The sequence below is a fragment of the Prionailurus viverrinus genome, chromosome D1 (genome assembly GCF_022837055.1).
Source record: "Prionailurus viverrinus isolate Anna chromosome D1, UM_Priviv_1.0, whole genome shotgun sequence".
NCBI classification, from domain to species: Eukaryota; Metazoa; Chordata; class Mammalia; order Carnivora; family Felidae; genus Prionailurus; species Prionailurus viverrinus.
The window spans coordinates 75,933,314-76,005,122 of record NC_062570.1 but is presented as its reverse complement, the minus strand read 5'-3'; the positions used below and the strand labels follow the sequence as shown (position 1 = coordinate 76,005,122).

Here is a 71,809-nt window from a genome sequence, read left to right as displayed (position 1 = left end):
CAAGCCAAAAAACAAGAGTCTTAACTATAGAGAGAACAAACTGATGGTCACCAGAGGGGAGCTGGGTGACAGCATGAGTGAAATATGTAATGGGGATTAAGAGTACACTCATCATGCTGAGCACTGAGTATAGAATTGTTTTATCAGTATATTGTACACCTGGACTAATAGAACAGTGTATGCTAACTAACTGGAATGAAAACAAATCTTAAAAAAAATTTTTTTAATGTTTATTCTTGAGACAGAAAGAAAGACAGAGACAGAGTATGAGCAGGGGAGGGGCAAAGAGAAGGAGACCTAGAATCTGAAGCAGGCTCCAGGCTCCGAGCTGTCAGCACAGAGCTCGAAGTGGGGCTTGAACCCATGAACTGTGAGACCATGACCTGAGCCAAAGTCAGACGCTTAACCAACTGAACCACCCAGGTGCCCCTGGAATTAAAATAAATCTTAAAAAAAAAAAAAAAAAAAGATTGTCCCATGGTGTTCTCTCAACGTTTAAAGGTCAGGGAAAGGGAAAGGGAAAGCAACCTGTAAGGGAGAGTGAGAAGCAGCGGCCAGTGGCACAGGGGGAAAAGCCAGGAGATTTGGGGGCCTTGGAAGTTCTCTGGGAAGCTTGTTAGAAATATACATTTTTTCAGAAATATCCATTGGTGTTTACAGTATGAAGACAGGCACCAAAATTGTGTGTGTGTGTATGTGTGTTTTAAGCAAGTACTCCTAGTCTTGTTACCATCAGAGAAGCCTAGGAAACATTACCCTAGAGCTCAGCCCTCTCAGAAGAATCACCTGCCTGGGGCCCTTTTCAAGCATATACTTTCCAGGGACCTCACCCCCAAATACACTTAATCTGAATCTCCAAGGGACTTCGAATTTGGAAGTTCATCGTCCAAACTTATTATTTCTTCCTGGGACTTGTTTTAAAACAACTCACACTTTTGCTCTTGAACCAATGAATCAGCAGTCCTCTCTTCATTTACAAAGACTGATACACCGTTTCCACCTAAATCTCTAAAACTAGAGATGCATTCAGGAAAACAACATGGAATTTATTTTAGCATATGCGTGGTATGTCCAGGTCCTGGCCAAGAGTCAGAGGTTTGAACTAGAATTAAAACCAACTTACAGGGAATCCCCAAGTCCAGACCTAAGAGTAAACCACAGGTTAGAGCTCTCCACTCAAATTTCCAAGCTGGTTTAGCTCTGAAAAGCAAACGGTGTTATTTTCTGAGTCTCAGGAACCACATTTACCTTTCCCCGATGTTCTGATGCTGGCCATGTCAAGATGATACTTACACAACTCCTGTTACTGGCGTCCTCGAGCTGTGGCTCCCAACCCCACATGCTCCAACTGGCTTTTCAAATTCTGTGAGCAGAGACCCTTCCTAAATTTCCTTACTCTGAACGTTAAAAACTGTCCCCATCCGTTTGATCAAAATGGGAAACTTTTTGCCCTCTCTGACAGAAATCATTCCATGTTGGCCACCTGATGGGTACTTGGGGTTAATTAGAAAATCCCCATCAAGAGTTCAGAGGCCAATATCAGCTGTCAAAATCCCACATTCCCCTCTCTCCCCTCTTTCAAGTGCAAAACAACCTGTGTCTGAAGATGTGCCCGAGATAAAAGGGCACACAGCAGCGCTGGGGGCTTTGACTCAGTCCTATTCACCGCCCCACCACCATGAATACGGCAAAACCTCAAATGAAAGTTTTAATCTCCTCACTGCATTCAGCCTAAAGAGAAAAGGGCTTCCTTTTAACATTTTCCCCCCTTAAACCTTTTGTGTTACAATGCTCCTGAAAAAAGCGGAGATTTCACTCTGACCCGGCGAGGGCTTTACGCCAAAGAAAGCAATGCACCTCAAACTCTTTGTGCTGAAGTAAGAAGGGCCCGCCGGCCGGAGGAGGCAACGCGCGCGAAAGCAGCAACCCATGGTGGCCCGCGCCTCTGCACACGCCCGGCTCTGGGCTCTCCACCGACCGGACTACCGGGACAAGTGTGATCGCGCCGTGGGCTCCACTGGTCTCAAAACCGAGGAGTCTGGGATGGGAGCGCAAGTGTGGATGATTTACCAGCCAAGAACACCCGCAGACCAGGAGGCCTAATCAGGCCCTTTGTTTTCACACTCAAAAGGAGAAAGAACAACTCCACTCCAGGATCAGTGCTCTCCCAGCCAGCCTTGGGGAGGACCTCGGGCCCGGTGTCCACAGGACCCTTGATGATTGTAGGAAGCAGATCTGGCAGCCTCTACATGCCTACCTTCGGGCGCAGCCCCCACCCCCTCCCCGGGTTAGCGCGGGGCTCCCGCCCTGTGCACAGCCCCTTTGCGTGCAAATCGTGCCTCCCCGGCGGGCCCTCAGTTCCCAGCAGGACCTGGAGAAAGGCAGAGCGATGGTTTTTCCTGCCTTCACAGTCACTCCCTTTGCATGTAATTAATGCTACTGGGGTGTTGGTGACAAGAAATGCAACCCTCCCCCCAGCTCTTCTAGCATTAAAAAAAAAAAAAAGTTTAAAAAGTATGACGTTTCCTTATTTCCTCCAAAGAGCTGCCCCAGATGTTTGAAATTCGCACCTGATAGGAATCCAAAACGTCGAGAATCAAACCAAACTCACAGTTCGAAGCCCGACACGTTTATGTTAGAGCCTTAATTTGGTGCCGCTTGATTCTGAAAGCTCAGTGGACGCCACTTTTTCAAAAGGGTGTTTTTGTCGAGCGGCCAGAGTTCAAAAGGTCCTAAGGGCGCGCCCAGCCCTCCGCCCGAGCTGCGTGCAGGGGCAGCCGGAGCCCGTTCCAAAGCAGCCCCTGCGGGTCGCTCCATTAAGTCTACAAAACGGTGGACGCACCCCTTTCCTCCGCGTTTCTGCCTCTTCTTGGTTCGCGATCTGCCTCGCCTGACCTTTCCGCCATTTCTGAACATGATTTTTACTGACGGTCATAGACGGCCTGGCAGGTCCAGAGACTGTCACTGTCCCTGGCAAAACCGCACCAACTGCATTTGGTAGTTTTCTTTAAAAAAATCTGTGTGCATAAATCCTCCTGCTTCCCTCTCTGACCTGTTCTTTTTGGTGTGAGTGACTCAGAGTGTGTGTCATCTTCAGTCTACAGGACTGGGTGGGGGGGTAGTTTCAAAAGATACCTCAAATTGGCAAGTTTGAAAAAAGCATTGAGAAGGGGTGGGGTGGAGGTGAACAAAGGCCAAATAGCAGTTAACATTATTACATATATCTGTGCTGAATGGCATGTATTAAGATGAAAAGCACATACAGTGACTTTAAGATTCCTTCCATTTCCTTGGCCACTTGCCAAATAAAAGGTTGTAGAAAATGTGCCTTTCATCATTTTCCGGCTGTTAAATTTTAGCCAGTTTTTTACACCAAACACAAGCACACATACAAACACTACCAAACTGAGAGCAGGTTTAAGTTGAAAATGCCTATCCTCTTTTCTCCCAACTACAGCAAGGTCAACATTAAAGAACTAAATGGATACATGCCTCATTAAATGTTTCTAAATTCCCTTCCAGTTCTAATCTATAAATAACATGATTTCACTTTGAGTAATTCAAGTGAAAGTGTATCTTTTTTTTTTTTTTTAAGCCGTAACTATCTGGATAATCAGACCAATGCAATAAAACGTAAGTACTAGTTTGAACACCAATAAGCACATACTTCTGAAAAATTCTGTGTATACAAGATCATACTACAAATGTACAAAACTGCATTTAAAGGAACATGGGTGCAAATTATTCTGTGAAGTGAAGAAGACTTTTCTAATGTGACTAAACACCCCTCTCTTGATCTGTTTTGTATATCTGATATTTCTTAAACCAGCATAGCTGTTTTATACACACATAATGTACTCAAATTAAGAGTTCTCCAGAACCAAATACAAACTAAATAGGTTGGGTGGCATTTCTTTTTTGTCAGCAAGAAAAAAGGGGGCCTAAATGTCACTTTTATAATTATGTCATAGATTTAAAATCATATGATTTTAAGGACACTTGATGTTTTCTCTCATTAGGGAAAATGATAAGAGATATAGAAAACCTAGGGATACCTCTCCAGGGGTATATCTTGAGCAGTCAAAAAAAAAAAGTCACTTAGAGAAGATGAAGCTATTTTTAACTCCTTCACTAACTAATAGTGTCAAATTTACATCTTTATGAAGAGGACATAAGATCATCAAATTTAAGTATCCTATGTTGTAGTTGAATTATGAGCAATGTACCTTTCACATTAGTCAATTTAATGTGGCTCTTTGAGGAAAAGTTTTCATTTGATTTTGATACTTTCTCCAGAAGTTTTAGAAAGGGAGAAAAGGAAAAATAATGACTGTAATTGCTTATAAATTTCAGTTAAGGCAAGACAGAAGAAGAGTAAAGTGGTAGGGAATGGTGATATCCAAGCTTTATGAGAACTCAGCAATTTGGAAATTAATTTGTGAACCTTGTTACAAATCGGAATAATATTTCTCATCTAAACATGTTCTGCTTGCCTTAAATGAAAAGCCAAGCTGGTATAAGTCACCTGTTATGCTACCTAGCTAGTCCAATTAGACAAGTCTTTTGCCTTTGTGGGAATAATTACCCACATGAGTCATTACTTTCAGACTAACTGAATCTGAAAACCCCAGAGTGGCCTTTTCATGCTCACAAAGTCAGCAGGCATCTTGCCTCTCATAAAGCCTGAAATCTAGCAAGCACATGCAGAATAATTCACATCATTGCCCCTGAAACCCTTTGAAGCAAATAAACAGAAAAGAAAAGAAAAAGAAAAAGATTAAGATTTGATCTCAATCTAAACATGTTAACAGTAACCCTATATTATTCCAGATTTTACCCAGCTGTTTTGGATCTTTAGTGAATTTGAACAAGAGAGCAAACCTGTTTTAAGGATTAGAGAATATAAAGGTTCAAAAGAAGTTGAACCCTTTTCTGAACTACATATCTCCTACCCTGGCTTCTTGCTTGGCAGACTTTTAGGATTCAGTGCCATTGATTTCTTTCTCACTTTCTTTTGCTGCAATGATCTGGCTCTTATAATTACTTCCCAACCCAGATCTCCCATATTCTTAAAAACTATAAAGATCTTGGGTCACACAGGGTGGGCTCAAAATCATTTGTCTCGTGGGCCATTGGGATTTACTTCTGAAGGCACTCATAATCATCTGTCAAGTTCAATGAAAGAGGGCTTCGTTTTACTCCCTTTCTTAGGAAGACATGAGAAAGAAAAAAAAAAAAACTAAATATGACCACATTTAGGGTAAAGGGGCAACCACTTATCAAATAATCACTCCCCTAAAAAGAATGAATTTGCCTAGTTTTCCCAAAACTATATAGAAAAAGACATTCTCGTGAACAAGAAAGCTTAACGATTGATAGAAGCTGATTCTGTAGATTAAGTTCACATGGGAAATATTTAAGCATAAAAGCAGGTAAAGAACTTTGAAAGTGAATGACTAGAAGGGAACTATTTGTATATAGGAGCAATCAGAAGGGGGTTTGCCACTACAATTGAGTTAATCAAGCTCCGTAGAAGGTACTTCAGAAGCTACAGTGAACAGTCATTCTTGAGTGTCCTTAATTTTTGGGTTAGAGATCAAGTGCCTGGAAAGGTATACTTCATTTGTTTGGGAAAGAGAGAAAAGGGTTTGGGGATAGAGGTGTACAGTAATATTTATTGAAGAGTCCTACTAGATGGGTATTCGTCACAAGATTTCTCTCTGATCCCCATTTTTACAGATGAGTAAAATGAGTTTGGAAAGTTCAAGTTTCTTGCACAAGAAGGACAGCAACTACTTGGTGAGGCTGAAATTCTGATTCAAGGCTCTCCTAAAATAACATGCTGCCACTCTACTCAAGACTCAGAAGGCACATGTTAAATGTTCATAGGAAGTGGTACACAGAGATGTAGGTATTGAGGCCCCTGTCTTTTTCTATTATCTGTTCTTGCATCATTCATTTCAACAAGTTCAAATATTCATTAAGCATCTTTTACTTTCCACCACTCCCCAAAGATTTTTGGTGAAGGTTATATGCCTTGCGTAAGGCTTCACAGAACCCAGGCAGTCTAGAGTCTGTGCCCTTGAGTAAGCATCATTCCTGACGGCTACTACTGTAGTCCTGCAAAACAAGTGATCTGGCCAAAGAAGGAGAGGACATTGTATAAAGTTAATCTGGCAAGAGGATGTGTGCTTCCTAACTCAATGGGAAATATGGCGTGGAAACAAGATTCTAGAGTAGCAAGAATAAACCATTGACCCAATGTGAAAAAAGCAACAAGGATGGAGACTTCCAAAAAACTGGGACTGATTTCCTACAAAGCAAAACAATAGCATTAGTACTTCCCTCTTAAATTAAGAATAAGTGGAAAGTCACAACACATACAAAGGAACAAATAACACTTGGAAAAGTTAGAAAACATTCAAAAATTATAAATTGAAAACAAAAGTAATCCAGTCCCAATACTCAGAGATAGTCACTATTTTCTTTTCTTTCTTTCTTTTTTGTTTTGTAAACATACATATATAGCTACATATATAGTATACGTGTATAGGTATACTTCAAATAGTATATCTTATATGTAATTAAAATTTTTTTAAATGTGTATTTGTGTGTGTGTGTGTGTGTGTGTGTGGGAGAGAGAGAGAGAGAGAGAGAGAGAGAGAGAGAGAGAGAGAGAGAGCGCTAGCTAGCAGGGAGGGGCAGAGAGAGAGGGAGACACAAAATCCAAAACAGGCTCCAGGCTCTGAGTTGTCAGCACAGAGCCCAATACAGGGATTGAACTCACCAACCATGAGATCATGACCTGAGCCAAAGTCAGATGCTTAACCCACTTGAGCCACCCAGGTGCTCCTCTTATAGGTAATTTTCTTTTTCATCACTAATTTTATGTCAGATGCATTCTCCCATGCCATTAAGAAGTCAGTCTTTGGAAACATTCTTATTAATATTGTATATCATAATTTATTAAACCAATTCCCTATAGTTGAGAACCTAGTAACTCTAGTTTTTGCTACTATAAGTTGCTTCATGTTGTACAAGTATTTTGTATTTTGTGGATATCTCTGATGATTTCATCAACACTTCCAAAATGATTGTGTTCATTTGCCCTCCATGAACAAAATACAAAAAGAATCTTTTTACGACTAAAAAAAAAAAAAGTCTACCAACTGAATGTAAAGGAGAGAATATATTATTACTTGAAGTTCCTTCATTATTAGGCTGAATATTTTAACATGTTTCTTGGTATTTTTGTCTTTTATGCATAATCTCTAAGTCCTTTGCCTTTTCTGTTATTGGTTTGTTTGACTTGTTGATTTAAAGAGCTCTTTGCATATTGAGAATATTAAATAATTCCAAAAAAAAAAAAAGAATAAGTAGTTGCATAAAACTACACTTTGACCTATTTTTCAAGGCCCAGATCAAATTATGCATCTTTCATTGTGCCTTTCCTGACTCTAACCCTAACTCCAGTCTCCTGCTGCTAAAATCCTGATACAATATTTAATATGGAATTACACACTTTTAACAAGCCTTTGGAGCTCTTTCTTTTGTCCTCCATAATAACTTTCCAGAAGAGAGTTTATGTCTTTTAACAACTACAAAGATGACCAACTTGACATCTCTGAGTTCTCAGTGTCATTAGCTATGACAGTGTTGTAATTTAACACATGATGGGACTGGGAGTTCAGCCCATACCATCAGCTACTACATGTTCACCCTAAGGACTTGACCAGCTTTCTGACTCTTCCCACAGTGCACCTCCCAATTCTCACATTAGGATGTTTAAATTGAGATAAAATCCTAACCTTATTTTCACATTTTCTCTTATATATGAGAGAACATTTTAAATATATGGGACACAATTCAAAGAGCTCACAAAGGAGACTTAGTTGATAAGAAACAGAACAAAGTCTTTTGGATTTTTTGTAAAGAATACTGAATTCTCTTTGTTTTTTTCCTGATCATAATTACTTTATGATACTTTCTTGGTCTTTAAAGAATATAAAATTTCCCCAGAACCTGATTTTATGGGCTGTTTATATATAAAGGACTTACATGAGTCACCCAATGGCTTTCAACATTTGGTTCCTCCCAAATCTTGCTCCAGAAGTCTTTACAAATCATTTAGATGTTCTGAATGAATGGCTTTATCTTTCTTTTTATTAGAATGGGAACCTACCCAGTACTCACTCAGAAAACACTTGCATTTAAAAATCACTCTCTGTATTTACAATAGCCAAATTATGGAAGAAGCTCAAGTGTCCATCGACAGATGAATGGATAAAGAAGTCACACACACACACACACACACACACACACACACACACAATGGAATACTACTCAGTCATAAAAAGGAATGAGATCTTGCCATTTGCAACAACACGACTGGAGCTAGAGAGTATAATGCTAAGCGAAGTAAGTCAGTTAGAGAAAGACAAATACCATGCGATTTCATTTAAATGTGGGATTTAAAAAACAAAACAAACAAAGGAAAAAAGAGACAAACCAAAAACAGGCTCTTAACTATACAGAACAAACTGATGGTCACCAGAGGGGAGGTGGGTGAGGGGATGAGTGAGATAGGTATAGGGGATTAAGAGTACACTTATCATGCTGAGCGCTGAGTAATGCATGGAATTGTTGAATCACTATATTTTGTACCTGCAACTAATAAAACACTGCATACTAACTACACTGGAATTTAAATTTTAAAAGAATAAAAATTAAAAAACAAAATAAAAATCACTCTTTCTGAAGTGAAGAAGATTCTAGGGATGGCTTAGAATCTGGAAAGGAATCTGAAAAATGACTTTTTATTGGGGATGGAGAAGAAATAGAGAAAGAAAGAAAGGATCATATTTGATTTACACACAATGCATTATTTTTGTACAATCCAATACAACTTAGCTGGAGCGAGGATGAGTAAGGAGAAAAAAAAAAGGCCGTTTGAAAAGGTGAAATTCATGCCTCCTGTCTGGAATTGGGCAGGTATGTGTTTTAAAAAGGCCTTCAACCTTCTTCTAGAGAAAAGGCCTGATTTGAATGTCATTAACATGGCTGGACTTCCAGGCTTTCTAAAATGGTCTTTCATTTCCATGTGAGGATTGGAAAATGCCCTTCGTAGGGGTGGGGAGTGTGGGCAGGGGGACCAGACCTCTTTGCCTACATCTTGGCTAATTTACATGCTCTCCAATGGAGGTCATATCAATATGAGACCCAACCTCTGTCAGTTTTGCGGGTCCCTTAACCTGAGAACCTTGAAGCCCATTGAGAGCCATTCATACTTGGCAGATTGATTTCTTCAGTCATTTTGTCATAGTAACTGACAATTCACTGCCATCCAAGTGTATCTGGGAGCACAATGCCCACATAAATATTGTTGGCAATTCTCAGCATATCCTTTTGTGGAAATTGTAGGCTAATTTACTTCTGCCACTCGGCTTTCTATAGCTATGTGACAGAAGATCATTTCCTCTGCAACCATACAGCTGACAGACCCAGTAGGGCTTATTTCACAGAAGCACAGAGTTCAGAATCCCCCATCAATACAGAATAAAATGAATCAAAACTTCAAACACAGGTTAATCTGGAAGTGGAGACAGGGGGTCAACAAGAACATAAAAACTTCAGAATCAGGTGCAGCCCAAGTCCTAAAGCTATTCTGGAGAGTTTGGAGCATAGGCATAATAAACAGGGAAATAGCTCTACTTAAAAAAAAAAAAATCACAAGAATGACAAAGGGCAGAGAATCCTCCTTAATCACACCAGCTAATTTGAAAGGTGCATTCTAAGCTGTGCTGACTCACAGAGCAGGTGGGAAAGTTCCTGAGAGCAGTGCAGACAGCTCCAGGGTGGCCTTGGTCTACAGAGGATTTTCTTGTTGCTTCCCCAGCTGTGAAACCAACGATCTCTGGATGGAGAGATGGCTGCAGGTGAGACATGGCAGAAAGAGCAAGGGTTTTGGCAGTAGACATTCCTGGATTTGATACCTGCCCCCACTGCTTAGCCATGGAAACCTAAGCCCCTTAACCTTTCTGAGCACAGTTTCACCACCTACAAAACGGTAAGATTATAAAGGTACCCACTTTATGGGGTGGTCGTAAGGATTAAATGAGATCATTTCATTTTCCATAAACTTTGCTAAGTTCCTTCTCAGTATTAGGCACAGGATTTAGGGCTGGGAAATGAAAATATTTGAGAGGGGATGTCTCTATCTTTGATTTTAGTGCATGGAAAATAAAATTGCTTTGACATAAGATGCGACTCTCTGAGTTGGCTTGGAAGAATGAGAGAGAGCTCAGAGAAGATAGTTCTTGAGATTTGAAAGAAGAGGGGTGCCTGGGTGACAGCCGGTTAAGCATCCAATGCTTGGTTTCCACTCAGGTCATGATCTCACAGCTCATGAGTTTGAGCCCTGCATCAGGCTCTGTGCTGACAATGAGGGCCCTGCTTGGGATTCTCTCTCTCTTCCTCTCTCTCTGCCCATCCCCTGCTCGTATGCTCTCTCTCCCTCAAAATAAGTAAACCAACTTAAAAAAAAAAAAAAAAAGAAAGAAGAGAAGTTTGTCAAGAAGATTGGCAGAAAGGAGACAACCCAGGCAGACACGAAGGCAAGAGGGGTAGGTAATAACACTCTTCTTGTTGCTGGAGTATGATGTACAAGAAGCATGTGGCAGAATTCTGACAAGGCTGGGCAGGGAGAGGACCAAGTCGTAAAGAGTTTTGTGCGTGCCCAGTGCAGGAGTTCAGTTTTTATCCTGTAATTGCAAGGGGCCTTGGACACACGCCTGCTCTTGTTGAGCATTACAATGTACCATGTGCTGTGCTCAATCACTGTGGTACCCTTTGTCTAGTCAGCGGAAATCAAAGCTGATGTCTCCGTGGGAGTTTATTTTCCACTTAGTTCCTTGTGATGAAAACAGTGAATCAAGTTTGTGTCCGGGTGTGGGGGGAGGGGGTTTCAGATAAACCTTTTGAAAAATTCTATCGATGTCTGGGGTCAAGAGGCATGGACCCACCTCCAATTGGTTTCTTTATCTCTCTGAACCTTTCGCTGTCTCTCTGCTCTGTGTGTCAGTGACATCTGCCAAGCTTCAATATAGAACTTTTATGGCATCAGAGATTGCTAGCACCTTGAAAAACTCTGTGCTATCTAAGGCTACCATCTGCTCCAATTTCTCCTTCCTGTCTCCCGAGTGTGTGACCAGGACACTTGCATATCTAAAGGAGCCCATGCCCCAAGAGAAGGGGGCTCTAAGCCTCTCAGGCCCAATTAAACAGATAAATTTTCTCAGAGGGTTAATACCACCCCTTAGCTCCAAGAACCATGTAAGGAAAGTCAAGACTTTTTGGGTACTGGGAAAACAAATCCTAGAAATCCAGATGCTTGGGTTTTATCTATCACTCACCAGCTATGTGACCTTGGGGATGTCACTTAACTTCTGTGAGCTTCAGCTCCCTGATCTAAAAAATGGAAATACATGGCGATACTCACACTCTGCTGACTGAATAGTGCAGCAAGGTCTCTGTTCAGGTTATATATCGCTGCATAACAATTACTCCAAAATATAGTGTCCTTTTTTCTAATTTCTGAGAGAGAGACAGACAGACAGACAGACAGCGTGAGCGGAGGAGGGGCAGAGAGAGAGGGAGACACAGAATCCGAAGCAGGCTCCAAGCTGGCAGCACAGAGTCCAATGGCCCTATGTGGGGCTAGAACTCATGACCCGTGAGACCATGACCCGAGCTGAAATTGGACATTCAACTGACTGAGCCACCCAGGCACCCCCAAAATATAGTGTCTTAAAACCACAACATTGCCCTTGACCTTGCTAATGAATCTGCCATCTGGACAGGGCTTGGTAGAGATAGCTTGTCTCTGCTCCACTTGGTTCTATCAGTTAGGGCATTCCATGGCTGGGGCTGGAACTCAGAAGGCTCATGCACTCACATGCCTGGCAATCAGTGCTGACTGTTGACTATCTCAGTGCTTACTCATGACATGGCAGCAGGTTAAAGGGAAAGTGCCCGAGATAGGCAGAGCACCAGGCCAAAGCCATATTGTTCTGTGACCTAGCCTTGGAAGTCACATAGCATCGCATCCGCCATCTTCCCATTAGTTACAACAGCTGCAACTCCTACTATGATTCCAAAAGAGGGAACATAAACCCCACCTCTCCAGAGGTAGAGTGTCAGTGAACTTGTAAGAAGGTGATGTGAGATGGGATATTCATAGGGCCATCTTTGGAAAATACAATCTGCCACTTTGTATAGAGGAAACAGCTTTGTTAAGTATAAAGCAGCAGATGAACGGTGTTGCTGATACTCAGGCCTTCCCCTTAAGTGCTGTTCCACATATTTAAGAAGTACTATTATTATTAAGCTCGTTATTTGTCTAAGATCTATCAATGTCTACTAGACGCAGACACTGTCCAAGATGCTCTCAAGTGCAGGACCTCATTTCACCCATATAACGAGCATGAGAAGTAGGATATATGAGCCTGAGGCTCAGGGCATTTAAGTGACAGCTTTTATTCACTTAGTAAATATATACTAAACTTCTACTTTCTGTCAGGCAATATGCTCAAAGGGAAACAACAATAAACAAAACAGGCATGATCCCTGTCCCATCTACTGGAGGAGAAAAAAAAAAAACAAACCAAATAATCATAAAATAAGTTAATTATCATTGTGATCAACACTGTGGTGGTAAGACCCCATGTAGACTGGCAATGAGGGAAGGCTTCCCGAAAAAATAACACTTTATTTTTTAAAAAAATGTTTAGTTATTTTTGAGAGAGAGAATGTGAGCAGGGAAAGGGCAGAAAGAGAGAGGATCCAAGCGGGCTCTCTGTTTCAGCACAGAGCCCGATGTGGGGCTCAAAGCCACAAACCGCAAGATCATTTAACCACCTGAGCCACCCAGGTGCCCCCAAAATAACATTTTAAATGACACCTGAAGAATGAGTGGCAATGAGATAGGGGTGGGAGTGCAGGAGAGCATTGCAGGCAGGGGGGACAGCCTGTGCAAAGGCCCTGTGGTGGAGGGAAAGGGTTATAGCTGGAGTAAAGTGAGTAAGGATGAGCTTGCTTTGACATGCAGCCAGAGGGGTAAACAGGAAAAACACCAAACCAAACCGAACCAACCCACAAACAAAAAACCACAACAACATGCCAAGCCTTGACCAGTCATGAGCCAAAATCTGCAGAGTCAGGTCCTGAACTTAGAGCTTCTGGGCACCCACACAGCCCTGTATAGGGCTCTCTCTATACAGGACAACTGCCTGCATTGCATTAGGCAGACAGCCACTTTCCTGCCATCTCCAACAGATTATTACACAGGTTAGGGTAGGCCACATGTTTTCCCACTCAGATGACAGGTTTTGAAGGGCTACACGATCTCCCTCTATGATTAATCTCTGTACAGGATTGAAGTGCAGGGCCTCAACAGGCACTAAGAGCTTGTTACTTAGCTCACTATTCTCAGCATGACAATGAACAGTGCAAACTTCCTCATATCAAACCCCCAAAATGCAGATACCCAGACACTGCTCTAAGAACAAGGAAGCTCCCTGGAATCTGGATGGCACTTTACTGTGTGGAAATGAGAAAGCAGGATGGTTTCAAGCCTCAATTGGCCCTTTTATGAAATGGGGGAAATTCTACTCAATTACTCCCTGTCCAATTTATTAAAAATTAATTGCACTAAATCTAAAATTATCAACTCAGTTATGCCCCCCCCCCCCAACACACACACACAGGGACACTATTCCTTGCTGTTTCTGCAGAAGAATCAGTAAGGTGAGGAGGGTAGCATGGCAGGACTCCAAGGAGAGAGAATCTCAGTGCTGAGTTGGATAGTCAGAAAAGAATGTTTGCAGATAGAAAAATGTTTTCACAGAGCAGGCTTCACAGCAGCCCTCTGGATCTCTTGCCCAGAGGCTGGAACTCTTTCCAGGGTTCGGTTTAGGCTTTTGAAAGAAAACAGCCTGGTTTCTCTCCTGGAAACTGTTTAGGGTACTGGAGGCTTGGAATTTAAAAATTTTTTCTCTCTCTCTGTAGTAAAAGATTCATTACTGGGCACTCAGACACTGGGACAAAATGGGGGTAATTTTGGAGATGGGCACTAGGTACAAAATATTCTGTTTCACACTGTCATTCACAATGATCAGGTCTGTTTTATTGTGATATCAAGTAATATAATGATTAGATCATGATCCTCTACATAAATCTCTTACCACATGTTTATTCATAATTCTAAAAAACCTCAAAAGACAAGTTTAGAATTACTCACCAAAGCCTGATAAAGCATCACAGAGGTAAAAAGAAAGGCCACCTCTTCCCAGATCCATTTCTGCAAGTGACAGTTTCATAGTAACTCAGTCATTCTTCTGGGAACAAGACCATAACTGTTTTCATCTTAAGCAGCTATTATTGGATGAGCTACACCTGGAACTGCCATGCACTCATAAGGATTATTATAACCTCACTACAAGTTTTAAAAAAAAATTTTTTTTTAATGTTTATTTATTTCTGAGAGAGAGAGAGAGAGAGAGAGAGACAGAGTATGAGGTGGGGAGGGGCAGAGAGAGAGGGAAACACAGAATCTGAAGCAGGCTCCAGGCTCCGAGCTGTCAGCACAGAGCCTAACGCAGGACCTGAATTCATGAACCTGAATTCAAGATCATGATCTGAGCTGCAGTTGGATGCTTAACGACTGAGCCACCGAGGCACCCCTAACCGCACTACAAATTTCTCAACAGAGATCAAATTTGGTGAAATGATTCTTAGCTCAGAAACCGTCCAAATAGCCCCTGAGATGAGAATAGGCTAGAAATAAGGCGGCGCTCAGGAAAAGAGATACTCTTTGGGGAAAATATCCCCACTGTAGTTTTCTTCTTTATTTACATAGCTCTCTACATAGCTATCATTATGTTCTTCCAAAACTCTCCCTCAGAATTATAGCACAGCTCTACATACTGTCCTCTTTTCCACGTTGTCAAATGAATCAGATGATCATTAGCTCTCTGGCTTCTCCTGGGCCATTCCATCCACCTGCTTTTCTCTGGAGCCTCTAGTCCTGCTGCCCCAGGCTTCCCTTTGCTTCTCTCCTGGCTTGGATCCCTTATTTCTAGGACCCCAAGTGTTCTTCCTTGGATTAATCCCCTCTTGTGGTAAAGCGTCTCCTTCTGAAGCTTCTTGAGAAAAGGTGGAAGGAAGGTCTTCTCACTGCTAAGAATCCCACTCCTGGGGCGCCTGGGTGGCTCAGTCGGTTGAGTGTCCGACTTCAGCTCAGGTCATGATCTCGCGGTTCGTGAGTTCGAGCCCCGCATTGGGGTCTGTGCTGATAGCTCAGAGCCTGGAGCCTGCTTCGGATTCTGTGTCTTCCTCTCTCTCTACCCCTCCCCCACTCATGCTCTGTCCCTGTCTCAGAAATAAATAAACATTTAAAAAAAAATCTTTTTAAAAATAAAATAAAATAAAATAAAATAAAATAAAATAAAATAAAATAAAATAAAAAAAGAATCCCACTCCTCATTTCTGAGAATCCTGCTCCATTGCAATCTCCTTTAAGGCAGGGGTCATGGGCTATTTTCCTTTTAATCTCCCAGGCCATCCAGCACCTTTCCCCCATTAGTCATTACTCACCACAGAACCCTGACTTATCTTGGTCATTTATCTGTTCATTAATCGCTCATCTTTCTGCCTTGCATGCCTTATTCAATCAATGTATCCTTAGTGCATGGTAGCTGCCCACCCACCCAAACCGCTGAATGAATAAATACATAAATGAATAAAAATGTGCAGAAGGAGCATGAGTTTGAGAGCTAGACAGACTTGTACTCAACTACTGGCTTTGTACTTTAGTTCTGAGACTAAGAAATGTACCTAACGTTGCTGAGATTCCATTTTCCCATTTGTCAGATAAAAGTAACTACTTTTCATTTGTCAAATCAATAAGGATGCTGATGTATTTAGGGTTGAAATATGATATCTATAACTTACTTTCAAATGGTTCAGCTTCCTCCTCCCCAAATATATATATATATATACACACACACACACACACACACACACACACACACAGAATAGATTTGGCAAAATGGTAACACAGGTAAAGGATATACAGGTGTTCACTGTACTTTTCTTTCAGCTTTTCTCTGCATTTTACATTTTTCAAAATACAAAGTTGAGAGGGGGGAAAACAGCATAGCTATCTCAGAGGATCTTTGTTAGAATTAAAGAAATCTGATAATGAAGCACTTAGCAGTGTGCCTGTCAGTACCAGATGCTCAATAAATGTTAATGTCCTTCATTGCCTGGAACTAATCCCAACCACCTGCAGTGGGCCCCCTCTGACTTCACAGCCCAGCTCCAGAAACTTCTCACTCAACTTGACTCCCCACGGTAAGCTGAAAAATGCATCTGCCCCCACACCAAACATCCATGTCAAACGCTTGGAATCAGTGAATGTTACTTTACTTGGTAAAAGGGTCTCCAGGGATGTAATTAAGTTATGAACCTTGAAATGAGGTCATTTTGAGTTATCTGAGTGAGCCCTAAGTCCAATGACAAGTTTCCTCATAGGAAACACACTGAGGAAAAAGTCAAGAAGGGAAGGAGGCAGTATGAAGAAAGAGGCAGAGATTGGAGGCATGTGGCCACAAGCCATGAGGCCAAGGAATGCTGACAGCTGCTGGAAGTTGGAAGAAGCAAAGAATGTGTCTTCCCCTTTGAGCTTCTAGAGAGAGTGTAGCTGTCCAGTACCTTGGGTTTGGACTTCTGGGCTCCAGAACTGTGAAGGAAGACATTCTGTCATTTTAAGCCACCACATTTGTGGTTAATTTGTTGTGGCAGCCCTAGGAAATGCATACACTCCCCCTGACCAAGCTCTCAACATGTCTTCCTTCCTGTCTGCCAGTAGCCTTCATTCAGCAACTTGACCCACATTTCTACCTCCAGGGCCCTGCTCCCTGCCATTGGCACTTCTTTGTTTCTCTCCTTACAGCATCTCTGTCATCTTACAGCATCTCTGTCAGCTCTTGGCTGCAAGATCTCTCTGATGCCTGCTACCTGCTTGTTTCTCTTTGCATGGGACTTGTGCTTCCTATCTCTCAAGCCTCACTCTTGTGGTCTAGCTCTCTGGCCCCTGGGGTGTAATCATCTCTGATCTAACTATCAACTACCATGCCCCAGATTTGACATCTTAAAAGTTGTTTTTAACGTTGACTTATTTTTGAGAGAGAGAGAGAGAGAGAGAGAGCAAGCGCATGAGTGGGGGAGGGGAAAGAGGGAGACACAGAGTCCAAAGCAGGCTCCAGGTTCTGGGCTGTGATCACAAAGGAAAAGAAAATTGGTTGCCAGGGATGTGGGCATGATCTGATATTTCTCCGCTTTTCAGTTCTGGTTGTAAAAAGAAAAAGAAGTAGAAAGACACCAATAGAATAAGAATATCCAAAATGGTAGTATAGTACCAGTTATTTTAATAGTCATTGTAGGGGTGGTGATATCACACCAATGATGACTGTCGTTTATGTATAGTATATATTTTAGGTCCTTTAAAAATTCACTGATTTCCCCCCAACGATATCCCTTTGAGGAAGTTACATATTCATTTCTCTACTTTATGACAAGAAATTTCATATTTAAAAAAAAAAAAGTAAAAAGTAAAAAAAAAAATTTTCTCTACTTTATAAAGAAATCAGGAGACAGTAAAACCAACACTACCCTATATGTTAACCAACTTGAATGTAAATAAAAAAATAAAAATAAAAATAAAAAAATCAGGAGGCCAGGGTTAAGTGATTGCCCAAGGTCACAGTGAGTTAAAAGAACAGCTGGAGCCATGACCTAACCCCCTGGTCTCCTGGAGGCAGGATACAAATCAGAGAAAACTGTATGTCTGGAAGGAAATCGGTAATCAACCTGGCTCTGCAGACCCAAATTCACCTACGCTAATAATGCATAGTAAGAACTAACAATTTTACTTTCGAAACTACAGTCATTGAAGATTTTCTTCTTTAACATGGTGTGCAGGAGCACACTCTGGGAGGATGTACGTGCAGTTACAGTGACGGCAGTTCCCAGCACAAAGGGAAACTCAGAAACTCCAGGAGAATGTTTCCCTGAAATGTAAAGCCCCGTTGTCAGGCCAAGATGCCCCACTTGTCAGAGGCCTGGCTGTGTTGTAATCTCTGTAAAGGCAGAGGCCTCATTGTCTCTTTCTTTATATGCCCCAAGTGTAGTTTTTATGTAATATATGCACAACCTGCTTGTAGTGAATTAAACAGATTTCAGCGATGTAGAATATCTGAAAGTGCTTTTCAGAGGATCCTGCACTTAGCTCCGGTGTTCATCAATAACATCCCATTTGCCTGCTAAATTCCCCACCAACTTACCAACTTGCCTGAAACAATGGCTTCACCAAGACTTTTTCTACTTAAAAGTTCCCAAGGGTTCTTCACTTCCTACCAGAGTATTTGGTCTGGCTTTGAATACGTCTCACAACTTGACAGTAGTCAATTTATCCAAAGTGATTATCTACTCCCCACAATCTCATTCCTAGGCTCCAGCCATACGAAAACCACCATAAGCCCCTGAATGAGTCAAGCTCTTTCCAAGCCTCTACTTTTGGGACTGTAAGGGGTGGGGATGTTCTCCTTAAAACAGGGGTTCAGGAAGAGACTCACTAGCTAAATTAAGGTGAGACTGGAGGAAGGAGGTGAGGGATGAGCCATGTGAGTAGCTGGAAGGTGAGCATTCAGAGGGAACATCCAGGCAAAGGCCTTAAATTGAGAATACACCTGTCAAGTTCAAAGAGCCACCAGGATGGCTACTCTATCCCAGGATGGATAGGAATCAGCCAGGACTGAGAATAACCTCCACACAGGCCCTAAAAGCACCGAAGAGCATGGCTACTTCCAGGGACCTAAAGCCAAAGGAGCTGGAACTTAGTGAACACAGAGGGAACATAGTAAGAGGAGGCTAGTGACATGGGCAGGGGCCATTGAGGCAGAGCACAGGAGTCCATGGGGAGGGGTCTGGACAATGGGAAGTCTTGAATGGGATCTGAGCAGGGGCATAACTTGATGCAATTTATTATTATTTTTTTTGTTATGGGTTTTTTTTTTTAAATCTCTGAACTATTTATTGAGGCATATCATATATACAGAAAAATGAATGTGCAAGTGTACAGCTCATTAAATACTCACAAATTAATCCCAATTATGTAAGTGCCTCCCAAATTAAAAAGCAGAACATTTACCAAGCACGTTGGAGCATTCCTCAATATTATCTTCCAAGCAATTTAGAAGGTTGCTGTCACTGCTAGGTTGAGACTAAATGGATTGGAGAGGGAACTATTAAAATAAAGTCTTATTTATATTCAGCCAAATATGGGTGCCTCCACTAGTCCCAGTTCTATTTGCTTGGGGCCATATGGAATGGGCCTGATTTCCTTCTCCGAGACTTGCTGCAGTCCTCAGAACCCCTCCGCTTTCTTCAGCGCCTCCCACATGCAGTTACCCAGGACTGAGTGTAGTATCAGAGCTGAGACCCACCCGGGACAAAACCAGATTCCGTGCCTGGAACCTGAGATCCATTGCTTACCATTAGTAGCAGCCAGGACGAGCCTCCACACGCTGCTCACGAGGCTACATGCCCTGACTGGCCTCAGTGACTTCTACATATCTGTGATGGGTTGCACAAAGCGAGCACCACGATCATTTTGGCCTTCAGTCCTAATGGCTTCTCACAAATGCTCAACTGGTCAGAATCCATGTATGTAGGAGGGAATGTGTTTGTTTTGTGTCCCTGAAATATAAGAGGATGTTGAGGGGAATGAGAATTGGTTAACTTCTCCCTCTCTCTTAGTAGCCAGCCTAATTTTATGTATATAAACCGCTAATTCTCTTTAGGCATAAGTATACTCTTTGATTTGTAACAGGAAAATGCAAATTAACAACATTGAGGGGCACCTGGGTGGCTCAGTCAGTTGAGCATCCCCCTCGTGATTTTGGCCTGGGTCATGATTCCAAGCGTTGTGGGATCCAGCCCTGCGTCGGGCTCCGTGCAGAGTGTGTGGATCCTGCTTAAGATTCATTTCTCTCTCTCTCTCTCTCTCTCTCTCTTTCTCTCTCTTTCCCCCCCTTTTTCTCCCCCTCCACCCCTCTCCCTCACTCGCACTCTCTAAAATAAAAATTAAAACAACAACGAGATACCACCACATACCCATTAGAATGAGCAAAATCTGAAACACTGATAGCACTGAACACTGGCAAGAATCTGGCCCAATAGGAGCTCTCATACATCGCTGGTGGGAATGCCAAATGACACAAGTGCCTAGGAAGGCAATTTGGAGGTTTCTTACAAACTAACCTACCCTTACTACAAAATCCAGCAATTGTATTCCTTATAATTTACCCCCAAAGGACTGACTTGAAAACTTATGTCCACAAAAACCGGCACACAGATGTGTATAGCAGCTCTATTCAAAATTGCATGGACGTGGAAACAACTAAGATGTCCTTCAGTAGGTAAATGGGTAAAGAAATTGTGGCACATCCAAACGATGGAATATTATTCAGTACCCAAAAAAGATGAGCCACCAAAGCCATGAAAAGACATGGGGGAAATTTAAATGCCTATTACTAAGTGAAAGAAGCCAATCTGTATGAATCCAACTACATGACATTCTTGAAAAGGCAAAACTATGGAGACAATAAGAAGATCAGTGGTAGCCAAGGATGTGTGGGGGAGAGAAATAAGTAGGGAGAGGATTTTTAGGGCAGTGAAAATCCTCTGGATGACATTACAATGATGGATTGATGTCATCATACACTTGTCCAGGCCTATAGACTGCAACACCAGCAGTGAACCCTAAGGTAAACTGTGGACTTGGGGTAAATATAACATGTCAATGTGGGTTCATCCCTGGTAAAAAGCGTACAGTTCTGGAGGTTGATAATGGGGGAGGCTACGCACATGTGAAGCAGGGGTATGTGGAAATCTCTGTACTTTCTTCTCAATTCTGTTGTAAATCTAGAATTGCTCTAATAAAAAAACAAGTGTCTTTTTTAAAAAGCCGTTAGAGGCTTACCCGTGTTCATAGGAGATGGGGGAGTACAGATTCCAAAGAAAGGGGGGTACTAGGCTGAGTGGAATTGTGTAGAACAGCCTTTCCCTCTAGTTTATTAGGCTCTTGTTCCTTGATATTCCTAAGTAACGAAGGCATTTGCTAATTGTCATCCTGGATGCATTTAAGCAAAGAGAAAGTGAAAGTAACATTAATGGAGCATCTACCATAGGCATTTCTTTGATAGTAGGAAGTTCTCATGATAAAATTTGGAATTAATCATGCAATCAATTAGAAAATAGGATTTGCCCTGCTATTGTTTTTAAAGTATCTCCATCTGGAACTTGTAGAAATAGAACTTGAGCCAACATGGCAGCTTCATTTGAATGGCTTTGGTGCTTTATTTGCCACAACAATGGATGATGAGGGAATAAAAGTAATAAGAATGAGTAAGAAATACTAAAGATAGTATCTGTAGTCCTGTGAAAAGAGAGCTCTTTATTCTTGAGCAAAGGCTGGAAGTAATCAAAGCTGGATTTGCTAAGCAATGTTTATAGCAATATTTAAAGTTTCTTTTCTATTTTTGAAATGTATGTAGGAAAAATCACTTTGATATTGAAAATCTGAAACTCATGAATCTTCAGCCCCCTTTCTTCCATTCTGTTTTTGTAATGTAAGTTTCTTTAAAAAAATAACACTGATCCCACTGGCACACCCACCATCACATACTGAACCAGGCTGTGCTAGGCAAGTACTTATTAAATAAACATGCTGAGTCAAAACAGGTCATGAATGGCATGAAGTTTTGTAAACCAAATTACTTTGTTTCTCTCTGGGATGGCAAACAGACCTGAAAAGCTTTTCAGAAATACCAGTGAAGCTGAGTAAGTCAAAACTGAACCTATCTGTTTTCTCAAACTATGGATGTCCTTGGACCAGAACCTGAACCCACGGGATATTTCGCTTGGGCCAGACAGCCTGTCCCTTCTCTGAAGCTGACACTACCATCTGAGCCAAGAGCTAAGTCCCCCAGAGCAAGTACTGAGAAAGGGCCTCAGAAGGAGTTGCTTCATCCCAGGAAGAGTTAAACTTCTTGCACAGAGCAGGCCTTCCTTCAGCTCCAACCGTGCTCACTCCAGAAAACAGCTCTGGGAGCCCCAGAGGGGGCTTTAGCTGCTCTGACTTCTCACACACTCTTCTTTCAAATGAATTTAAACCTTTTCTTGTCCAAATCCCTACAGAAGGAAAAAAAAAAAAAAGTAACCACTCTGTAGTTTTTCTACTATTATGCAAATAAATTAATCAGGCAATGCTCCTGTGAGAATTAATTTATATTTGAATCCAATGAGGCCTGGATGCTTGCTAACTGAACCCCCAGGCCAAAGCCTCAGCTAGGTAGCACCTCATATTATTCCTTTGACGAAATGTGAACTGACATAAATACTATGGCCCCCTTTCAATCCGATTACCCCGTAACTTCACATCAATGCTACCCTAGCCATCAGATTCTGGCGTCTTTCCTTTCACCGGCTCCAGGAACAACAGACAACTCCTCCTTGATAAACAAGTGCCCACGCTGCCACCTCGTACCCCCACTCTTAACCCATCATCCTCACTCAATGGGCTCCATTCGACAAGGTATTTTATTTTGTTTGTAGGAATCAAGGACTGAAAAACAGTTCGAAATCAGGCCTGGCTGGGGCTGTTCATTCAAAGCTGCCCTTTTCACACAATCAGTCACTAAGAGCCTCTGGAAATAACACCCCTGAAGTATCCACCCTTTAATGGACGTCATTCCCCTGGGACGCTCCCTACCCCTCCCCTCCCGCCCAAACCCATTTCATCTCCCTCCATTACGTCTTAAGGACTCTTTTTAAAACACACAAAAAACAAACAGCAGTACAGGTCTCCCTTGGCTTGCGTGACCTGAAGCTCAGTCAAAATGAACCTACATTTTAAACCATACCTTTGTACTAAACTCATGTTGACAACCACTAAATTCTTTCCGTTGCTCTGCATAGAAACTTAAAAAAAAAAAAAAAAAGATTCATTTCGATCCCCACCCCCCAAACTCTGCCCATTTAAAAAGCTTGGCTAAATAATCCACCAGGTGGGGGGAAAGCTTTTCTATGTGGGCAGCTCAGTTTCTGGAGCCCCTACCTTGGTAATTAGATTAACAGGCAAACGTGAACAGCGGCAACCAAAACAGTCCCCACTCTCTTCATTCTTTATGCCATTTAAGCACAAAACTCATCGCAAAATATCTTGAACGGTGGCAGAAAAAAATATGGATTTGTGAAGTGCTCTATGCTGAACGTGGAAATGAGAGAGGAAGAAAACAAAGCAAGCTTTGTGTTAAAAAAAAAAAAACCTGCAAGTAATCGTAATACTTGTTTTTTTGAGAAAAGGGCAGAAGTTATATATGCTCATCAACAACTATGTTTGTTAGCTTTGTAGTTAATTAGTTTAAACATTTCGGTGCCTCCTTTTAGCAGTCTAAAATAGAGGACAGTGACCCTAGAGGCAATGCTTTTCTTTCTGAATCAATGAAGGCCAAATACCTTCTGTAACCACAGTCCCACAATAGGCTTTGAATTTTGAGAAACCCTTTGAAACATGTTCTAACTAAATATGTACATATTTTTTAATATCTTTTTTTTTAAACATTTTATTTTATTCTTGAGAGACAGAGAGAGAACGTGAGCAGGGGAGGGACAGGAAAGAGGGAGAGACACAGGATCTGAAGCAGGCCTTAGGCTCTGAGCTATCAGCACAGAGCCTGACCTGGGGCTCCAACCACGAACCGCAAGATCATGACCTGAGCTCGAAGTCAGATGCCCAACTGACTGAGCCACCCAGGCACCCCCCTACATATGTATATTAAGAAGCTATTCACTTTTTAGAAATAAGAGAAAGAAAAATAAGTATAGGAATTGAAACACATGAACACTCACTCAGCTACCTACAAGGAAAGTTACGGTTTTACCAAATACCTTTCATATTTTTCCAAAGCAACTTGATTTCTGCTATGCCACAGGAGAACATCTCTGTTTTCATATAAAGTAAACTTGTGTTTAAAAGAAAAAGAGGCCCTTAGTGAATTTATTAGATTTTGGTGATAAATGATCACTAAAAGTGACACTCTCTTTCCTTTCATCCTAGTACTGGTACCTTTGCCCAAACATTTAAAATTTCTTGCCTGGGATCTGCCAGATGCAGGTTTAGTGGCTGTTCAAGAACATTGTTACATACCATATTTTTAGTCAAAAATCGGTACAACTGCTTTATTCCCTTCCCTTGGCCTGGTTGTTCACTATTCATTCAACAATGAATGGTTCCTAGATGTGCCACAGCAGCAGGCTCTCTTGTACTTAGGATGAACAGTGTGGTTAAAATCCTCACTCCACATCCTTCCTTTACCTTCAATTTGAGGCCACAGGAATCTTCTGCGGCAAGCTCAGCCCTACTCAGTCCTGCCCCCTAATAAGAAACATCGAGGAGACGTAGTTCATGAACTTCGGGGACTGAGCAGTCAGTCACCTTCCATGTTGTTGCCCTCATCAGGTGACAAAGGCTCCTAGGCTACCCAGATTGACCCCTTGGCCCTTAAGTTCCCGCACTGACCCTTTGTCTTCTTGTTCTTCAGTCTCTTCCCAGATCACCTGCCTGCCCAGAACGAGAATTGCTTCAAATATAGAGCTGGCCTTCCTCTAACCCAGTGGTCCTCAACCAGGGGCAATTTGGGCTCCCTCCTATGACTAGGGGGGTACCCCTGGCATCTAATGGGCAGAAGTCAGCAATGCTGCTAAACATCCTACAGTGTACCACATAGCACCCCAAACAAAAACTGAAGTTAAGAAAACTGGCTATAATTAGTCCCCTCCCCAATCTCACAGGCTGCGTAGGCTACCGAGTAGGAACACGGACATTGAGTCAAATCTACCTCTGCCACTGAATTAAGTACAGGATGCCCTGTAAGCTACTTTATGCTTTCTGAATCTCAGTTTCTTTGTCTATAAAATGGACTTGTTGTGAGACAAGGAAATAATATATCTATGAAGCACCAGTACAGCACTCACTAAATGAAGCCATAATTCTCATTGCAACTATATATTATCATCCCTAGAAATGTACCCCAAGATCCAACCCCCCTGAGTTCTGTTACTTCTTATAAGCTTTCTCCCCACTGCTGATAGTTTTCAGAGCACAGAAGCTATATGGAGGCGTGGGTCTACCATTCCTGCCTCCAGAGTCCTGGAGGCATTGTTAATTACCCAGAGTTGGTCTTAGAATCCTTCTCTACATAGTACTTTAGATGCCACTTCCAATCAGTGAGATTCAGCACAGGAACGAAAGTCTATTTGCCATCTATAATCCATGTTATCTCTTATTAACTAGAGGTTATTTCTTCTTAGAAATACTGTGTTCCCTATCGCTGCAAGTGTTTAAGTAAGGCTAACATGAAAGGGATTTTATTTTTAATATGCATAGGACTTCATGCATATTAGGATAACCATCTTGGTGGTACAAGACACGCACACCACACGTGCAACCCATATGCTCACTGGGCATGAGGAAGATGATTTGGGTGGGTCCATTAGTCAAAACAGGATAAATTCTCTGATAACTCCAAAATCTTATAATAGAAGCTTTTTTTCTTGTCTATGTCACAGACCAATACAAGATGGGTCGCTCACCTCCAAGCCATGACTCAGGGATCTGCGCTCTCATTACATGCTGTACCTCTTCCACTCCATCATGGGGCCTCCTTGCCCTAATGGAAGGAAAGAGAAAAAGGATTGTGTATAAGAGATTTTATATGCCAAGCCTGGAAATGATGCACATTACTTCTGCCCACATTCTGTTGCCCAGAGCTGAGTGTATGGCTCCATCTAACTGTGAGGAAAGCTAGGAAATGCTGTCTGTGTGTCCATAAGGAGGAGAAAAATGACTACTGGTGGGCATTAGCAATGAATATCTGTGATAATCATTAAATTTTTTTATAAAACAGGAGTCAGATAGTAGTAAAGAACAGCTACTAGGACTCAGCCGTGAGTCTAACTTTGGGTAAGGCACACTTCATGCACTGTGTTTCAAGATGTCATAATAGACCCTGTTTGTTGCATATATAAAACTAGACCCCTTTACCTTTCTTAATAGGGATCCTCTGTTCAGAAATCTAATACCTATGTATCTCTAGGAAAGTGACCCTTGATCTATTTAATTAAAAACACTAGATGGGCACTGAGGAGGGCGCTTGTTGGGATGAGCACTGGGTGTGTATGCAAGCAATGAACCATGGGAATCTACCCCCCAAACCAAGAGCACACTGTATACGCTGTATGTTAACCAATTTGACAATAAATTGTATTTTTAAAAAATAACAAATAAATACCCCCAAAATGCTAATTCCAGGGATCCTGGGTGGCTCGGTCATTTAAGCATCCAACTCTTGATTTCTGCTCAAGTCATGGTCTCACAGATTCATAGTATGGAGCCCTGAGCTGTCAGCCCAGAGATTGGGATTCTCTCTCTCCCTCGCTGCCCCTCCCCTGCTTGCATGTGTGTGCGCGCTCTCTCTCTCTCTTTCTCAAAATAAATAAACATTTGTTTTAAAAACGTTAATTCCATTTTCCTTACCAATGACTGGCTTAGATGTGAGCAACTGACACTACTCTGGCCAATGAGACAGGAGGAGGCATCTTCCAGGTGGGCTTTTTTCCTGCTGATAAAAGGAAAGAGAAGACAAACTGACTCTGCTGCTGAATGTTGTCACTTGCATGTGATGCTAGAGCTGGGGCAGCGGTCAGAGACCATGAGGGAGCTGGCCAGAGGACAAGCCAACATGTGAAGGACAGCAGAGAAGACAGACAGAATGAATCTTGATTTTTAATGTTATCAATGAGACAATGAGTTAATGAACTCTGAACCTGTTGTGCTTCTGGAACTCTTGCTTGATGACATAATAACTTTTCTTTACCATTTCTGCTATTTTTGAATAGGTGTTTTCCAATGCAGCCAGAAGTACCACAGCTGACAGACAGATATGCACTAAGCACTTTAGATAAATGCTCTCCAAAATGGAGTCAACGGAGACCTGTGGTTCATATATATCTACCTCCCTTTATCAGAGCAGGGAACTAAGGGCTCTCCTAACTCTGGGTCCCTTGCCCACACAAAGTTCACTGTTTATAAATCTAATGCTTACTTTTATGAATAAAACAAGTGTTTGAAATACTGCTTCTATTTCTTAAGAAGTTTGTGAAGATTGACTTGATACAGAAGCACTTAGAACAGTACCTGAAATTCAGTAAATGCTAAATACTTATGTCATTACTACTAGTAGAAGTAGAATTTTCGATTTTTATAAACTAAGGTAAATTTTATCAGTTGCGAAATGTCCTCTGATTGTTTGGCCTATGAGTATAAGGACTTCTTAATCCCACTGTACTTAAAAGCAGAAGGAAAGGGCTCCGGACCAAGCCACAAATTAGTTTAAATCCCAAAACTTTCTTCAGAGGTTGGTTCTGAGTCAGTACAGAATAATGGCTATGAACATAGGTCCCCGCGTGAGACCGAGCTCCAAACCTCAGCTCTGGGATTAACTGCGTGTCAGGATTCAATCAGAGAGGCAGAACCAATAGGCAATATACCATCTATATCCTATATGTATCACGAGCAGGCTGAAATCCACAAACATAGGCTGGAACTCTACAAGAACGGACTGGAATCTAGGTCAGTCCCTGCTGCATCTGACCTTGTGGGTGTGGTTGCCCTGCGAAATCCAGAGCCCTTCTCCAGGGAGGTACACACACACACACACACACACACACACACACACACACACACACACACCTGGCTCAGGAATCAAACAAGCTGGGGAAGGTGGGACACGTGCTGCCTCGAGGCTGCCTCCTATCAGTGAGGTGAGCCAGCTGATCGCCTACAAGGTGGCTACTGCTCTTTCCACCCTCCCAGTCGCTCAAGACTGTTTTGTGGCCCATCCTAACTAGGATTCCATGGGAAAGACAACTCTGAAAAATGGACTTTAGCCTAGCCAGGCTGACACAGTGCAAAGCCAACATAGTTATGTTTTTAAATCTAAGTTTTTGTGTCTTCTTCTGTAGATCAGTGAGGATAATAATAGGATCTACCTCACGAGGCTGTTTTGAAGATTATTTTAAATAATATATGGAAAATACTTAATACCTATCATTATCTTTATCATTATGTTGTTGTCAATGTTATTTGGTTAAATGTCCTTCACTGACATTTAAAAGAAAATCAGGCATTAGGATGTTTAGTCTCCTGAGAAGAAAGGGAACTAAGTTTCTTACTGGCCAGTCACTGTTCTAAACAATAAACATTTGTCACAGTCTTTTAAGGTATTATTACACCCATCTTAGATGAAACACTTGAAAAAACTAAGGAAAAGAAAGGTTAAGTAACTGGACCCACGCTAGTAAAGTAGCAATGGATGCTCTCTCTCTCTCTCTCTCTCTGTCCACAGAAGGCCAAGAAGAAAAAATTACAGGGTGATCAAAACTGAGTGATGAAAAAGTAGCATTTAAACTGCAGTTTGGGGACGCCTGGGTGGCTTAGTGGGTTGAGCATCCTACTCTTGAGTTGGGATCAGGTCATGATCTCATGGTTTGTCAGATCAAGGCCCAAGTCAGGCTCTGTGATGACAGTGGGAAGCATGCTTGGGATTCTCTCTCTCCCTCTCTCTCTCTGCCCCAGCCCTGCTCACGTGTGCACACATGCTCGCTCACTCCATCTCCCTTTCTCTCAAAATAAATACACATTTATTGATGTAAAGAATTTTAAAAATTAAAAATTAAAAAAGAAACTGTAATTTGAAGGATGAGCATGAGCTAACCAAATGAATCAAGCAGAGAGAATAATATAGGCAAAGGTATACTGATTAGAAAGAGCCTGGCACCTTAGAGGAGGGAAGAGAATGAGGAGGCAGAACTGTGGTAGAGGATGGGCGGGGACAGCAACTGTGTGGGGCTTGTTCCTTCTACGTGGTCCTAAGTGGAATGGGAAGATCCAGGATGGCACAAGCTGTGTCTGGCTTGTTCACTCCAGTATTCCCAGACCTTGAATAGTGCCTGCTGGTACACTGTAGAATCTCAATAAATGTTTGTTGGTTGAAGGAAAGGATGGGGTGATAAGATATAATTTATATATCAAAATCTCTAGTTGCTGTAAAGTATACCTCCTCCCTCTCTTTGGTTCCTCCTACTAACACAGAACTGGCTACTCATTTTCTTTCTCTCGGCAACCCTTCAAATACTTGAATATGGCAGTCATGTCCCCCCAGTCTCCACGTCCCTAGACCGACAGCCTCAGCTTCTTGGCATCAGTTTCCCATATTCAGGAACTCTAGTCAATACTGTCCAAGAAACTTCTGCAATGATGGAAATGTTTTATATCTGTCCCATCCAATATGGTGGCCTTATGTGGCTGTTGAGTCATGTGTGGCTATTGAGTATTTGAATTGTGGCTAATGTGACTGGGGAACTATATTTTAAATTTTATCTACAGTTAAATTATTTACATTTTATTCATTTAGTTTGAATTTGAATAGTCCCATGTGTCTATTGGCTACTGAATTGGACAGTATGGCACTAGCTCTCCACTCTCTTTCAGATAATAAGATGGACATCTCTGAATTTTCCCATTTACCCATTTTATTTATTAGCCACCTCTGGCTTCCCATTTTATTTACCTTCCTTTCCACCAGAATTAACCAATTTTGCTACTCTGTACCCTATGCTGGACTTCTGACTCATGTCAGCTAATTTAGCACCCAGCGCACAAAGATTAGCTGGAACCCCTTTCTTTGGCAAATGCCAGTTATTAGAATAGCAGCTTTTGGCTTTCTGGGTCACATAATTTCTCTCAGAGATGAGTTCATTCAGACACATATTTATACACATAGTTTCTGTCTAAGAACCTAAATGAGGGCTGGTTAAGGATCTGCCAGTACATCCATTAATTACACTATAAAAATTAAGCATTTATTCCATTTAATGCTGTGAGTTAGTACACATGTGTTACCCTGAGTGTGGTTCCTGTGCTATGGGATGTGACTCTTTATTAAACATGTTTTGTCAACTAAGCATATTCACTGATAATGTCCGCTAATGGCCAACAGTATTAACTAAAGTCATCACCTAATCATTCAATCAGCAAAGAGGACTCGCCTAGGGCATACAGATGAAAATTAGACAGCCTTTTGACAAAATCTGAAGCTTCCCAATCTGACTATCATCTAGAGAACCAAACTGTATAAATGAAGAACTGTGAACAACAAGACTTTATAAGAGGCTAGAAGAGAGATCAGTGAATGAAATACACTGAACTTTAAGGCAGGAAAGGTCCTTTTAGATGAGACAAGAGAGTGCTCCCAAAACTTAAAGAACTTGTCACTCTGCACACATTTCTCTTAATGCATGCCACATGCCAGGCACCAGGACACAGAGACAAAGGATACGGTGCCTGCCCTCAATGAGTCTATGGTCTACAAGAGAAACAAACATGTAAATTATTCTAACATAATAGGTACAGCTGCCAGATTTAGCAAATAAAAATACAGACCATCCCGTTAAATTTAATTTTCTGATAAATAATAAATAACTTTTTTTAGTATAGGTATATCCCACATAATATTTGGGACATACTTATACAAAAAATAATATTTGTTTGAAATTCAAATGTAACTGTGCATTTAGTATTCTATCTGGCAATTCTAAATACAAGGTCAAAAAATGCAATGATCAAAGGGGATATTAGGTACTCCAAGGGAATGCAGACCACAGAGTACATGTCAGAGAAAGGTTACAGAGGAGGCAAGGCTTAGGCCAAATCTTTCCCAACCAGCAGAAGTTCACCAGGCAAAGAGTACGGAAGGAGTGATGTGCACAAAGGCACTGGGGTTTGAGAGAGCAGGGCACACTTGAGGAAGAGCAGGTAGCTCAACAGGAATAGAGTAACTAATAGGTTATAATCTCAATAAGTAGGAGAAAAGCCCAAGTCAGAATCCAAGATAACACCACAAGCTAAGGGATGAACAGAGAAAAGCGAGTTCATAAAAAGGGTAAGAAGCAGTCTGACAAGGAAAAAAAGAAAACCGTGAGGCCAAGATGGAGGGAGAAATGCGCAGTGATGAAGGCTGCAGGTGGTCCAAGTAAAGTGAGTTCACTGACAATCCTAACGGGGACATCAGTGACACTGACAACAGCCATTTCAATGGAATGTGACAGCAGCAGGTTGAGAAAGGTCATGGAAGTGGCAAAAATCAGAGAACCCAAGGGTAGACATTGTTTTCAAAAAGTATGATTGTTAAAAAAAGCATCATGCTTAGACCTGAACCATCAGGGAACTTGCCTGGGCCCTGAACTTTAAGGAGAGCCCCCAGTCTGGCTCCCCTCCAGCTCCACCCATGTCCATGTGGCTAAGGGGACATGCTCACCTAGAGCCCATACACTCCCTTTCAGGCCTTGGAATTCTTTACTCAGTTGGAACCAAGTCTACTTTCCAAGATTACACAAGCCTCTCCCTAGGTCTCTCTTTCCATGAGTTAACTCAGCCCCTCGCATGCTCATTTCTAAACCTGAGGCACAGATCACGGATGACTGTTAGGGGTGGAAGGGTGTGGATGGATCTTGGACATGTGGACCAGGTGTCTGCACTCTTGGATGCATGACCATTCATGATGTAGGATGGAGTCAGCATGGGAAGTGAAGTAGGGTGTGCCACAGGCTTCCACCTACAGTCTTATCTTAGGCCTCAGAAAACTTAGAGGAAATGTGTAAGAAGGAATGATTGGTGATGGAATGAGGCCAAGAGAGGGTGCTTTTGAAAATTAGCACTATTTGATGTTTTGTTTTACTTTTAAGTAAACTTTACACCCAGTGTGGGGGGTTGAACTCACAACCCTGAGATCAAGAGTCACATGCTCTACTGATGGAGCCAGCCAGGTGCCCCCAAAATGAGCATCGTTCGGACAAATCTGTGGTAAAGGGGATATTGAAGCTACAGATAGAGAAACTAGGTCCCCATATTGGTGAGGAGTTCAGCAGCAAATATTTCCAAAAAAGAAACCAATTACAGAAATGGGGACAGGGTTAAGGAACTAAAGAAGGGATGTCAATGCACCAAAGACGAGCAACAGTGAGAAGCCATTATATCCCATTATATCCCTAGGCCTGTAAGTGCAGTAGGTTGTCAAGATAATATTGCCAGAGCCTAGGGAGCTTGGGATCTGCGGCTGCAGTCACTCCCAGAAATTCAACAAATCAAGAAGAAAGCAAGAGGAATACATACCTCAGCCTTCCTCTCCTCCAGCCCTTGACTTGGTGCAATTGCCTGCCATGGACTGAAACCAACTAGAAGAAACCAGCCAGCAAAGTATCCCGGGGGCAATGCATTCCCTAGAGGCCAGCCTCTTCAGGCAAAAGCAGGGAAAGAAGGGTTGCAAGTAAATTTGGAAGGGCAAACAAAGAATAAATAATTAATACTGTCCCCAAGAAGGCAGAAGATGACTTAACTAAGTGGAAATGTGAATACAATGGAAAGGAAGTTGGCAGGAAGGAAATGGGAGGCATTTATGTCGAATAACCATCTCTTTTGCTCTCTGCAGTTCGAGGGGAAGGTTGATAGTGGATGAGGTAAGCAGGCAAGGGAATGTTTTGGCTTAACGCCTGTAGATGGCAGTTGACTTAAGGCCATTGTACAGTATAGGTAATACCCTAAGATAAGGCTATTTTCCACATGCCTTCTCAATGTAAGAGATGTCACATTTCCCAAGTCTCCCTCTCCTTTCCCTACATTAAACAGAACCACATAGCAGGTAAAAGTCTTGGGAGGATTTTTCCTTCCCTCTTTCCTGAAATTACCTCTAGAACCACCTCAGCCTCTGCCAACAAACCTCCAGCAACTTAGAGGCCCACACACTTCAGAATACTTACCTCTGAAATACGGATTCATGATTCAAAACAGCCTCTCTAGGGACACCTGGCTGGCTCAGTCATAAGAGCATGCAACTCTTGATCTTGGGGTTGTGAGTTTGAGCCACATGTTGGGTTTAGAATAAACAAACTTTTTTTTTTTAAGTCTTTCTATCTGATAGGTTCTTCCTCAAACCAAATCAAGACTCCCTACCTGTTAGAAGAAAAATATTTCTTACAGCTAATTTTCACCACATTATAAAGAACTAGTAGTCTTACCTCTAATCCTCCCATGGGTATCTGCACTGGAAAAATACCTCTTTGTCCCAAAAAAGCAATCTCTAAATTTCAGAGAAAATGAGCTTAAGAATTTGGGATGTTTAGACAAGGATATTTCCCCCACTACCCCCTCCAACCAACTGACCCTAAATCTAACAATGACTCCTTTTCCTTTAGGTTTTAGAACATACCATCTGTTTTTGTTGTTGTTTAACAAACAGAGGAAGAAAAAGGAGAAGGTGAAACAAGATTCTGTTTTGGAAAAGAGTGTCTCAGTGCATAGGCAAACATCTTTTTCCCTTGTGGGCTCTTAAGTGTTGGACACGATTAGGTTTCATATCAAGACAACAAACCCAGAGGTAGTTTTAACATTGGTATGAACCTCACAACACCGACTTCTCACACCCACTCAAAGGAAACAAGACCAGTCTCCTCTGGGGTCCCCTGTTCGTGTGTGGGGGTGGGGGCGGTGGGGAGTGGGCCAGTTCATTTCTCCAGGACCTGTCACCCAACTCACTAGACCGAATTCCCCCCCTGCACCCTAGGGGGCAGCTCCACCCCAACACAAAACCAGACTCGCTAAGAGGCGTCTGCTCCGGATCCCGGGGTCCTGGGGCCTGGAAAGAAGGCGGAATAGATTCCATACTCTCTCTTCTCCCTCCAGCCGTCGACAAACGCGGCCCTTTCAGGCCCAGGGAAAGGTCCTATACCCTTTCCCACCCAGCGCCCCGTCAGGTCAGCCAACTTCACCTTCATCCAAGCCTCTTTATCCAGAAGGACTCTGGGACAGGAAATCAATAGTTGCAGCTCGAGGCAAGGGGAAAGGGCGGGGAGAAAAGGGAAGCTGGGACAGGTTGGTGGGGAGGTGGCGAGGCGGTGAGGAAGCGGTTCATTGTGGAGCCTCAACGGGTAATTAAAGCGGCTGAAAGGCGTTGCCAGAACCAGGGGAGCGTGCGGGGTGGGGGTGGGAGGGTGGGAATCACCTGTTTTACCCCTGGCGTCGGGCCACACTTCGTGGCGGGACCAAGACGGAAGAGGAGAGCGCTCAGAGGGCGATGCATGGTAGGACGCGGGGCTGGACCCGAGGGCCCAGGGGCCCCGGGGCTTTGCTCTCCGCACCGAGGGGATCACGAGACCCAAGGCGCAGGAACCGCGCCGGCGCAGTCCTCCCGGGCTGGCCGCTCTGCCCCGAAGCCCCCAGCGCCCTGGGCGCTCGATCTCTCCACGCCCGGCGCGCCCTGGGCACCCGGAAATGCTGTCTTTCCAGGGGCCTGACGGGACGAGGCGCTGGGAGCTGATGGGGCCCGCGGTGGGGCGACAAAGAGCTGAGCGTTTTTAAACTTTGGAAGGTCAGATCTGGAAGGAAGGGCCTATAGAGAGCTCGCTAGGGGAGTCCCTCCTTTCACACACAGGGACACTGAGGCCCGGGAGACAAGGGCTGTCACTAAGGACCCCCAGTGACGTGAAATGGATCCAAATGTGAGTTAAAAGGATATTTAATTCGGCAGTCTGAGGGAGAGCTAGTCAAGCAAGGAAAAGCGAAGGCAATTTATTTTTAAGGCGAGAGAGAGAGAAACATTAGCTTTGAGAAGAAACAATACGAAAGTGATTTCCCAGACAAGGGGGGGGGGGGGAGTGTGGTGTGATGGAGAGAAAAAGTAGTCAAGGTCCAACTCATCTAAATTTAATTTTGATCGTTTTGAATGGGCCGAGATCGCCTGTGCCGACGCCTCACCGTGTTCATATCGTTGGGCCTCGGCGTCCAAGCCCCGCGTTAAAGTAAACTCCCGCCAGGCAGGCACTGCTCGCCGAGCTGCTCTACACAGATCCTCTTTCTTCGGGTTCAAAAAGAAGAAGAAGAAGAAAAAGAAAACACAAAAAACCCACAAAAAAACACAACACACAGTTAACCACCTGTCAGGGCTGAGGATACAATGAGGCTCCTCGAAAAAGAGCTTTTCATGCATGCGTAATATATTTGTTCAGCTATTCACTTAATGAAGCTGATAAATGTGATGCAAGACAATAGTCAAGTTAATCTATTTAGTAAAATGTTTTGAGACTTTCAGGCTACGTTAAGGAGGGGAGCGTTGGGCGACATTTTCATTTAAATGCGCTCATCTCCCCTCTTGGGCTGCACAGGGGGGTTCAGGCAATCTATGTGAATATAATTTCTTATAAATGTGTCTTTAATGGGTTTAATTCACCCTTGCCAGCTGTTTTGGGGGCTATTTTGTAAGAGCAAAACAAACGTTTCAGGCTTGGAAAGCTAGTTAAAATTAGTTTCGGTCAGCGAGGCCAAGCTATATTTCCTGCAAACCATCTGCTTGATTGGCACAATAGAAGGATTTTCAAGGAAAAGAGGGGGGGAGTGAGTGTGAAAGGAATGAGGGGTGGGGAGAGACGACAGAAAGGGCTGGGGAGGCCGGTAGTTCCTAGTGGCCTATTCTGAAGGTGAACCCCTTAGAGGTGTCTTAATAGAGCGGCTTGCCTAGAGGGTGGGACGGCTGGAAAGCGCTTGCAGCCCGAGCCTCGTCGCCCTCCTCCTTTGCCCAGGGGGTCAGCTCCCTCTTTTCCCCCCAAGACCGGAGAAACCAGGCAGCGGGGCCCTTTCCCCGTTGCCGCCTTTCCGCGGCCTAACTTCCGAGGCGTGCTCCAACTGTCTCCAGCCCCAGCCCCAGAGAGCCACGGCCAGGGGGTTCAAACCCTTGCAAAGTGCTACCTTGAGGTCCCAACCTTCCCTAACTTCCCTAACTGGTTATGTTTTCTGACGGCCGGGAATCTTAAGTCACTCTACTTTGCAGGCCCTTCTCCCTCTGCGGCCTGCGGTTACCGAGGTGCTCCCGGCTCCGCCCATATTGCAAGGGGCCCCACAACTGCAAGAGCTTGGCGCGTGGGGCTGGGACCCGCCCGCTCTCCACTGCCGGGGAGGAAAGAAATTCCCCATAGCGGGTTCTGAGAGCCCACCCTGCGGTCCCAGGGAGGCTCTGGCAGCTTTGGCTTTGTAGGCCCCAGGAGTCCGGCCAGCTTTGCTGCAGCCTCCCGCAGCAAGCAGTTGCGCCCGCGGCACAGGCAAGGACCTTAAAGGCAGCCAGGGCCTCCGATTCTCTCTTTGCCTCTCGCGCTTTTTCCTTTGAAAGAGAAATAAACAACGCAGCTCTGGGAGAGAGGACGTGAGCGACTTCTTTGAAATAAACTTGAAGATAACGACATTACAATGAATGGCAGGACGCACAAAACCCCATGGGCTCAGGTCAAACGGCATTAGTCACAGGTCTTAGCCGCAGCCGCCGCGCCGCGCAGCCCCTTAGGCTATCGCGGAGTTTGAAAAGACGCGTTCAAGGAGATCACTTAAAGTAAGATCCTTTCGTCCGATTTCTTGCTTCCTTAGGATTTATTCTGCCTTTTCACGGGCGGCCAGCCCTCGCCCCCGCCCTCACTTCTCCTCTTTGCGCCTTAGGAATTCCTTAGGGGACTCTGCAGACGGACCGCTGGAGGCAAGGTCCACGTGGATCTCAGCAAGGGGTTGACCCACCTTCCAAAAATGTCAGGGCCCCTTTTACAAGCGGCGAAGTTAGCAGCAGTTAGTCTATAGTAAGGCAGAATGACCCGGGAGCGGGGGAGGGATGTGTGCCCGCGCGCCCGCGCGCCCGCGCGCGCGTGATAGTAAAGAGCCAATGGAGCGTGCCAATCTACAGGGTAATAACTAAAAACTACACCCAGCGAAATGCCCCAGCAGGAGAAGAGGCCTGGGGAAGGGGGTGGCATTAGGAAGGCCCCAGACTAGCTTTGAGTTCTGAGCACTCCCCTCCTCCTCGCCAAAACCCCTGCAAACCGAGGCTCTATTCCGATCTTCCGGAAGACCTGGGCAAGCGCTTCTCTGATGGGTAATTCAACACCTGTAGTTACCGCTCTTCTCACCCCTGGAACAAGCCACAGCTCCAGGCGGGGAGGAAAGGAACGAGGGAGGGAGGGAGAAGTGGAGGAAGGTGGAAGGAGGAGGAAGAGAAGGAGGCGTTGGCTATGGAGAATTAGAGATGAGAAGAGTTGGAGGGAGAGAATGCAAAAAACAGAGCCGATCTTCCAGCTTCCACAAAGCAGTTGGGGACGGGGGTAGCGGGAAATTGCGATGGAAAACTTCGTCTTGTGGCAAGATGAAAGTGCAGGTGTTCAAACAGTTTAGACTTTTCTCCCCTATTTTATTGCAAGACTTCAAAAAGAGAAACTTTGGAAGTTCTTCACACACGTCCCTCGTCCGTTTCCAGAGGTCTCCAATTAACTGGAGCGATGCATTTCCCATATTTAAATACCCACTTATTTAGAAGTCATTCCTTTCCTTAGAGGTTTTCGACAGCCTGCCTGGCCAGTACTCCTCCATAAGAGTCTCGGGCTCAGAAACTCCATACTTGCGTCATCGTAAAGCATTATAATTCGGCTCCAGAGCCTGGCCCTAAATAACTTTTTAATTTGAATCAAGGGAGAGCTTTAGCGGGCTCCGTTTCTGGTTTAATGTGATATAAATCGCAGATGCACTTTTATTGAATGGTTAAAGCAGCGACATGGAGATCATCAACACAAAACGCCCTGAACAAAACCATCGAGAGAAATAAAGCTGGTTAATAAGATTTTTGAGAAAGCTTTGTGTTAAAAAGCAAAAAGGAAAACCAGCTGAAGGTGACAGTTAGTTCATGGTTAATAGGATCAGGGCGGCCTGGCTGGGCTGCACACTTCTCTTTGGGGAGGTTCAGCCACACCAGAGAAATGAATGGGACGTTTAACACATCTGTTATCTCGCCGAACAGAGAAACGGGGGGATAGAGGTTCGGCGTTACCCCAGCCCCAACCCCCCAGTGAAGAGAAAGACTGTCTCCGGGAAGACTCTCATTTGAGGTCCCCGATTAAGCATAGGGTCTCCTGACGTGGGACCAGCATTCTTGAGAACTGCGATCTTCCCAGGCTGCTTTCAGGCGTTTGTATACTGCAGTTAATTAAGAAGCTGCAAAACTTTGGCCAAAGTTAAGCACCCGGCAATGGGTAGGGCTCTCTCGAGGAATCTCAACTTTTGCTGCTATGGCTTCAAAAGTCCAGGCCGTAAGTTTCAAATGAAATTTCTGAGGACTCCTTGAGGTGGGAAAAGGGCCGGCATAGCACTTCTAGCATTCAGGTCGCCTGGCCTGAGGCTGCTCAAGTGGAATCCAGCAGCCTGGACCCCGTGCATTGCTCCCCTCTGATCCTCCCCCAGGCAAGCTGCGGAGTGCTCCTTGCTGACACTTCTAAAGAAATCTCGCTGAAATCGTTTTCCAAGTTTCTGGGAGTTTGCAGGAGACACATTTTACTATTCAGGGATGTACCAACTCTCAAACTCTTAGTTTCCCGACCCGAAATAACTCAAATCCAGACCTCCCCCTCCATCCTTATGGACTCCACCCAATAACCCCAAAGCATTAATTCCAAATCTCCCTGTGTTGTCAGAATAGCACCCCACAAACACTGATTTTACCCACCCCTCACATCTGCTTTATGCCTCAGCTGGAGTAACCTATACAGCTAGAGACTGAAGAGGGAGTATATTTTCGTGTTCACTGACTTGAAATCTTCCGTTGCCCTCCCCACAAGGGGGAGGGCTATTTTACTGATTGCCTGGAGACGAATTTCTATGAATATTTATTGATTTATTTTCCAGACTCGGCAGGGGAGCTGCAAATAAATTTAGTGCGTTCTTTAAATAATTCCTTTTCTATGAGGCAAGATGTCATCTGAAACTTCTAAATAGGCATTTAATTAGCCCGGGTGTTGCTTCGGAACAAAAACTCCCGGCGAGAGCTTTGGGGGCGCACTGTATTGCAAAGAGGCGGTCGATATGCAGAATTGATGCGCGCCAGCCTTTGTTGCCGGCCCATTGTGCGGGCCATGCTTATGAAGACTAATCCAATCATAAATTGCACCCCTGCGCCAATCAGAGCGCCCAGAGCCTCCGGCGAATGAAGCTCGAGTGGAGAACTTTGTTGAACTTCATTGTCAGAGCTGTCACTTTTCAAAGCGCTTTAACGGGCGGGCCACTATAAAACCATCACCTCGACGGGAGGACCACGGAGGACTCGCAGACGCCCAAGTGGGATCATTACTTGGAGACGTTTGCTAAGCCCAAGAGAGAGGGCATCGCGGGGGCGGGAGGGGCGGGAAGCGAGGCATTTACCCTCAGGCCACTGGAAGAAGGGTTATTCCGCCCGCCCCGCGCCTAACATGATGTTCCCTGGCCTCCTCGCGCCCCCCGCCGGGTACCCGAGCCTCTTGCGCCCCACGCCCACCTTAACGCTGCCCCAGTCCCTGCAGTCGGCATTTTCCGGCCACTCGAGCTTTCTGGTGGAGGATCTGATCCGAATCAGCCGGCCTCCGGCTTACCTGCCCCGCAGCTTACCCACGGCCAGCATGTCGCCCCCTAGGCAGGGGGCCCCCGCGACTCTCACAGACACCGGGACCTCGGACCTGGGCTCCCCGGGTCCAGGCAGCCGACCGGACGGTTCACCTCAGACGGCCGCCGCCCCTGCCAGCGAGCCAACGTTTCTGAAGTTTGGGGTTAACGCCATCCTCTCCTCTGCTCCCAGAACCGGTAAGTGAGCGCAGGACACTGAGGGCCGGTCCAGGTGCGAGTCCTTCTTGCCCCGGTTTCCTGTTTCCTTGCCCACTCACACATCTGCGCACATACACTTACGCAGGGTCCCCGGGACCCCACTCGCGCAATGTGAGACTCAGGTCCAGCCAACTCCCGGAAGAAAAGCCTCCAGGTTCGCCCCACCCTCAGAACGAACTTGATTACCTGCAGTCGGAGAGAGCGCCCGCCCCTAGGCGTGTTGTGTTTCTGCCCTCAAACTTTTGAAAGCCAGTTTTTATAAACCCAAGACAATATATTTACTAGCTTAGCTAGTATAATGGATCTACAATTCTTTTCCTGCCCGCCCTAATACTCCATATCTCGTTAGTACCTAGGATGAGAATCGGGACAGGGAGCCAACTCTGAGGTGCGTGGGGGGGTGGGGGGGGCGGGTGGTGGTGGTGGTGGTGGAGGGATTCCACAGATGACATGATGTTAGGAAAAGGTTTCTTCTACTTTGTCAAAACATTGAGAAAGATGCCTTTGAAGCCAGCTGAAGGGTTAATAATATCATATATTCAATGCTCTGTACAATAATCAAGTACCTAATCAAATTCCCTTTCTGTCTCTCTCCCTCTTTTCCTTTCTCCTTTACTCTCTGCCAGAAACATCCCCTGCCTTACTCCAGAGCGTCCCTCCCAAGACCTTCGCCTTTCCCTACTTTGAAGGCTCCTTCCAGCCTTTCATCAGATCTTCTTATTTCCCAGGTAGGTCTCATCCCCCTTCCTGGGGGGCGGCGCTCCAGCCCCAGCCCGTCGCTCCCTGCTCCGAAAGCCATATTTCTCCGTCCACCCCTCGGGGTTATGCTCTGGTTCAGAGGTTGCGAGGCGTACAACATTCACGAATCCGTCGCGCCAATTTGATGCCCTATTTAGCACAAGCAGTGACTGCTTGACACTTTGCACCAATTCCCTGCTCTACAAATTAGCAGGAATTGTCATGGTCCCAATTTGAGGCGGTTCCCTTCCCGGCGAGGAGCTGTTGGCATCCCTTCACGCCGCCGTTTTCCCACAGAGTCAGTGCACTTGGCCACGATTCCGCCACAAAGGTTTCAGCACCATGACCAATTGGTCAGCTCCTCCGGGCAGCCACACACAGACCGGCCCTCGCCCCTCCACGCCGCCGAGAGACACCTACCAGCCGGGGCTAATTTCTCTTTAAGACTCATTCAGGGTTTCGGGCTTTTCACAAGACCACATGGGGTGCCCTCTTGTGTGGGATGCCTGGGGTCGCCCAGGGGGAGGGGGACTAGATCCTCCCACAACCCCAACCTTCTATTTCCAACCTGATTTCCCAACCTCTTCTCGTACCCTTCCCCCCACCGCCTTATCTTTTTTAAAGACCTTCAACTTCTAAAATAAGTCTGAGGGAAGCCCGTAATGGGGTCCTAGTCTGGAGGAGAAACACCTTCGACAGTTTACACGAGGTTTTTATCCATCCTGGAATCCCAGTGGTGCCTCAAAGTATAGCTGAAAACTCAGCAACCGGTCAAGACTCAGGAGACAGAGGAGAGCCTATAAAGAGAAGGGAGACTGGGCACGGTTGGTGGGGGATGGGTAGAACCACGACAACACTCCCAAATATCAGAGAAAGAAATAAGCAATTGATTTTTAAAAGGGGGAGAGAGAATTCACCAACAGCCCCCCACCACCATTCATGCTGCTGCTGATAATGGCATTTGCTGCCTTTCTCCCTCATCTCAATGCTCCAACAAAAACAACCCGAGCTTTATAAATAGCTTTTCATGTCCATTTAATGAAAATGATTCCGGGAAGAGAAGCCTCTGCCATCAGTATTCTCCCAATGGTCTTGGCCTGCAGTTGTGTTTAGTTTGAAAGTGTAAATCTCTTTTGTCCCAGTAATATATGGCTTTCGCTGCTTGTCCTCAGTCTTTTTCTGTTAGTTCATTACTACACAATTACCATTCACGCTTCATTAGAGTCTCTGTTTCTTTTTGGTTTTTTTTTTCTCCCTCCCTTAAAGGAAAACTCTCCCCCTTTTTATCATGCCAATACCCATTGGGGAGCGGTCAATGTGCTAATTAGCTGCCACTTTTCATGTATTCGGGCCGAATTCTTTACGTTTTGTGGGGGAGGGGAAGAAAGATTAATATGAAAAAGATGAATGCTGATTGGATTTTTCAAAAAAAAAAAAAATCCAAAGCGGATTTTCTTCTGTCAAATAAGTAAGGCACCTCATTTTCATCTAAAGAATGCAAAAGCCACCAAGGTGATAAAAGCATAAGGGGGAAACCCAGCGGCCTCAGCTGGATATTTTTATTTTTATTTTTGTAAATTTTTTCTGTTGCTATTTTAGCCGATATACGCAGGTTTGTTCCCTTGACACTGTTCCCCTGAGACTGTTGAATGGAAAAACGAAACAGGCTATTGTGGAGGCTGTTTTCTGTGTTTCCGTGGTTTTACCTAATCCGGGTTTGCCTGGTTGAAAGGGAAAGTTATTTGGGCGGAAAGCGCCTTTCAGTCTCGCAGGTTTGTAGGTTCCTGGCCTATTCTCCAAGGGGAGAAAAAGGCGAGCTTTAAAGAGATGAAGGGATCAGAGAGAAAAACCGAGGGAGGCCACGAGGGAGGGGCAGACGCTACTGCCGCGGCGGGATGCCGCCCACTCACTCGCAACCCCCCACCCCACCCCTCCGCAGCGTCCTCGAGCGTCGTGCCCATCCCGGGGACCTTCTCCTGGCCGCTTGCTGCCCGCGGCAAGCCTCGCCGAGGCATGCTGCGACGAGCCGTGTTCTCCGACGTGCAGCGCAAGGCGCTGGAGAAGATGTTCCAGAAGCAGAAGTACATCAGCAAGCCCGACCGCAAGAAGCTGGCGGCCAAGTTGGGCTTGAAAGACTCACAAGTGAGGGCGGTCTCCCCAAAGCCCCACCCTCCCCGCTTCACCCCTCCCCCACGCATCGTGCAATTGGAAGGGTCCTCTGAAACCCGTTAGGTCCCCTCCTACGGATGGGGAAAGTAAAGTCCAGAGAGGGAATGAGCGCACGAGCCAGCTTCCTTGAGGCCACTCGGGACAGCTTGCTTCTCTCCCCGGCTCATTGCCCCCCACCTGCGCCCAGCCGGGTCAGGTGCGTGAGGATGGGGCTAGAGGAGCGAGAAGCTGAGGAGGGGGTGAGGGTAGGGTGAGTCCTTGACCATCTGAACTCACTGGGCAGCGGGCAAGGAGGGGGAGAAGGACAGAGCCTCTTACCTCCTCGACGGTCCTGCCGGAGCCCCTCCCCCACGCCCTTGGTGGGGAGCGCCTGCGATAACCGCTGCTTGTCCCCCGCTCTCTCCTCTCCCCGCTCCAGGTGAAAATCTGGTTCCAGAACCGACGCATGAAGTGGCGGAACTCCAAGGAGCGCGAGCTTCTGTCTAGCGGGGGCTGCCGAGAGCAGACCCTTCCCACGAAACTCAATCCGCACCCGGACCTCAGCGACGTGGGCCAGAAGGGCCCAGGGGATGACGAGGAGGAAGACGACGGCCCGGGCAGCCCCCGCCACCGCCTGGTCTATCACGCGTCCCCAGACCCTCGGCACCTGCGGGACCCGCGGCTGGAAGGGCCGCTGCCTGCCTCACCGGCTCACTCCAGCAGCCCCGGCAAGCCTTCGGACTTCTCCGACTCCGAGGACGATGAGGAGGGCGAAGAGGAGGAGATCACCGTGTCTTAGAAGCCCTCCCGTGCCCTGCGTACTGTTTCAAAGTACTTTGAAATTGAAGAGGTGTGATTCAGTCTGCTTGTCCGCTTAGTCCCCGCTGTCCAGACGCTGCCGCTTCCCTTTGCAGAACCTCAGCCCGGTCAAGGGCGCCGCAGCCCCTTCCATTGCCCAAAATGGCGTTTCCTTGCCCCACACACCTCCCAGCAGCTCTCTCCACGTAAGTGAAGTTTAGGTCTTGGTCCCAGCCTTAACTTCCCACCGGAGCTCCTATCTTGCTTATTGCAAGCTATTTAAAACACAGTGGGGTGTTCACTCCTATAGCCTGGGTCTTGCTGTGAGCCAGGCCCTGCTGGTCTTTAGAAGCCACAACTCTGTAAGACAGGAAACTCTTTATGGAGAAGGAAACGGAGTTAGGAGTCACAACATCAAGCATATAACTCTAAGACCTCTGACTTCCTAGATCCACCCCCCTGTCTTAGGTGGAACGGTCTCCTACCCATGTCGACTCTGGTAACCCAGCCTTTCCATAGCAGCTCCCTTAGATATCTGAATTAAAAAAACCTTTTTTTTTTTTAAATTTTATACACATATACACCTTCTGGTCTAAGGCACAACATAAATACGGAGTCCTTCCTGTTGTATTCCAAATGCTCTCTGGGCAAAGAAGTGAGTTATTGAGGGAAGAGTCAGTCTCTATTTCTGTATGTGTCTTTCAGAGCTTTTTCTTTTTAATTTCTGCATCCATAGTATATGCACCAAGCACTCTACCTTGTGCCCTTTTATTATTTCCGGGGAGATTACACTGACCTGCAAGACTCGAGCACTGGGCATGACATAAGCAGAGAGAGAACCCACAGCCTCTTTGATTTTGATTTTTTTTTTTTTTACAGAACTTTGCTGTCTTTGCACAGCTTTTATGAACTGTACACTATTTTGTACACATGTGTTGTATGATATTTTATACCAATGTTATTGTGAATGACTATAAAGGATTGACTAGACTTTTCTCTCTGTCTCTCTCTGCAATGGCTTTTAAACTTTAAAAAGGTAGCTGTTTAATTGCATAACTTATAAAGAAATACTTATTTTGTATTTTTACCTTGTACAGATTTTTATATATGTATATATGTATCAAATGAACAAATGCCAAATAAAAAGTAGAATGGACATAGTGGTCAAGTATATCATTAATTCACAGAATGTCAGAGCTGAAAGGGATGATGAGCTTCTCATCCAAGTGCTACTGGGATTTCAGGAAGGGAAGCTGACATTTGAGAGAGAATGGCACATCTCTAAAGCCATCCAGCTGTTTAGTGGCCAAGCTGGAACTAGAACCCATCTCTGACTCTCAGGCCAGTGCCTTTTCTGCTTCCCTGTACCATCGATAACCACATTTGCTATGGTTACAAGGAAAGGAGCGCCAGTAAAGTGGTACCAACAAGTTGAGTCTGCAGTAATCCTTCTTCTCTAAGGCCTGAAATCATTGAAAGACAGTTTAAGCTGTTCAAGTTTACGATGGCTTTACTTTCCCTTCTTGAAAGTTTATACAATTTCTATTCCCCAGCGAAGCTCAAAATTGGTCTTATCTTTTGTGTGTAAGCTGATTTTCTCAGGAATGTCATCCATAGCCATGACTTGTGGACCCAGATACAGACTCTGGGGCTCACAAGTGAAACTAAATTTCTTTAAAGACTAGCTTTCAACAGAAACAATTTAAACAGCAACGTAGGAGCAAAAAACATCAGGTAGAACCCTGGTAAAGGCTTCGTGGGCTTTCAGAGATTGGTATTTGCTGCCTCAGCCACACAGACCCACACTTAATTATCCTAACCCATACCTCAATAGTCAGGGGGGGGGGGGGAGTTGTTAAACTTAAATTTCAATAGTTTGTATCCTATCTGAAATCTGAAATTTTCTATTCTCAGTTTAATTCTCTTTCCAAATAACACGAGCCCTCTCTCCATGTAAGGTTCTGATATCTTCCTGTGCTGGGCCTGTTCCTGACACTGGTGATCACTATTTTCATTATTATTTAGAAATGATCCTGAGAACTTGAAAAAAAAATCTTATTGTCATAATTATCTTAATCCAAGAAACCGTCCACATTCCCAACCCTCCCTCAACACATATGAAAGCACCTAGCATGGTGTTCTGCCCATGGTAGGCATATAACCTTTTAGATAAGAAATTCTGCTCTGAGTGATTCAGGCTATTTTTTCTCCTTCCCTCCACTGTTGCCTGGACATCCATAGATGGGATCCTGACCAGAGTGGCCCACTTTACCCTCCCTGCTAGCTCAAGCCCACAGTTCTTACTTACCGTCAAGAACTATTTTCAGGCATGGGGGTAGATTAGTGTCTACATTCAAAGTACTTTGGGGGCACCCCAAAGTGGCATTGTTCACAATAGCCAAGAGATATTCACATCTCATCATTCACATCATTCACAATAGCTTCTGCAACCTAAATGTCCACCGATGGATGAATAAATAAAGAAAATGTGGTATATACACACAACGGATTATTATTCAGCTTAAGGAAAGAAATCTTGTCACATGCCAAACATGAATGAACCTTGAGGACATCATGCTAAGTGAAATAAGCTGGTAAAAAAAAAGACAAGGACTATACGATTCCACCTATATGAGGTATCCAACACATTCAAACTCAGAAACGGAGAGTAGAATTGTGGTTGCCAAGGGTTGGAGTCAGTTGGGGAAACAGTTGTTCAACGGGTACAGACCTTCAGTTTTACAAGATGAAAAAGTTCTAGAGATTTGTTGTGCAACGATGTGAATACGGCTAACATTACTGAAATGCAATTTAAAAATGATTAAGATGGAAAATGTGTGATTTTTAATTTCAATTAAAACATTTAAAAAAATTTAAATAAACTGGAAAAATAACTCACATGTTAGAAGAACTAAAAGTCCAGTAATGGTAAAAATTATGACCAAATGAAAAAATTCATGGTAAGCAATATTATCATAACACAATGTGAATGTATTGCATAATATAATGTAAGAAGCAATATATGGTGTAAAAGTTTTTCTATATTAGGAAAAGTTAATGGGGCACCTGGCTAGCTCCGTCAGTAGAGCATGCAACTCTTGATTTCCAGGTCGTGAGTTCAAGCCCCATGTTGGCAGTAGGGTTTACGTAAGAAGAGACAGAATTTCCTCTTTTCCAGATGGACTCATGGAGGGTGCAGAAGAGAAGAAAAAGAAGGTTCCTGCTGTGGCAGAAACCCTTTAAAAATAGCAAAGGAATTTTGCAGAGTTGAAAATCAACCATCTGAGAAAGAAGTTTGCCCAAAAGATGCTTCGAAAGGCAAGGAGGAAGCTTATCTATGAAAAAGCTAAGCATTACCACCAGGAATATAGGCAGATGGACAAAAATGAGATTCTGTTGCCAGAAAAGCTGGCAACTTCTACAAACCTGAGGAACCCAAATTGACTTTTGTCATCAGGATCAGAGGTATCAACAGTGTGAGCCCAAAGGTTTGAAAGGTGCTGCAGCTCCTTTGCCTTTGTCAGATATTCAATGGCACCTTTGGAACACTCAACAAGGCTTCAGATAACTTTCTGAGGACTGTGGAACCATCTATAGCATGGGGGTACCCAAACCAGAAGTCAGTGAATGAACTGATCTACAAGCGTGGTGAGAGAAAAATCAACAAGAAGCGAATTGCCCTGACAGAGAGCACATTGATCGCTCTATCTCCTGGTAAATATGGCATCATCTGCATGGAGGATCTGATTCTTGAGATCTATACTGTTGGAGAATGTTTCAAAGAAGCAAACAACTTCCTATGGCCCTTCAAATTATCTTCTCCACAAGAAGCAATGAAGAAAAAGACTACCCATTTTGTGGATGCTGGCAACAGAGAAAATCAGATCAATAGGCTTCCTAGAAGGATGAACTAAGGTATCCACCATGATTATTTTTGTAATCTGGTCAGTTAATAAAGGACTATGTTCAAATTCGAAAAAAAAAAAAAGAAAAGAAGAAAAGGGAAACGAGAGAGAAAAAGAAAGAGAGAGAAAAAGAGAGAAGTTAAGAAAACTCAGAAAAGGAAAGAAAAACCACCCTAAACTTTTTTAAATGTGTATGCCACTCCCTTATAATCACAAAGGTCTACATCTTCAGAACTACAAATGCCATGTTTTGGCTTTTTAGTGTCTCTTTTAGCTGAACCAAAGGATGAGGACCATGTCCGTTTTGCACACTGTTTCCCTGGTGACATGCATAGCCCCTGACACATACTGAGTGTTTGAGTTCTGTTGAGCAAATAAATAAATTACAAGGTGAGACACTCAAGAGCCTAGACCATAAGTCTGGAAGTTATAAATCTTTCAAATGAGTTGAAGGATAACTTAGGTCAATAATTAAGACAATGAGACTAAATAAACTGGTCAAATGTGTTTTTCAAAGTCAAGCCAATTAGCTTAATCCAAAAGATTGAAATAGTTGTATCTCTCTGCTGAAGAAAAAAAATACTGAAATGTGTGACAGGCAGGCATTCCACTGGGTGCATTCTGAGTGGAGATCTCATCGAAATGTAGATCAGGATTCAGAGCTCTGGGTGTGCAGCATGGCTAACCCCTGTTGGTTTACAGAACACACTTTAAGTAGCAACGACTTGATACTCACATGAGTTTTATCCTTGTGGTACGTCATCTAAGGTGGATACTATTATCCCCATATATAGGTGCAAAAACTGAGGCTGGGAGTTTGAGTGATTTCCCATGGGTACCTCAGCCAGAATTCAAACTCAGTTTCATTTAACTCTATGATGCCATCCTGCTCCCTTGACTAAACGGGTAAAACTCCACCTAACCAAACTCCAACCAGTAAGAACTCTCTATTAGAGCTTTATGCATTTTAATATTCTGAAGTTACCGGGAAAAAAAATCAATGGTTATTTAAAACCTTTATTATGCTCCTAAATCTCCTACTGTATCACCAGCCTGCCTCTCTGTGGCCTAAATCAGTGATACTGAAACTGGTGTTAAAACTCTTTTATGCTTTTATTTTTTTTATTTTTATTTTTTAACGTTTATTTATTTTTGGAGACAGAGAGAGACAGAGCATGAACGGGGGAGGGTCAGAGAGAGGGAGACACAGAATCTGAAACAGGCTCCAGGCTCTGAGCCGTCAGCACAGAGCCCGACGTGGGGCTCGAACTCAAACAGTGCGAGATCATGACCTGAGCCGAAGTCGGACGCTTAACCAACTGAGCCTCCCAGGCGCCCCGATGCTTTTAAAAACCATTGACTATCTAAAAGATTTTTTGTAACCGTGAGCTTTATCTATCTACATTTTTGGTAGAAGAGATTGAGACTGAGGAAAATAAAATATTTATTCATCGCTTCCTGTTAAAACAATTTCATCAAATATCAATATAAATACCATATTTTTGAAAAATACATATTATAAAACAAAAAAAATAAAGGAGTATTGTTTTTACATTTTTGCAAATCTCTTTCATGGTTGGCTTAAGAGAAGACAACTGGATTCTCTTATCTATTTCTTTTTTTAAAAAAAATTTAAAAATGTTTACTTAGTTTTGAGAGAGAGTGCAAGCAGGAGAGAGGCAGAGAGAGAGGGAGACATAGAATCCGAAGCAGGCTCCGGGCTCTGAGCTGTCAGCACAGAGCCCAATGGGGGGCTCGAACCCGTGAACTGTGAGATCATGACCTGAGCTGAAGTTGGACACTTAGCCAACTGAGCTACCCAGGCCCCCTCTCTTAATTATTTCTTCACTCTATCATGATATGAAGAAAATTTGTCTTCACACAGATATGTAATTAGAAAGGGAGGCGTATTTGTACAGCTTTCTTAGATAATTGTGGCTGTTCTTTGATACAATGGCAAAACTTGACAAGTGGTAGGTTTTTTTTTAAAGGGTAGTCACAATTTGGAATCTAAAATCCTATCAGTGAACTTTCCAACTCTGATACTCTGTCATCTATTGGTCTATCTTGCATGTTGAATGGATATTTTACCCATGCATGGTTTTGTAACATCATGCATCGGTCATTTGGGAAATATTGGTTCATTGAGTCATGCAGCTATGCTAAATGTTGACACTTACATGTATTATCAAATAACACATTTGTTCACATCACCACCCATCTCATCATAAAAGTCTTTAAGTACTGAGAAACTGTTAAGTTCATGGTGGTAGATACAAGTTTTCCAAACTTTACATTTGTATTTGAAATCTCAGTTTTTATTATTGAGACAAGTTCTTTTTTGTTTTTCAAACAAAAGGCTCACTTCATTCATTTTTGAGAGAATGTTTACGAGATACTACCGTCAGTCATTCTTTCAAGTGAAGATGAAGTACCGCAAAAAATGCGTTAGTTCAAACAGCTGCACAATTTCTCGTCTTTGAAAAAAAAAATCACACTTCAGTGCGTAGCAGAAGTGCTTTATTCACACTTCTCATTTCATTGTGCATACTATCCAAAAATCGTATGTTTTAGGGGCACCTGGGTGGCTCAGTTGGTTGAGTGACCGACTCTAGCTCACGCTGTGATCTCACCATTAGGGAGTTCAAGCCCCCATAAGGCTCTCTGCTGTCAGTGAGGAACAAATTTGGATCCTCTGTCACCGTCTCTCTCTGCCCCTCCTCTGCTCACGCTCTCTCTGTCTCAAAAATAAACTTACTTTAAAAAAAAGATTATATACTCTATCCTTAAGTGTTGAAATTTAATGACAATAATTGTTACTGGCCCATCATGCACATTCTTTTTTTTTTTTCTTCAAGTTTTTATTTAAATTCTCTTTAGTTAACTCTTATAGTAAAATTGGTTTCAGGTAGAATTTGATGATTCATCACTTATATATAACACCCAGTGCACATCACAAGTGTCCTCCTTAATTCCCATCACCCATTTAGCCCACCCCCCACCCATCTCCTGCCATCAGGCACATCCTTAGGGAAGCTGGCTGTCTGTAAGATCAGACAGTAGAGAATGCAGTGACCACTAGTCACTTGCAGCATTTCCTTGATTTGTGCTATGGTGCCAGCAGTCTTACTGACGGTTGCTTTTGCACTACCAATAAAAATGTCAATAGAGTTGTTCCAGGATAGAGCATGAGATTCAAAAAGGCATTCGACACTTTGAATATTTCAGCCACCCTTGTGCTTGTCAAGAATGCATGTAACTTCTTTGATGATTAGATGTTGCGAATACTAAGCAAACACACACAGAAAAGGAAGTCCAGGCGCTTCTGTAGATTTGTCCATTTTCTAAGCAAATCACAATTTTGCAGATGATTTGTTTACTCGGTCCTTGACAAGTTACCCTCTTATTGGAAAGTGGCACTGTTGTGATTTCTCTTACTGACTTTTCATCCAGCAATGTCAAGTGTACAGGGTTTAATTAGTCTCTATTACTTAATTAGTCTCTACTGTCAGCTATTGAGTATTCTTCCTTAGATAATGCAATATGCCAACTTACTCTGTAAGATGTTTTAGTGGCCTTTTCATCTCTAGTCTGAAAGGTTGTAACAATTTCTGGTTCTTAAAGAGTGTCTCACATCCAGGTCTTAAAAATTCAATTCCTTTCTTTAAGCTTCAACAGCTGGTTTCGAGGGGTGCCTGGGTGGCTCAGTCGGTTAAGCGTCCGACTTCGGCTCAGGTCATGATCTCGCAGTTTGTGAGTTCGAGCCCCGTGTCGGGCCCTGTGCTGACAGCTCAGAGCCTGGAGCCTGCTTCAGATTCTGTGTCTCCCTCTCTCTCTGGTCCTCCCCCGTTCATGCTCTGTCTCTCTCTGTCTCAAAAATAAATAAATGTTTAAAAAAATTGTTTAAAAAAAATGTTGGTTTTGAAAGGATAGCGCAATTTCATTAGAACAATGATACTATACAAAAATTGTCTGTTGTGTAAGACAATAAAGGTAAGTTACTGACATCCTTGAAGCTGATGGGAGAGATAACTTTGGACACATTTTCTTTCTTTAAAAAAATTTTTAAAAAATGTTTACTTTTGAGAGAGAGAGAGAGACAGAGCATGAGCGAGGGAGGGGCAGACACACACACACACACACACACACACACACACAGAATGCAAACCAGGCTCTGGGCTCTGAACTGTCAGCAGAGTCCAACGTGGGGCTCAGACTCACAAGCAGTGAGATCATGATCTGAGCCAAAATCGGACGCTTAAATGACTGAGCCACCCAGGTGCCCCAACATATTTTCTTTCTTATTTACAGTTGCATCCATTTTTTTTTGGAGTGGGTATATTCCTCCCTTCTGCAGTCAGAGATCCTTGATGTGTTACTGTCATCTGTTTGGTATCTTTGGAAGTAGACCGTGCAGTTAAGACCATGCCATGGGTTAAGAAAAGGAGAGTTCTAGCACCCCTTTCAAAAGCCAACAATTTGTCCTTAAATATAAGAACACATATGACAAACACATTTTCTTTTACTTTACAATAAAATCTAGGACTCTACAATAGTAGCACTTTTGGGGGAAATCTTACAGTACAGAACATTTACAAGACAATAAAGTATACTTACTTCTTGTGTTTTGGCGTAGACTCAAGGAAAACTTGGGATTTCAAAACAATAATTTAATGGGAGATTATGAGGTTACTGACATTATAGCAGATATAACTGAAAAGAGTAAGAGCACAGTAGAAGTACTGAGAGAAGAAACTGAGTTAAACACTAAAAACACGCATCAATCTAAGTCTACTATCTTAGAAAATTCTAAGAAACACAGAGTCTGTAATCACATATTCTGATAGCTGTCAGAAGAAGACACCATGACACATGCCACCTCTGGAAAATCCCACTGGAGGGGTCTTGGAGAGACTCCTGGGGTCCCCCAGGTCACACTTTGAGAACCACTTATTTAAAACCATAAAGAGATTTGCGAGAGGAGAGATGGCACAAAACGAGGAGGCCAAGTTCCTACTGCCCCATGTACGAAACTTAGCTGCAACCACGTGTGCCTTCCACACATCCTTATTTCACCCCCTCCTCTGTCAGCTCTTGTCTTCCCTGGAGTAACCCCTTCTCCATCCACATTCAGCCCATCTTTCTCACCTGGGACCTTCCTATGAGCATTTAAATGAGATCAAGTCTACCCCTTTCCTGGAACACACCCTAAAACATCTCTTTCTGCTGTTTCCCTCTAGTTACTGCCAGATAGATGTCTCTCAGCCCCCAGAGCTGCCTGAGCCTCATTCTGGGTCTCCTCATCCTCTGTATTTCCCTTAACTGTCGATGTTCCTCAAAGGTTCTATCTATCCTTAACGCTCGCTGCCTCGTCCCGTACAAGCGATGTCAGTGATCTCTCCTCTCTGGTTCCAGCTAACATCTGTCTGATGAGTCCCAATCTCAGAGATCTCTCTCCTGAGTTCCAGACCTAGATAATCAACAGGATTTGGATATTTGGCCTTGAGTGTCCCAAGAACTTGTTAAACTCCACGTGCCCAGGACTAAGTGCCGTGTTTTCCAGTTGCAACACTCCATTCAAACAAAGGAAAGCAACACAAAATACTCTTGCCCCTAACTCCACAAATGCTTTTTATCTCCCTTGCTCAAAAAATTTGCTCAAAAACCCAAGTGCTGCTCCTGACATCGCTTCCCCTCTCATCCACTCCGTACAAGGAATCAACCACTAAGGCCTGTCCCTTATTAAGTCCTTAAGAGATTTTCTATTCTTCTTTTCATTCTTATTGCTACTATCTAAAAGAAAAGCTATTTTATTATTATTTTTATAGGCTAGATGCAGACTGGCATTATATATATATTATTTCCTTTAATCTACACTATGACTTTTTTTTTAAGTTTGTTTATTTTGCAAGGGAGAGAGAGAGAGAGAGAGAACAGAGGAGGGGCAGAGAGAAAGAGAGAGAGAAAAAAAGTCTCAAGCAAGCTCTGCTTTGTCAGTGCTTAGCTTGACTTGGGGTTTGAACTCACGAACGGTGCGATCACGGCCTGAGTTGAAATTAAGAGTCGAATGCTTAAGCAACTGAGCCACCCAGGCACCCCTACATGATGACTTTTTAATTCCATTTTACAGATGAGGAAACAGACTCAGAGATTTTCCTGATTATCCCCTTTCCCCAGCACTGAGAGCATCAAGGAAAGCTTCATGGAGAAATGGGACCAGGGCCTTGAGGGATGGTATGTTTTTTTCAGGGGGTAGGAAGAGACAACCATATACCAGACCAGTTCAAGAAAGACTTAAAAGAAAGAGAGCAGAGGGCAGAATGTTTTTGGAATGTGTTTGAGGACATTGATGTTATGAGGAGATGTTTCTACTTGGAGGCAATGAGTTAAAACAAGCAACCGCTGAGCAAAATGTTTCCAAAAATGCCTCTTTCCTTTTCTTTAATATAAAAGAATAACAACAATGACTACTCAGCCCTGTTGGGCTGGGTAGAATGCTAAAGCTTTCATTTACTTTGCATGGAACCTTTGCTACAACCCTGCTTGGGAGTTCTCAGCATCTGCGTGTGACAGTATGGGAAACTGAGGCTGAGTTATCCCCCCAGCTATCGAGATGACAGAGATTCAAGCACACTTGCTTTTTGAAAAGGGCAGAGGAGCCACAGACCCAAACCTCCACCCCCTTCCCTACCCCACTACCAACTTCAGCCTCAACCCGCGTTCTTTCGGTGAATATTTACACCCTTTGAAAAGTGTCTTTAGCTGGAGCCTCACCATCTGAATTTGGAAAGACAGTATTAACTAACTGTGGAAATGGTTTTCCTGGCAAAGACCTACCTAAGTCTCTGACTTTACACTCTTCAGAAAGAAAAACATTTCCCTGATTTTAAGTTGATGGCTTAACTTTAAAAGAAAAAAAGGGGGCTGCCAAGAAAGGGGGTGACTGGATGACTCAGTCGGTTAAGCCTCTGACTTCAGCTCAGGTCTTGATCTCACAGTTCATTAGTTCAAGCCCCGTGTCAGGCTCTGTGCTCCCTCTCTGCTTCCACTTCTGTGTCTCCCTCTCTCTCTGCCCCTCCCCTGCTCATGCTCTGTCTGTCTGTCTCTCTCTCTCTCAAAAATAAACATTTAAAAAAAGATTTTAAAAGAAAGAAAGAAAGAAAACAGACTTTTTGGTGCTAGTGTAAAACCAAACCTAATTAAATGCAGATTTATTTGGAATCCCAGATGGGATCCCGGAACAGAAAAAGGACATTAGGGAAAAACTGAGACAATCGGAATAAAGCATTGGCTTCAGTTAACAAAAATGTATCATTATTGGCTTATTAATTGTGCCAAGTGTACCACAGAAAGGTAAGATGTCAACACTGGGGAAGATGAGCACCCAACATGTGTACTATTTGTGCAGCTCTTTCTGTAAACCTAAAATTATCCCCAAGTAAAACTTGTAAAATTTAAAAAAATTTTTGAATCCAAATCTGTTTGTGTAGATGTGATCAGGAGAAAACGTGACTACATTCTGTCTAGTTTAAATGGCAAAAATACTGCCCGACTACGGTACTTACGAGGAGGAAAAGCGAAGTTTCAATGCATTCTTTGGTAATCCAAAGCAACAAAAGTGTGCACTCCACCCCCTGCCCGAACTCCGTGGGGCTGATGATTCTATTATTTAACCCACTCATCCTTACTCCCCACCCCCACCCCCCACCACCAGGATAATGCCTCCTGGAATTCCTTTTGGTACAAACATCTTGTTTTAGGACCATGTGTAGACTGGGATGGAAAGAGGATTATTTACACCACATAGGCATCCCTACGTGAAAGGACAGGCCACCCCCTACACTTTCCTAAACTTTTCTGTCAATACCACACCCCAGCAATCACTAACCAACTAAGCAAAGCAGATCAAGGGGTGAGAGAGCTGAGTTTTTATTGTTCTTAGGGAAAAGTTTCATTCCAACTAACAGCTGTCACTAAACTCCTCATTCTCAAGTCAAAAGGACTTTTTTTTTTTTCCCCCACTGGGATTGATGATTAAGTAGTGCTAAGGTTTGTATTCCAAGAAAACTCCCCATTTGGAAGCTGTAGTTATAAGGGGAGATGACCAGGAATGAACACTAATTAATTACTGACAAGGCACTGGACTGACTAGTTTACAGAGACCTATTTTATGTACAAGTATTTGAGAAAGTAGGCTGCATACGAAGTTCACCCAAGGGTTCCTTGCCCCAATAGTAAATTACCCCTCATATGTGTTCAGAGTTTTACATTTTTACCTCACATCATCTCCTTTGGTTTTTGCAGCAAACCCTCTTTGATAATCAGGGCAGGATTAATTTTTTCCATGTTCCACATAGGCTCAGAAAGGTTGATTGATTTCCCCAAGTTGGCACAGCTTGTAAATAGTAAAGATGGTGCTTAAACCAAGGTTTCTTAACTGTAAGTCAGGGATCTTTCATTTGACAAGTATATTTATTGAATTCCTCCTCTATGGCTAGATCTCTGGTTGTTCCTGGGGTACCTGAAATAAACACAGACCTTGGTTTCAGGGAGCTTATAGTCCAGTGGAAGAGGAAAAGAATAACCAAGTCGGTGAAGGCAATGACAATTACAGATTATCCTAAGGGCCATCAGGGAAACAGGTGGCAAAGCTAGCTGGGAAAGCCTCTTTAAGATGACATTTTAGGGGCACCTGGGTGGCTCAGTCGGTTGAGCGTCTGACTTCAGCTCAGGCCATGATCTCACGGTTTGTGGGTTTGAGCCCCGCATCGGGCTCTGTGCTGACAGCTCAGAGCCTGGAGCCTGCTTCGGAGTCTGTGTGTGTGTCTCTCTCTGCTCCTCCCCCGCTCACGCTCTGTCTCTATCTCTCTCTCTCAAAAATAAAAAAATAAACATAAAAAATTTTTTTAAAAAAGATGCCATTTTAGCAGCAAGCAATCAGAAGGACCAGTGGGACATGTATTGTGGAAAGGATGTTCCAGCCTTATTATGGAGGCTGCAAAGGGCATGATGAGGTGGAAGACGCTTCCAAGGAACTAAGAGATGGGTTGTGGTCAAAGAGAAGGCTAGCCTGGACCAAGATGGAGTCAGAGGTGGGCAAAGAGGGAATCCCTCAGAGCTTGGTGGGCCCATTAAGGGGCTTAAGGTTCATTTCATGTAGGTCAGGAAAGTACAGAAGGGCTTTAAGTATGGATTGACATGATTTGATATGTGTTTTTAAAAAACTGTCCTGAACATAGATGAAGAATGGATTGAAGACTGATCTAGTTCTATCTCAGGCAAGTGTGGAAGCAGGATAATCAGTTGGCATTAGTTAGGAATCACGGTGGCCTGGACTAGGCAAGTGCAGTGAGGGTGAAAAGAGATCAGGGGCTAAAAGGAGAATCAATAGGTTGTAGGAATCGATTAAATGGGGGAGGGGAGGGAGTCAGAGGAATGTATTGTTCAGTAAAGAAATCAGCCACAGACCATATGTGGATTCATTTATGAAAAATAAGAGGTACATTTATTAATAAATATTCTAAAGAATATATAGTCAGAGCTGGTAAGTCAATTTTGGGTGTAAGAGAGAGAGAAAATCCCAAACGACAACAGTTTACAAAAATATACACATTCTTTTTCTATATACACATATGGGGCTGGAATGGTGGCTCCAAGTTCATCAGCATCTCAGACCTTCTGGAACTTTCTCTGTTTTCCTCAATACACAGCTCCCATTTTGGGGTCTCTGATATTGTGATTTATAATAAGAAATTTGTATTTGGTTGTCGCCCCTGTTTCTGGCACAGAGCTCCTAAAATCCTTGTGATTTTGTAAGTGATTATTAGGATGGTAAAGTCATGTTAATGAGGTGAGTTCTGGAAAGCACCTAAGGATGAGGGCTGGTTGCCCATGGAGCCAACCATGTGATTACAGGTTTGGAACTTTCAGTGCCACCCCCGCCTGGGGAGGGGTGAAAGGCTGGAGATTGACTTCAATTCCCAATGGCCAATGATTTAATCAGTTCTGTTTACCTAATGAAGCCTCCATAAAACCCCAAAGGATGTGGTTTGGAGAGCTAGTGGGTTGGTGGACATGTGGAGATTTGGGGAGAGTGGTGAACACAGAGGGAGCACCCCCAATGACTTTGCCTTATGCATCTTCTCCACCTGTCTGTCCCACCTGAGTTCTATCCCTTTGTAATAAACCAGTAATCTAGTAGTAAACTGGTCTCTTGAGTTCTGTGAGCCCCTCTAGCAAATTAATGGAAGCCAAGGAAGGGACTGTGGGAACCTCCACCTTACAGCCAGTCGATCAGCAGCACAGCTAACAAGCGGGTCTGGCAGCTGATATCTGAAGTGGGCATAGTCTCGTGGGACTGAGTCCTTTACCTGCGGGATCTGACGCTGTCTCTGGGTAGAGAATGCCAGAATTGAGTTGTACTGTAGGACAGCCAGCTGGTATCACAGATTGCTTGGTTTGGGGAAAAACTCCATATAGTGGAGGGTCCCGGCGGGCTGCTTTGGCTGTGGCTATCAAACAGTAGAAGGGACAAAAGAGAAGGAGAAGGGCCCATCCTTTCCTCAGAAGAAGAGTCCCTGCAGTTGTACGTGCTAATTCCACTTTGTTGCCGTGAGCCACAACTCCGTCACAGAAATGAACAGAACTGCAAGGGAGGGAAGTGTAATCTAACTCCTGGGAGCTTCTATGACAGAAGATGAAGGGGAGATTCGATATTGTGGGCAACTCTCATTCTCTGCTCTGTGCACCCAGCTGTCGACAGTGCCTCTGTTGGGGAAGCAGGTGGTAAGCAGTGATGGAAGGACATTTCACATTTCCCCTTATGGTCAGGCTTTGCTTCATTTGTCTACTTTGGGAATGCATGCATGCATTATTTGTGTACTTTTTTTTTTTTAAGCCAAAGAAGGATTGGAGAAGGAGAAGGAGCTTGTGCCAGGACTGGGTAGAGTAGAAGGCACCACCAAAGGAGATGGAAGGGAGGCAGCCGTGGAGGTGGGAGGAAAACCAGGAAAATATGTTGTCGTAGAGGCAAAGACATTTCAAGAAGTAGGGGCATGTCTTTTCTAAAACAGCAATAAAGATGAAAGTAGAAGCTGCTTGACTAGATAGAAATCACCGGGGACCCTGGGAGGATCAGTTTTGCTTGAGACATGGGGGTGTAAGCCAAAAGGAAGTGAACTGAATAACAGATGCCCCGGAAACAGAGGAAGTGATCTAGGAGGTGAACTTTCTCAGGGGTTGTGTACCTTGGGGTAGACTCAGGGATAGACACTGAATAGGGCAAGTAGCAAAGGTGCATTGGGGAATCTGGGTTTCCTGCAGAGGGGGAATGGGGAGAAAGAAGTGGGTTTTGATAAAGGGGAACAGAGGAGAGACAGGCACAGGGCTTTAAATTCCAGTCCAGAGATGGGGACCGGGGAGGCCAAGATGGCACTCTCATACTCAAGGCCAAGTTACAGGTAGACAGAGTAATAACATCTAAATACATCTTACTGTTTCCTGGGTACTAGTCTACAAATCATACATTTATTTCCTAACTTACTCCTCATAACAACCCTAGATGGTCGGTTTTGTTGAATAAATTGTTTCATGTTTACAGATAGTGAAACCGAGGTACAAAGTGTTAAGAAACTTGCTGGAGGTCACACAACTAGCAAGTGGCAAACAGAGCTTCAAATCTAAGCAATCCTGCCCCCGGAGGCCATGCTCCTAATCATTACTAGTCTATACCACCTCCAATAGTTAGCTACTTTATGGTAGATGGCATACAGTTATTCCAGACATGACTGGATCACAAGAGGAAGGGCAGTATTAGGAAAATAACGGAAGAACCCCCTCCCCCACTCGGTGTCTGTCCTCTTGTGCCTCAAACTTGCTATTTGGTCTGAATTACACCCACAAGTCATTTGCTGAGCATGTGCTGTGGGCTAGGCATGCTACTGAAATTGGTTAAGGCACTGCCCATAAAACCTCTGCTAAGCATAGTTGTGTTGCCTGACTGAGAAGAGTAGCAAGGCTTCTTTGATCTTGAACTAACTTTTAAGGTAAAATGTATCATCAGAGAGGCAATATGATCTATGAGAAGACAGAGATCTTGGCTCACGTCTTATCTCTGCCATTTATTGCCGCGTGTATCTTGGCTAAGTCTGCCATGTATTCCTGTACCTTGGCTAAGACACTCAAGTGTTTAGTGTTTCCATAATTAAAATGGCAGAATATTGGCAGGGGCCAAGGAGAACGAGAAAGGAAACAAAGATCAGCTTGCTGAATTGGCTCTAAATGACCATGTTTTGATCTACCAATTAACGTTGAATAAGATCACACATTTATGTTGAAATAAGAAAAGAAATGAGGGGCGCCTGGGTGGCGCAGTCGGTTAAGCGTCCGACTTCAGCCAGGTCACGATCTCGCGGTCCGGGAGTTCGAGCCCCGCGTCGGGCTCTGGGCTGATGGCTCAGAGCCTGGAGCCTGTTTCCGATTCTGTGTCTCCCTCTCTCTCTGCCCCTCCCCCGTTCATGCTCTGTCTCTCTCTGTCCCAAAAATAAATTAAAAATGTTGAAAAAAAAAAATTTTAAAAAAAAGAAAAGAAATGAATGCAGACCAACAAGTCACCAAGCAGCTCACAGAGGGTGTGGAGGTCTGTGATCACATGCCATGTTTCTTTAGCAGAAAAGAAACTGAAGCTGGAGTTCTCTGGCATGGTTTTCATGCTCTGTAGGTAGAATATTGCATACTAACAATTGTTTTATACTTTCTTACCATTTGGCACCATCAACCTCCCTCATATGTTAAGCTTCTCGTTGGGAAAAAGGAGGTTTTCCTCTTAATTTTTTTCCAGTTTTTGCTTGGTAGTGCATCCACAATAGCCCTCCTGCCACTTAGAGCTTCCCCAAGGGCCATCACTCATTTCTTGGCTCACCACCATTTAAGACACTCGGACTCCTCTTCTAAGATCCTGCCACCTCTCCATGGGCACTGATGAAGGAGTGAAGGGGACCAAGCCATGCTCCCCTTACTGCTGTGTCCCTAGGTTCTACACCCCCCTACGCATGCTTTCTGAAGGGCAGAATCACTAAAGGGGGAAGGCTTCGAGCTGAACAGCAAACATGATGCTCCCTTAATCCTTGAAAAAAGCAGGTGTACTAGTTAGGAGTGTTTCGGATGCAAATCTCACTAACAGTGGCTTAAATGGTAGGAGCATTTATTATGTCCTTTCATAAGAAAATCAGATGTAGGGCATCCTAGAGTTGAGTCAACATTATCATTGAGGCCCATTTTCTGTACATCCTTCATCCTCTACTCAACCTTCCTCGGCATGTGGGCTTTTGAGGTGCTTTTTTTAATTGAAAAATAGTCGAAGTATTAGTTTCAGGTGTACAACATAGTGATTCACCAATTGTACACGTTATGCTACGCTCAGCACGGTTAAGTGTAGTTACCATCTGTCGCCATACAAAGTTACTACAATATTGACCATATGCCCATAGCTGGCTCATTTCATCCTTATGACTCATTTATTTTAGAACTTATTTTATAACTGGAAATTTGCACCTTTTAATCCCCTTCCCTATTTCACGAATCCCCCCACCTACCTCCCCTCTGACAACCACTAGCTTGTTCTCTTTGATTCTACTTCTCTTTTGTTGTTGTCTGTTTTGTTTTTTAAGTTCTGCATATAAGTGAAAATCATGTGCTATCTGCATTTCTCTGACTGACTTAATGCACTCGGCAAAATTCTCTCTGGGTCTATCCATGTTGTCGTGAATGGCACGAACCCATTCCTTTTATGTCTGAGTACTACTCCATTATGTATATATCCCACATCTTCTTTATCCATTCATCCATCAATGGACATTTGGGCTGCTTCCATATTTGGCTATTGTAAATAATGCAACAATAAATATAGGGATATATCTGAATTAGTGTTTTCATCTGTTTCAGGAAAATATCCAGAAGTGGAATTGCTGGATCATATGGTATTTCACCTTTTAGTTTTTTGAAGAACCTCTATACTGTTTCTCACAGTGGCTATCCTAATTTACATTTCCACCAAGAGTGTACAAGCGTTCCTTTTTCTGCATCCTTAGCAACACTTGTTATTTCTCATCTTTTTGGTACTAGCCATTCTGACGGGTGTGAGGTGATAACTCATGGTTTTGGCATGCATTTCTGTGATAATTAGTGATGTTGAACATCTTTTCAGGTATCTGTTGGCCATCTGTATGTCTTCTTTGGACAAATGTCTGTTCAGGTCCTCTGCCCATTTTTTAATTGGATTATTTGTGGGATTTGTGTGTGTGTGTGTGTGTGTGTGTGTGTGTGTGCATGTGTGTGTGTTCAGTTGTGTAAATTCTTTATATACTTCGGATACTAACCCTTTATCAGATATATCATTTGCAAGTATTTTCTCCCATTCAGTAGATTTCTTTTTTGTTTTGTTGATGGTTTCCTTCACTGTGCAGAAACTTTTTTATTTTGGCGTGGTCCCAGTTGTTTAATTATGCATGTTTCCCTTGCCTCAGGAGATATATCTGGGAAATGTTGCTATGGTCAATTCTAAGAGATTATTGCCTGTATTTTATTTTAGGAATTTTATTGTTCTGAGTCTTACATTTGGTTTTTAAATCCATGTTGAGTCTACTTTTGGATATGGTGTAAGAAAGTGGTCCAGTTTCATTCTTTTGCATTTGTTGAAGAGACTGTCTTTTCCCTATTGTGTATTATTTTTTTAATTAATTAATTAATTAATATATAGAGAGAAAGCGGGGAAGGGGCAGAGCGAGAGGGAGAGAAAGACAATTACAAGCAGGCTCTGCACTGTCAGCATGGAGCCGACGCGGGGCTTGAACTCACCAACTGGGAAATGTGAGATCATGACCTGAGCTGAAATCAAGAGTCAGATGCTTAGCTGACTGAGCCACCCAGGCTGTTGTACATTCTTATCCCCTTTGTCACAGATTAGCTGACCGTATACGCGCGGGTTTAAATTTTTTTTTTTTATGGTGGCAAAATGGCTGTTGCAGTTCTAAGCATCACTTCACATGACAGCATTCATAATAGAAAGTAAGAGGGACAATGGCAAAGGGAACTTTTTTTCACACACGAATCTCTTTTACCTTGGAGGAAAATCCTTCCCAGAAGCCTCCAGCCGACATCTGACGTCTCATTGGACAGAACTGGACCCTTGTGCATCATAGGCAAAGCAGCTGTCAGTTTGGCTTTGGCCAATTATGATCAATTTCTGTGTTTGGGCACATTGTTGCCTGAAGAAAATTGGAACTCTGTTAGTCAAAAAGGGTAGGAGAAGGATTGGGCAGACAACCACCAGGGTCTTCTGCAGCAGCTAAGAACTTAAGTCCTTCTTTCTGTTCCTAACTTTGCCCTTCAATTCTACCTCATCATTGCATTTGGTCTCTCTTCAAAAAACTTCCCTCTTCACACACTAATCAGAAATCTTTCCGTTGACTTTTTGGAAAACTCCTTACCCCTAGGGAAAAGTCTTACGTCAGTTCTAGCCTTTTCTCCTTCTGTTTTACATGACCATCCCTTCCCTCAACCCTGAAGGAGGTAAAGAGGCATCTGTATGACAAATGGGGCAGGTGGGGTGCTCCAGGTATAGGAGAGAGAACTTTGATGCTCTCATTTTTCTCAAGTCCAGGAAGAATCTTTTCAACTCTAAACTTTATAAGTGGGAGTTCACCTCTTCATTCTCGCAATTGTTCTGTTAAGAAATGTTGAATCAAATACTGTCACGCACACACACTTGTCTCCTAATGACAGACACTACCTCTCAGAGGCAGTCCAGTAGAAACCTGGATTCTAATGCCTCTGGGGGTCAGGCAGGTGACAGAAATCAGTGCAGAGGGCTCTGGTGGGGACCCTGGTGAGTCGCAGAATGTGGAGCACACTGAACAGGTTAAGTCCTGTTTGCTCTGCTGATTGTTTCCATGTGGGAATGTAGGTCAGCTTGCCTGGTTTTTAAGAGAAGCTGGAAATATAGAATTTAAGTGCATGTTCCTAATTAAAAAAAAAAAAAACTGGTGAGGACACATATCTGTGGGTGATTGCAGGATTTTAAGCCACTGGGTTTGGAGACCTTGTCTACGTCTCTACCTAGAAGTCTCTATGACATCGCGTATACAGGACCGTGGACACTTCCTCTACTTACCCCAGCTTCTTTAAAATGGTCCCTTTTATGCCCGCCTGGCAAAGAAAGAGGCTCATGGCTGAGTTGTATGTGTCTGAGTAATGACACTCTCAGCCTTTTGTTATCGAAATGGACTTGCAGATTTTTGTTTCTTTCCATTATGTCATAATATATCACCACTAGTATTTCTTTTGATGCGCAGTTTTTTTCTGGACTTAGCCAAAAGGAGCCCCTTGAAGCTGGCTCCGGTGTCCCTTAGATATGTCTCCAATGGTTCTTGAGCACCGGGTTTACCTTGTAATTTTTCTGCGCCATGCCTGAAATCAGCCACTTCTCCAAGAAGCTCAGGTTTATTTTTTCTTAGTGGAGGATGGTATTTAGAAATCAAGATCTGGCTGCTAAGTGTGCTTAGTTGTACGATAGTATCAGTGTTTCTATGCCCTTTCCTTAGAGAGTTTTGGCAAGAAAGGCAAGCCAGCCGGATGGAGGATTGGCATTTCCTGGGCTTTGCTGCCCCCTCGTGGCCACTGTGAAGGGTAATAAGCCACCCATAACCGCAGCCTGCAATGCAGGAGCTGGGAGAGGTCAGCTGTCCCAGGCACATTCTAATTCCCCAGTACCAAGGGGAGGCCACAGTGTGTTTCTGTCCTGCTTCCTGGGCTAGTGGTGATGAGCCACACTAGGAAACCACTGAGCTAGTCTAATCCTTCCATTAGACAAATGAGAAAACCATGGCCCTGAGAGTAGGTGGGACATCTCTAAGGCAGACAGCCAGCGTAGGAGCCAAAGACTCAGGTCTCTCCACCCCGACACTCTTTCCACTGTGTCCTGCCTGAAGCAATCCTGCCAGGCAAGCTAAACCCTGGACTCACCTGCCAACCAGGGTGGGGATCCCTCTGCTGCTACCGTGTCAGGTGGCCCTCCAGCTTTCGCTTGGACTCCCATGAGGATGGTGCACCCACTGTCTTAAAAAGCAGCCTCTTCCCTGTTTGTGACGGTAGGAAGTCTCCACTTGTCCGGAGCCCCGCACGCCTCTCTGCATCCTCCCCTTTTGCACCCAGTTCCAGGCTCTGAGGCCCCACAGCTCCAGCCTCCAACACTGCAGAGATTTCAAGGCCAGAAAAGGCCGAGCCCGGAGGACAAGGAAAATGGAGGAAGGTGCTTCACGGCATTGGCGCGGTCTGCACACATTACCCCGCTGGCTCCTGCAAGACACGTGTGGTTAGTCCCCTTTCACTCAAGGGGGGCTGAGGCCTCGGGAAGTGGCATTCACCTGTCCAAGTTCCCACATCTGTCAGTGTCAAAGGTGTAGGAAAACCACGCCCTCGATTTACGGATTCAGGAACCAACTTCTGAGAATTCAAACCATGAGCCCACGGTGGGACCAGGGTCAAAACCTTCCTCTGTTCATTGTCAAGAGCCACATTCTGGCTTCCCTGCAGCGCTCACTGAATGTGGTGGCCAGGCGGGCCACCTGGAGTAGTGTTTGCTTCCTCAAAACCTCATTTTGCAGTATAACACTCACAGAAAAGAAGGTCACAAAAAACAAAGACACACAGCCCAGTGAACTCTCACAAAGCAACTGCCTGTGGGATCACCATCCAAGTCAAGAAGTCGGATGATGCCAGCAGCCCCGAGGCCCTTTACCCCTGCTGACCCCTGCCCCTGCTCTCTGTATGGTTTTACCATCTACACACGCACCCACCCCTGAATGGTAGTGTGCACTTTATATAAACTGAATCATACTTTTGGCAAACTTCTGCATCTGGCTGCTTTCACTCAACATTCACTCAACATTTATCTACAAATATTTTCACTGCTGTGTGACACAGACCTATCGCGATTTTATTTGTCTTCTATTGACAGTGGACGTGTGTGGATTGTTCCCATGGTTTGTGATGATAGATATTAGAGCTGCTATTAACAATTGTGTGTATATTTCTTTTTTTTTTTTTAATATTTTTTTTCAACGTTTTTTTATTTATTTTTGGGACAGAGAGAGAGCATGAACGGGGGAGGGGCAGAGAGAGAGGGAGACACAGAATTGGAAACAGGCTCCAGGCTCTGAGCCATCAGCCCAGAGCCTGACGCGGGGCTCGAACTCCCGGACCGCGAGATCGTGACCTGGCTGAAGTCGGACGCTTAACCGACTGCACCACCCAGGCGCCCCAATTGTGTGTATATTTCTTTATACATAAATATATGTGTGTGCATTTCTGTTCGGCATATAACTATATCGATCAGCGAGAGTTGCCATCATGAAGTACCACAAACTGGCTGAAAGCAACGGAAATGTATTCTCTTCTATTTTGGAAAGCTGAAAGTCCAAAACTAAGGTCTCAGCAGGGTCAAGTTCCCTTTGAGACGCCAGGTAGAATCTTGCCTCCATCAGTCCTTAGTGCTCCCCGGCTTACAGCTACACCACTCCTGTCTCTGCCTCCATTTCCACATGGCATTCTTCCCTCGTATCTTTACACGATCTTCTTATGAGGACGCCAGTCATACTGCCTTAAGGGCTCACCCTACTCCAGTATGACCTCATCTTAGTCACATCTACAAAGATGCTAGTTCTAAATAAGGTCACATTTGGAGGTTCTGGGGGTGAGGACTTCAACATATCCTTTCATGCATGGGGCACAATTCAATCCATAATAGCAAGTAAGAGTGGAATTGCTGCATTGGCTCATCCGATTCTGAGAAAGGACGGAAGTGTAGATAGCTGAATTGTCCTGTGGTGTCAGGAAGCACAACTGAGCGTAGGGCTGGGACCAAGGTGAGATAAGTGAGCTGTCCGGGGTACAGAGTTTAAGGCAGACTCACTCTCAAGGGTATGCCCTCGCTCCATCATCCTCAAGCAGCCCCGAGGGAAGGAGGAGACAGATGTGACAAGGAAGAGGGAAAGCCAATAAAGAGCTCCTTAACTGCCACTGTGGGCAATTGGGACTCAGTGCCATTGGGAGCTTCAAAACAGCCCTGGAGACCGTGCCTCCCACTTACCCCACAGAAGGATGGGAATGCTGGGTGTTCTTCCACCAACTCCTATACCTTGTTGGTTGCAGGTTGTTCCGCAGGGCATGAAATCTCCCGTGGGCTGCTCTGCACTTGGGCTGAAGAAGCTTCAGTGGCACTGGAGAAGGGTCTCAGACAGGGGAGCAGGGACACTTGGGGGCTTGTGGCGGGATGCCGTCAGCACGCCAGTTGTCCACTGCAGGCTCGGATGAACTCAGGGGTATGGATTGAGGCATCAGCAGTGTCTGCTACAGCTCATGCCTTGCAATGTTCTCACAAAGAGAACAACGTTCTCGCAAGAGAACGTTGCAATGTTCTCTCGCATGTCTCACTCGGTGCATCGAGCCTATTCTGTTGCTGACAGTCCACGGTCATTGCTCGTCACAATCTCTAAAGAGAACACTTCCGGTGGGAGAGTTAGTGGAACATGCTAACAGCTGGTCCTTGGGCCATCACTGATACTCAGCAACTCTTTTCTCAGTCCTGCATTCTGTGCTACCCTCAGCCAGCGCTTCCTTCCTGAAGGGTCGGAGCAACTAACTTGGCCTTGCTGGGCTATGCTGGCTGCAAATGCCCATTCACAGTTATCGCCAGGCAGGGACATACTTGCCCCTGCTCCCATTATGCAGCCCTAGCTCTTCGTGATAATCAGGGTCAGTTACCCTGCCAGCACAGTACCTCCAGTCACTTAGCACCGGAGGTCCCAAGTGGTCCGGTAGCAGAGGTAGTTTTAAATGCAGTGGTAGAAGAGAAGTATCTCTCCTCCCACCTTTCCCTGTCTGCCCACACACACCAGGGACAGGCACCTCTAATTTTGGAGAGCCTAAAGTTGTAGGACAGGAAGCAAAAAATTCCCTAAGCGGGTTGCTGGAGGGGCCACTCCCACTTCCACTCCTCATTCCCCAAACTCATGTATTCTATTTTTAAAATTTTTAATGTTTATTATTTTGAGGGAGAGAGAGAGAGAGTGTGTGAGCAGGGGAGGAGCGGAGAGAGGGGGAGACACAGAATCTGAAGCAGGCTCCAGGCTCTGAGCTGTCAGCACAGGGCCCATCGCGGGGCTCAAACTCGTGAGCGGTGAGATCATGACCTGAGCCGAAGTCGGACGCTTAACCGACTTAACCTGAGCCACCCAGGCGCCCCCCCCCCCCCAACTCACGTATTGGGTGCCAGCAACAGATAATGGACAATGGTTGCAAATGTACTGTTTCCTGGAAAACAATGCTCTAACACAGAATGCCTTTCCCAAGCTGGTGTCCTGAGTCTTTAAGAGGATAGTTCAACCTCCAGCTTTACAGTAGGGATCAGTAGATCCTACTGTCATGAGTCCTTGGTCAAGTTCCCTTCTCCATGAAATAGGTCCTTTGGTCTGAGGTGTTGTTCACAATTCCAAGTAGGAAAGCAAGCATGCATTGGGTTTATTTGGGGAACGTCTATTCTATCTTCTTGAACTATTGTCAGCTTTATAGTCAGTCTTGATATCTGGTAGAGAGATCTCTCAGTTTTCTTCTTCATTGGCTACGCTTCACCATTTGCATTTCAAAATACATTTAAAATCATCTTGTCAATTCTGTAAGACTGTGTTGAGCTTTTGAGTGGGATCTCATCAAACTATAGTCCATTTTGGAAAAACTGACCTCTTTACATTAACTCTTCTAATCCGCACACATAATATGTATCTCCACATTTCTTTGGGTCTTCCCCCATTTCTCCCAACAATGTTTTATATATTTTTGTATAGAAGTCTTTCACATCTTACATTCTTTTCCAAGGTATCAGGTATTTTTGATGCTCTGAAACTGGTACCTTTTCAAACTCTGGCTGCATATAGATATTGATTAAAAAAAAATTTTTTTTTAAGTAGGCTCTACCCTCGATGTGGGGCTTGAACTCACAACCCCAAGATCAGGAGTCACCTGTTCTACTAACTGAGCCAGCCAGGCACCCGTTCAGTTGATTTTTGCGTATTGACTTTGTATCCAGCAAATGTAGCCAACTCATTATTTCTAATAATCTGTGAATTCTTTCAGATTATCTAACTGCATAGTGTCATCTGTGAACAAAAAGGGTAATTTTTTCCTTTCTATTCCTTTTGCTTCACTCCGCTGATTACGGTCTCTACTGTGATATTAAGTGGTGACAGGCACTTGATCTGCCTCCTACACAGGAAAACATTTGACATTTTATAATTAAATACGATTTCCGGGGTGCCTGGCTAGCTTAGTGGGTGGAGCATGTGACTCTCAATCTTGGGGGTGTGAGTGCGAGCCCCATGTTGGGAGTAGGGATTACTTAAAAATTAAAATAAACGATGCTGTCTATAGTTCCTGCTTTTGAATATTCCTTGCAAATATTTAAGACGCGCTGATGGCAGCCTGGTGAGAAACTCCGAATCAGATGACCCAGCCACGCCACATCCAGATTCCTGCTTCACACAAACGGAGAGAAGATGTTCGTTGCCTGAAGCTGCTAAATTCTGAGGGTAATTTGTTACACAGCAATAAGTAACAGGCGCGGAAGGGATGTGTAAACCTCCCCCTCCAAGTCCAGCCTAAGAGACTAGCATCATGTGGCACAAAGGGCGGGGGTTTTAGAACCAGACACACCGAGAACTCCATTTCTACAATACGGTAAGTCCCGTAACGTTACTCAGCCTCAGGTTTCTCCCTGTGAAACGGAGTCAAGAGCGCCCACCTCTTGGAGGTGCTATGACTGTGCGTGATGAAGTGAAGTTCTCGGTACGGCATCCAGCACACAGGAAAGACTTCAATGCACAGCTCCGTTCCTTCTTCCTTTTTGAAGTCCTCCAGCTAATCACGTCCTTTATAAATGCCGACCCCATTTCCTAGAGAACATCAGAAACGATTGTGTAGCCACGGGTAGAATATCTGATGTGGAAACGCTTAGAAACCAGGATATCTAGTTGCCAGACCACTGTGCCAGCTCCCCTTCGTTTTTTTGGACCGGCATTTAAAACTGCCTCTGCTACACATCTGGATTCTCTCTCCCTGGCTGGGCCACTGCGGTGCATTATAGGAGCTGTGCCTTAGGAGTTGGACACCTCACATCGCTAGCAGTTGAGCTAGCTGTGTAGAATCGGGTTCAGAGCAAAACCAAAGGCCTCACTTCAAGCCTTTAAAATTTTTGTTGTTGCTGTTAAACGTGAATGCTAAGGCGTGATATCATCTCCCACCGCCTGTGCTCTGCAATGCACGCCAGCTGCTGCGTGGAATGGGGCCCTTCAGAGGCGGCCCAGAGAGGCAGGATTTGGATTTGGAAGATGAGGCTGAAACTCCCAACTCCCACACCTCTTAGCCGACAGGATCCTTGGCAAGTTGTTTTCTCTGAGCCAGTTTTTTTTTCATTTGTAAAATGGAAGAATATTTACCTCCTCGGGGTCATTTTGCAGGTTATATTGGGGCGCTTGGGAAAGCAAGTTGACCCTTAATAGGTTCTCAATACATTAAAAAAAAAATCTTTCTTGTGCCAAGGAGTTGACCGGGGGTCCAGCTGGAGAATGATATAGCTTGCTGCTCGAGGTGTGGTGTAGGGCCCACAGCACTGGCACCGCCTAGAAGGAGGTTAGAAATTAAGAACCTGGCCCCACTCTGGTCCCACCAAATCAGAATCTTCATTTCCACAAGATCCTCCATGATTCATAAAGGTGGAGAGGAGTCTGGAGTTTTACATTTCCAAAAAGTGCCACACAAGTAGTCACTTAGATGAGAAACTGAGAAGAGGTAGGGTGTTGATGACAGAGCGGCAAAGATAGGTTTGCAAGTGTTTTGGGCTCTCCCTGTTTGCTGTACCCGAGGAAGAATGGCTTCCTGTTGGAATGAAATTGAACTCTGACAAGGACTTGCTCCAGCACAGAAAAGCCAAACCACGAATCTGAATAAATAAGCATCAATTTTATTGAATCATGAATAATTTAAGACTGGTACAATCATCAGCTTTATTCTCTATGACGTGGGGCATGATCTCCAGTAGATCATTGGCAAATCCAAAAACCTCATGACAAATGAAAATTAAATAGGGAGGGAGGGAGGGAAGGAGGAAGGAAACATACCGTACACAAAATACTCAATTCCTAGTTTTCTCTTTAAAAATGGCTAGAAAAAATTCATCAAAATGCAGCACTTTAATCAATTATTTACAATTTCTATGTTACAATGAAAAAATGTACATCTTATAGGACATATTTCATAAACTGCTCCACTGGAAACTAGATTAAAACAGCAAACCTTCCATTTAATATCCACAAAGTTGGATTATTTTTTCCTTTTGAAGTAGATTCACCACGATCAAATTTGAATACACAGAATTTTGAAGTTGAAGCATCAACAGTAAAATAAAAAATGTCCCCAAGACACAACAAATGTCTAGGTAAGTCTCGTTCCTTGTCCCACCCCTACCCCACCCCCAAATTTAAATTAAAAGATATTCCCCTCTCATTTATGGCCTGTATAATTCTTGGCAGTTTGGGAAGAAGACTTTTGGCTTCCATTGGTAACTCAACATAAATGTTGCATAGAATTTCATACATTTCAAGATTAGCCTAACTGTAGAAAAAGGCAAAATGGAAGCATTTTGGACAGGGCCCTAAATGAGTACAAAGTCACTTTGTCAAAGGTGAGTGACACTAAAGTAAAATATGGCCAAAATAAGAATTGTGCATATCAGACAACCCTGCTTCCCGAAACTTTAGGAAGGACACGGAGTTGTGAATCACACAAGGGCTACGCTACTTGAAATCACCAGTCACTAGTCAGGCAGCACCAGGGACAGAGATCTTGGTTCTGAGCCTGGACCCAGTGGGAGGGAAGTCTGTAGGAGAGGGGAGAAGAGAAAGAGAAGGTATCACTAAAAAAGAAAAAAAAAAAAAGTTAAAAAGTTTCAAACAATATTGACAGGTGTCTACTCACAAGGTGACTGGGAAAACTGCCCCCAAGGAGAAGTCCATTTTACCTCCTCCCAAATTCACAGTATGAGCGTGTAAGGTCATCGTTGGGAAACAGATTGAGAAGGACCACTCTTCAGGTTTACCAGAAGGCTCAGGGTGTGGCCCGTGGTCACAGGCTAAATTCATGGTTTCAAATTTTTATGGAAAAAAAACAAAAC

At 44.0% G+C, this 71,809-nt stretch overlaps 2 protein-coding genes, 1 long non-coding RNA gene and 1 pseudogene across 12 annotated transcripts in view; 2 read left to right on the top strand and 2 right to left on the bottom strand.

The window, feature by feature from the left end:
• Window positions 1–22,157: 22,157 nt before the first annotated feature.
• Window positions 22,158–34,529, bottom strand: LOC125176899 (uncharacterized). Its single transcript, XR_007156424.1, has 4 exons — window positions 34,296–34,529; window positions 26,717–26,801; window positions 25,774–25,850; window positions 22,158–22,311 (listed from the first exon to the last, which is right to left on the bottom strand). It is a non-coding gene; the product is annotated as an uncharacterized LOC125176899 (long non-coding RNA).
• On the top strand, window positions 25,873–47,541 carry LOC125176898 (60S ribosomal protein L7-like; annotated as a pseudogene).
• On the top strand, window positions 39,556–43,628 carry DBX1 (developing brain homeobox 1). Its single transcript, XM_047878817.1, has 4 exons — window positions 39,556–39,922; window positions 40,570–40,671; window positions 42,621–42,823; window positions 43,269–43,628. Exons 1-4 carry the CDS (start codon window positions 39,556–39,558, stop codon window positions 43,626–43,628), a joined length of 1,032 nt encoding a protein of 343 aa, XP_047734773.1.
• A 23,037-nt stretch (window positions 47,542–70,578) lies between the features above and the next one.
• NAV2 (neuron navigator 2) overlaps window positions 70,579–71,809 on the bottom strand; it is a 741,507-nt gene continuing 740,276 nt past the window's right edge. For all 10 annotated transcript variants that reach the window (XM_047878314.1, XM_047878316.1, XM_047878307.1 and 7 more), the window contains one exon: window positions 70,579–71,809. This exon is cut by the window's right edge and continues 2,231 nt beyond it. The gene's annotated coding sequence lies outside the window, so the exon portion shown is untranslated.

Bases quoted from the DNA above. Each gene is read 5' to 3' on its own strand.
- DBX1 (XM_047878817.1), top strand. From the start codon at position 39,556: ATGATGTTCCCTGGCCTCCTCGCGCCCCCCGCCGGGTACCCGAGCCTC. The intron at 40,672-42,620 runs GTAGGTCTCATC...ACCCCTCCGCAG, and splicing joins CAGATCTTCTTATTTCCCAG to CGTCCTCGAGCGTCGTGCCC. The intron at 42,824-43,268 runs GTGAGGGCGGTC...TCCCCGCTCCAG, and splicing joins TGGGCTTGAAAGACTCACAA to GTGAAAATCTGGTTCCAGAA.